At 41.6% G+C, this 72,089-nt stretch overlaps 2 protein-coding genes across 3 annotated transcripts; one reads left to right on the top strand and one right to left on the bottom strand.

Moving 5' to 3' along the window:
• Positions 1-14,987: 14,987 nt before the first annotated feature.
• Positions 14,988-27,277, bottom strand: RCC1 (regulator of chromosome condensation 1). 2 transcript variants are annotated; one of them, XM_075195873.1, is made up of 10 exons: positions 27,138-27,277; positions 24,340-24,435; positions 23,166-23,356; positions 22,900-23,079; positions 22,368-22,464; positions 21,938-22,060; positions 17,488-17,640; positions 16,087-16,206; positions 15,808-15,960; positions 14,988-15,698 (listed from the first exon to the last, which is right to left on the bottom strand). In XM_075195873.1, exons 2-10 carry the CDS (start codon positions 24,416-24,418, stop codon positions 15,529-15,531), a joined length of 1,266 nt encoding a protein of 421 aa, XP_075051974.1. In that variant the 5' UTR covers positions 24,419-24,435; positions 27,138-27,277; the 3' UTR covers positions 14,988-15,528. The 2 variants fall into 2 exon arrangements, with proteins under 2 accessions (XP_075051974.1, XP_075051975.1); XM_075195874.1 differs by lacking the exon at positions 27,138-27,277 and adding an exon at positions 27,053-27,069.
• Positions 27,278-27,442: 165 nt separating this feature from the next.
• On the top strand, positions 27,443-54,095 carry CTPS1 (CTP synthase 1). The gene is made up of 19 exons (XM_075195872.1): positions 27,443-27,586; positions 30,655-30,828; positions 37,472-37,642; positions 37,969-38,069; positions 38,467-38,583; positions 39,242-39,325; positions 39,430-39,510; positions 39,734-39,885; positions 41,950-42,082; positions 44,499-44,587; positions 46,065-46,159; positions 46,248-46,310; positions 46,566-46,609; positions 46,911-47,007; positions 47,253-47,308; positions 47,520-47,616; positions 47,736-47,880; positions 48,217-48,307; positions 53,378-54,095. Exons 2-18 carry the CDS (start codon positions 30,663-30,665, stop codon positions 48,299-48,301), a joined length of 1,776 nt encoding a protein of 591 aa, XP_075051973.1. The 5' UTR covers positions 27,443-27,586; positions 30,655-30,662; the 3' UTR covers positions 48,302-48,307; positions 53,378-54,095.
• Positions 54,096-72,089: the final 17,994 nt, after the last annotated feature.

Raw genomic sequence — 72,089 nt, forward strand, 5'->3', positions numbered from 1 at the left:
TTAAAAATTAAAAAAAATCAGCAGCGCAAGGGCCCGGGCCGGGCCCCCTGACATGCCGGGCCCGGGTAATTAGTACCCGCTCCCCCCCCCTCTCGGCGGCCCTGCGTGCATATATTCCATATTGGTATTAAAAAGTGAACAATATATCATCTGTTGCTTTATGATGAAAAACTTTTGATTATTTACAAAACTAACATGGATATTATTTGTGTGTAAAAATAACATTTTGTATTCAATATTTTTTAGATCAATTTTGAAAATGGCATATGACCACAATGTGAAGCTTATGAAGGCTTTCACTGAAACATATAGGGCTCATCACTGTTTGTGGATAATAAAATCTAAAGAATATTAAAATCGGTATTGGAGAATGTGGCTATGCAAGAACTGGTTAAAACACGCCTTCCACATAACCCAGGAGCAAATTTAGAATGGACCAAGGGTAAAATACAGAACCTTCTAACAGTATCCAAAAAAGAACTGAATAAGATTGAGGCCTCAAAAAAATCAGGGACTGCAGCAGAGGAGCATATGCACTTCATCTGTAAAAATGAGATAACAAGGCAGTCCACCTACAGCCTGGATACAGACAGTAGTTCTCCTACTGATGAGGTGCAAAGTGATGATCTACCAGCAAGTGGAATAGTAAGTGACATATATGACATTGTTGATGGATAAAAGGTTTATTGTATTTCAAATACATAAAGTATACATACATAACATGATTCTGTACACATATTATACAATGTCATTCTCCATGCCACAGCACCCTCGCTGTTAAAATATTGAAGGTATGCCTCAATTTAATTTGATGGTGTAAACCCGACAACTTCCATTTCTTTGATATTGTTGTCCATATTGGTATGTGTACTGCGCACACACGGGCTTTTGCACCTAAGAAATTTATGCAGAACACAGCTAGCCCTCACCTCAGTTGCTTGCTGTTCTTCAACAGTATCCATAATAGTAAAAGAATTTGTTGCTGTGCGGTTCAAATGAACGTACACTAAACACAACTATGTGTTACAGAATGAATAGGGAAGACGTGTTTCTTTCTCCTTTTAAGGGTTTTTGGGTGGTTCTTAATGAACATGTTCGGCCCATTATTTAAATTTCTTGGGAATATTGCTACAGGGACCACATATGTCGTTTCAGTGTGTACCAAATTAGAGATGAGCGCACTCTGATTTCTGAAATCCGAGCCCACCCGACCGTTGCCGATCCGAGTCGGATCCGAGACAGATCTGGGTATTGGCGCCAAAATCAAATGTGAAACCGAGGCTCTGACTCATAATCCCGTTGTCGGATCTCGCAATACTCGGATCCTATAAATTCCCCGCTAGTCGCCGCCATCTTCACTCGGGCATTGATCAGGGTAGAGGGAGGGTGTGTTAGGTTAGGTGGTCCTCTGTCCTGGTAGATCTCGTGCTGTTCAGTTCTGTGCTGTGCTGTGCTGTGCTCAGTCCAGTGGTGCTGTGTCCTGTGCTCTGTCCTTCTGAGTTCAGTGGTGCTGGTGGGTCCTGTGCTGTGTCCTGTTCACTTCAGTCCAGTGGTGCTGTGTCCTGTGCTCTGTCCTTCTGAGTTCAGTGGTGCTGCTGGGTCCTGTGCTGTGTCCTGTTCAGTCCAGTGGTGCTGTGTCCTGTGCTCTGTCCTTCTGAGTTCAGTGGTGCTGCTGGGTCCTGTGCTGTGTCCTGTTCAGTGACAGTCCAGTGGTGCTGTGTCCTGTGCTCTGTGCTTCTAAGGGCATAGTTATTTCCCCATTATTCCCAAGTGTTTTAAAAAATAAAAAAAAGTTATTAAAAAAAATACAAAAAAATAATATTTTTTTTTTTTATTAATTACAACTAAATTTGCAAAACCAATCCTGCAGTATAAGCCCATTGGTACTGCAATATTACCAAGTTCACACATTCAGCTGTAAAAGTCCAGTGGTGCTGTGTGCTGTGCTCTGTCAATTTTGAGTTCAGTGGTGCTGCTGGGTCCTGTGCTGTGTCCTGTTCAGTCCAGTGGTCCAGTGGTCCTGTGTCCTGTGCTCTGTGCTTCTAAGAGCATAGTTATTTCCCCATTATTCCCAAGTGTTTAAAAAAATACAAAAAAGTTATTAAAAAAAATACAAAAAACTAATTAAAAAAAAATTTAATTACAACAAAATTTGCACAACCAATCCTGCAATATAAGCCCATTGGTACTGCAATATTACCAAGTTCACACATTCAGCAGTAAAAGTCCAGTGGTACTGCAATATTACAAAGTTCACACATTCTGCAGTATCAGTCCATTGGTGCTGTGTCCTGTGCTGTGTCCTGTTCAGTCCAGTGGTGCTGTGTCCTGTGCTCTGTGCTTCTAAGGGCATAGTTATTTCCCCATTATTCCCAAGTTTTTAAAAAATAAAAGAAAAGTTATAAAAAAAAAAAAAAAATGATAACCAAATTTGCAAAACCAATCCAGCAGTATAAGTCCATTGGTACTGCAATATTACCAAGTTCACACATTCTGCAGTATCTTGTGCTACATATAATGGAGAACAAAAATTTGGAGGATAAAGTAGGGAAAGATCAAGACCCACTTCCTCCTAATGCTGAAGCTGCTGCCACTAGTCATGACATAGACGATGAAATGCCATCAACGTCGTCTTCCAAGCCCGATGCCCAATCTCCTAGTACAGGGCATGTAAAATCCAAAAAGCCCAAGTTAAGTAAAAGTAGCAAAAAGAGAAACTTAAAATCATCTGCGGAGAAAAGTAAAGTTGCCAATATGCCATTTACGACACGGAGTGGCAAGGAACGGCTTAGGCTAGGCCCTGGCCCGAGTTCATGACTAGTGGTTCAGCTTCACCCACGGATCTTAGCCCTCCTCCTCCCCCCCCTACAAAAAATTGAAGAGAGTTATGCTGTCAGCAACAACAAAACAGCAAAGAACTCTGCCTTCTAAAGAGAAATTATCACAAATCCCCAAGGCGAGTCCAAGGGTGTTGGTGGTTGCGAAGCCTGACCTTCCCATCACTGTACGGGAAGAGGTGGCTCGGGAGGAGGCTATTGATGATGTAGCTGGCGCTGTGGAGGAACTTGATGATGAGGATGGTGATGTGTTTATTGTAAATGAGGCACCAGGGGGGGAAACAGCTGATGTCCATGGGATGAAAAAGCCCATCGTCATGCCTGGTCAGAAGACCAAAAAATGCACCTCTTCGGTCTGGAGTTATTTTTATCCAAATCCGGACAACCAATTTATGGCCATATGTAGCTTATGTAAAGCTCAAATAAGCAGGGGTAAGGATCTTGCCCACCTAGGGATATCCTCCCTTATACGTCACCTGAATAACCTTCATAGTTCAGTGGTTAGTTCAGGAACTGGGGCTAGGACCGTCATCGTTACAGGGACACCTAAATCCCGTGGTCCAGTTGGATACACACCAGCAACACCCTCCTCGTCAACTTCCTCCACGATCTCCATCAGATTCAGTCCTGCAGCCCAAGTCAGCTGCCAGACTGAGTCCTCCTCAATACGGGATTCATCCGAGGAATCCTGCAGCGGTACGCCTACTACTGCCACTGCTGCTGCTGTTAGTTGGTCATCTTCCCAGAGGGGAAGTCGTAAGACCGCTAAGTCTTTCACAAAACAATTGACCGTCCAACAGTCGTTTGCCATGACCACAAAATACGATAGTAGTCACCCTATTGCAAAGCGTATAACTGCGGCTGTAACTGCAATGTTGGTGTTAGACGTACGCCCGGTGTCCGCCATCAGTGGAGTGGGATTTAGAGGGTTGATGGAGGTATTGTGTCCCCGGTACCAAATCCCCTCGAGATTCCACTTCACTAGGCAGGCGATACCAAAGATGTACAGAGAAGTACGATCAAGTGTCCTCAGTGCTCTAAAAAATGCGGTTGTACCCACTGTCCACTTTACCACGGACATGTGGACAAGTGGTTCTGGGCAAACGAAGGACTATATGACTGTGACAGCCCACTGGGTAGATGCATCCCATTCCGCAGCAACAGCTGCATCAGTAGCAGCATCTTCAAAATGGCTGCTCGTGCAAAGGCAGGCAACATTGTGTATTACAGGCTTTAATAAGAGGCACAACGCTGACAACATATTAGAGAAGCTGAGGGAAATTATCTCCCAGTGGCTTACCCCACTTAGACTCTCATGGGGATTTGTGGTGTCAGACAATGCCAGTAACATTGTGCGGGCATTAAATATGGGCAATTTCCAGCACGTCCCATGTTTTGCCCACACCATTAATTTGGTGGTGCAGCATTACCTCAAGAGTGACAGGGGTGTGCAGGAGATGCTTGCGGTGGCGCGCAAAATTGCTGGACACTTTCGGCATTCAGCCAGTGCCTACCGCAGACTAGAGGCACATCAAAAAACCATGAACCTGCCCTGCCATCACCTCAAACAAGAGGTTGTGACGCGCTGGAACTCCACCCTCTATATGCTGCAGAGGATGGAGGAGCAGCAAAAGGCCATTCAGGCCTACACAGCCACCTACGACATAGGCAAAGGAGTGGGGATGCGCCTGAGTCAAGCGCAGTGGAGACTGATTTCCGTGTTGTGCAAGGTTCTGCAGCCATTTGAACTTGCCACACGAGAAGTCAGTTCCGACACTGCCAGCTTGAGTCAGGTGATTCCCCTGATCAGGCTGTTGCAGAAGCAGCTGGAGAAAGTGAGGGAGGAGCTGGTAAGCCATTGCGATTACACCAAGCATGTAACTCTTGTGGATGTAGCCCTTCGTACGCTTTGCCAGGATCCAAGGGTGGTCACTCTTTTAAAGTCAGAGGAATACATTCTGGCCACCGTGCTCGATCCTCGGTTTAAAGCGTATGTTGTGTCTCTGTTTCCGGCGGACACAAGTCTACTGCGGTGCAAAGACCTGCTGGTCAGGAGATTGTCCTCTGAAGAGGACCGTGACATGCCAACAGCTCCACCCTCATTTTCTTCCACATCTATGGCTGCGAGGAAAAAACTCAGTTTTCCTAAAAGAGGCGCTGGCGGGGATGCTGATAACATCTGGTCCGGACTGAAGAACCTGCCAACCATTGCAGACATGTCTACTCTCGCTGCATTGGATGCTGTCACAATTGAAAAAATGGTGGAGGATTACTTTGCTGACACCATCCAAGTAGACATGGCAGACAGTCCATATTGTTACTGGCAGGGAAAAAAGGTAGTTTGGAAGCCCCTGTACAAACTGGCTCTATTTTACCTGAGTTGTCCCCCCTCCAGTGTGTACTCGGAAAGAGTTTTTAGTGCAGCGGTGAACCTGGTCAGTGAGCGGCGAAGGAGGTTGCTTCCTCAGAACGTTGAAAAAATGATGTTTATAAAAATGAATAATCAATTCCTCAATGAAGTACAGCACTGCCCTCCAGATAGTACAGAGGGACCTGTGGTTGTGGAGTCCAGCGGGGACGAATTGATAATGTGTGATGAGGAGGAAGTACACACACACTGTAGGGTGAGAGGAATCAGCGGTTGAGGATGAGGACGACATCTTGCCTCAGTAGAGCCTGTTTAGTCTGTACAGGGAGAGATGAATAGCTTTTTTGGTGTGGGGGCCCAAACAAACCAATCATTTCAGCCAAAGTTGTTTGGAAGGCCCTGTCGCTGAAATGATTGGTTTGTTAAAGTGTGCTTGTCCTATTTCAACAACATAAGGGTGGGTAGGAGAGCCCAAGGACAATTCCATCTTGGAACTTTTTTATTTGCATTATATGACCAATCAACAGTCGTTTGCCATGTTCAAAAAGTAAAACCAAATTGCAACAAATTCAAGAAATTAAACCAAAAGTAAAATGCCCTGTCATAATTTAAAACAAGAGGTATTGTCGTGCTCTAGAACTACTGTATTGTTGTTTATATTTTATAAACACTACACTTGAAAGCTTGAGTCTTTCAATGAAAGAGTAACTCTCCATTGCACGAATATTTGCAACAGGGACAATTTAAGGGTTAAGAAAGTCAACAAATAACACTTCGACGCTGTCTGTCTTTATAAACACTACACTTGGAAGTTGGAGGAGGTATTGTGGTCCCGGCACCAAATTTACTACCGGGGCCACTCCACTGTGCAGTCCATATTTCGGTGTATCAGATATTAAACAACGGTGACAGTTGATGCCCAATTTTTTAATCATATTGTTGGCGCTGTAAAAACTTGTGTTCCGGGCCCACCACACTACGCAGTCCATACCCTTTTTTGGTGGAATTCTGACCCGTGGAGGGTTTTTTAATTATATTATGGCCTCGGTACCAAATTGTGTACCGTGGCCACCACACTACGCAGTCCATACCCTTTTTTGGTGGAATTCTGACCCGTGGAGGGTTTTTTAATTGTATTGTGGCCTCGGTACCAAATTGTGTATCGGGGCCACCACACTACGCAATCAACAAAGATAGATGCGTATCATAGATAAAGTACATTCAGTGTTGTGGGGCAAATTGAAAAATATTCAAAATGCACTGTCATTATCAAAAACAAGAGGTTTTGACACGCTGAAACTCCAACATGTATATGATGGAGAGGATGGAGGAGCAGCCGTATGTGCAGTGTAATGCAGACCTGTTGAAGGTTTTCTATATATTTTTTATTGTGGTGCCCAGTGCCCACTACTCTACGCAGTTAAGACACTATTTTTGGGTGTAATGCAGACCTGTTGAAGGTTTTCTCTATATTATATTGTGGTGGCCAGTGGCCAGTCCTCAACGCAGTCCAGATACTATTTTTGGGTGTAATGCAGACCTGTTGAAGGTTTTCTCTATATTATATTGTGGTGGCCAGTGGCCAGTCCTCTACGCAGTCCAGATACTATTTTTGGGTGTAATGCAGACCTGTTGAAGGTTTTCTATATATTTTTTATTGTGGTGCCCAGTGCCCACTACTCTACGCAGTTAAGACACTATATTTGGGTGTAATGCAGACCTGTTGAAGGTTTTCTCTATATTATATTGTGGTGGCCAGTGGCCAGTCCTCAACGCAGTCCAGATACTATTTTTGGGTGTAATGCAGACCTGTTGAAGGTTTTCTCTATATTATATTGTGGTGGCCAGTGGCCAGTCCTCTACGCAGTCCAGATACTATTTTTGGGTGTAATGCAGACCTGTTGAAGGTTTTCTATATATTTTTTATTGTGGTGCCCAGTGCCCACTACTCTACGCAGTCCAGATACTTTTTTTGGGTGTAATTCAGACCTGTTGAAGGTTTTATCTATATATTTTATTGTGGTGCCCAGTGCCCACTACTCTACGCAGTCCAGATACTATTTTTGGGTGTAATGCAGACCTGTTGAAGGTTTTCTCTATATTATATTGTGGTGGCCAGTGGCCAGTCCTCTACGCAGTCCAGATACTATTTTTGGGTGTAATGCAGACCTGTTGAAGGTTTTCTCTATATTATATTGTGGTGGCCAGTGGCCAGTCCTCTACGCAGTCCAGATACTATTTTTGGGTGTAATGCAGACCTGTTGAAGGTTTTCTATATATTATATTGTGGTGGCCAGTGGCCAGTCCTCTACGCAGTCCAGATACTATTTTTGGGTGTAATGCAGACCTGTTGAAGGTTTTCTATATATTTTTTATTGTGGTGCCCAGTGCCCACTACTCTACGCAGTCCAGATACTTTTTTTGGGTGTAATTCAGACCTGTTGAAGGTTTTATCTATATTTTTTATTGTGGTGCCCAGTGGCCAGTCCTCTACGCAGTCCAGATACTATTTTTGGGTGTAATGCAGACCTGTTGAAGGTTTTCTCTATATTATATTGTGGTGGCCAGTGGCCAGTCCTCTACGCAGTCCAGATACTATTTTTGGGTGTAATGCAGACCTGTTGAAGGTTTTCTATATATTTTTTATTGTGGTGCCCAGTGCCCACTACTCTACGCAGTCCAGATACTTTTTTTGGGTGTAATTCAGACCTGTTGAAGGTATTATCTATATTTTTTATTGTGGTGCCCAGTGCCCACTACTCTACGCAGTTAAGACACTATTTTTGGGTGTAATGCAGACCTGTTGAAGGTTTTCTCTATATTATATTGAGGTGGCCAGTGGCCAGTCCTCAACGCAGTCCAGATACTATTTTTGGGTGTAATGCAGACCTGTTGAAGGTTTTCTCTATTTTATATTGTGGTGGCCAGTGGCCAGTCCTCTACGCAGTCCAGATACTATTTTTGGGTGTAATGCAGACCTGTTGAAGGTTTTCTATATATTTTTTATTGTGGTGCCCAGTGCCCACTACTCTACGCAGTCCAGATACTTTTTTTGGGTGTAATTCAGAACTGTTGAAGGTTTTATCTATATTTTTTATTGTGGTGCCCAGTGCCCACTACTCTACGCAGTCCAGATACTATTTTTGGGTGTAATGCAGACCTGTTGAAGGTTTTCTCTATATTATATTGTGGTGGCCAGTGGCCAGTCCTCTACGCAGTCCAGATACTATTTTTGGGTGTAATGCAGACCTGTTGAAGGTTTTCTATATATTTTTTATTGTGGTGCCCAGTGCCCACTACTCTACGCAGTCCAGATACTTTTTTTGGGTGTAATTCAGACCTGTTGAAGGTTTTATCTATATTTTTTATTGTGGTGCCCAGTGCCCACTACTCTACGCAGTCCAGATACTATTTTTGGGTGTAATGCAGACCTGTTGAAGGTTTTCTATATATTATATTGTGGTGGCCAGTGGCCAGTCCTCTACGCAGTACAGATACCATTTTTGGGTGTAATGCAGACCTGTTGAATGTTTTCTATATATTATATTGTGGTGGCCAGTCCTCTACGCAGTCCAGATACTATTTTTGGGTGTAATGCAGACCAGTTGATGGGTTTTTAATTATATTGTGGGGAACACTCCTCTACGCAGTCCAGAAAGATACCTCGTTGCAACGTTTTGTACTAAAAAAAAATAAAATATTGTGAGGTGTTAGGTGTTCAGAATAGCCTTTAAATTAGTGGAAATGATTGTTATTGAATGTTATTGAGGTTAATAATAGCGTAGGAGTGAAAATAAGCCCAAAAACTTGATTTTTAAACTTTTTAGTTTTTTTTCAAAAAAAATCCGAATCCAAAACCTTAAATCCGAACCAAAACCTTTCGGCAGGTGTTTTGCGAAACAAATCCGAACCCAAAACATTGCGAAAATCCGGATCCAAAACACAAAACACGAGACCTCAAAAGTCGCCGGTGCACATCCCTATACCAAATCCAAATCTTTTAACATGACAATATGACTGTGAAAAGTCGCTGCCCGGACGATCCGTCTTTTGTTGTTTAAAATGTGTCTAGTGCAGTGTTGGCTTACCTGTGACACTCCAGGTGTTGTGAAACTACAAGTCCCAGCATACCCTTCCAGCAATAAGCTGCTATATATTGGCAAAGCATGCTGGGACTTGTAGTTTCACAACACCTGGAGTGTCACAGGTTAGCCAACACTGGTCTAGTGTGTACGCATGAATTTCCAGAGCAATCGGACCTTCAGTCATTAGTAAAATCGCTGTAGATAACACGTCGGAGGGAAAATTCTTCATTGTGTACCTAGCCTTGTTCACTGCTAGGCTGTCCCTTATTACTTCAAGTCTTGTCAGTGAGACAAACTTCCTTCCGGGAGGACAGTTAAGTAAAATGTAGGAGAATGTGCTATTCCAGTGGGTAGGAAGGTGGATAGTGTTGTTTACAGAGTGGATGAATTGCTATAGGGGAGGAAGAAATTTACTACAAGGGAGAATGCAGAGATACAAAGGTATGGGGGGGGGAGGGTTACTATACTGGTGATGGGGAAATGCGTTCCTACAGAGGTGAGGAAAGCAAAATGTGTTTCAGGGTGCGGGCATGGCTCACTTTGTATGTGACATGATCCCACAATATGGAATGGTCATGCCCGTCTGGTGGCACTTCGTCGTAGTATACACTCTTCTATCCCCATGGTGACCTTTCTAACAATCTTGAGAGGTATGACTTAACACATAGGTTCCACTTTTCCTGTAGTAAATTCTATGCATCTGCTCCATATGTAACGTGTTTAAACAAATTATGTTTAATAGCGCCCCCTTCAAATAAGTACTATCTCCCACTGCTGCCTAATGTTGTAAAGCGTTCATCCCCAAAATACTATTATGAACCATGCAGGTAAAATACAGTGGCCGCATTTAACCTGAAATTCCACTGCATCAACATTACAAAGTAAAGTATTATCTCCACACTCAATTACAGACAGCTGAAGCTCCTCTTGCATCTTTAGGACAGTGTCCTTATGGAATCTAATGCAGATCAAAAAGCTGAAATGGACTTGCTCTAACAGAACTCCCCCTTTTTAATCAATAAAACCATGCACAAAAATCAACTAGGATCAAGCACAGATGCCAAAACGTAGTGATCTGTGTTCAAGATTTTAATAACTCATGGATCATTGCGAAGCGAATTAATTACTTGATCTACAAGGCCAACATACTTTGCGGAATTGCATTCTTTCATCTCCTCCTTCAGTTTGTCAAGCTGCTTTTCCAATAGTCGAATTAAGGGAATGACTGGGCTCAAGCTAGCAGAGTCTGAACTAACTTCACACGTCACTACAAATGGTTTCAGCACCTTGCACATCACAGAAAGGATTCCCCACTGTGCAAAAGTGAAACACATTCCCCCTCCTTTCCCAATGTCATGGCTTGTGCAATACACTTGTACGGCTTTGCGCTGTTTCTCCATCCTCTGAAGCATGTACAGGGTGGAATTCCACCTTGTTAATACCTCTTGCTTAAGTTGGTGGCAGGGCAAGTTAAATTGTTCATGGAGCTGCTGCAATCTCCTACATACTGTGGCAGAATGCCGGAAATGTCCCGAAATTTTCCCGAAAGCATCTCCTGCACCTCACGGTTATTTCTCAAGAAGCTCTGCACCACCAAGTTTATTGTGTGAGCAAAACAAGGAATGTGATGGAATTCACCCAGCTGTAATGCTTGCACAATATTGTTGGCGTTTTCATAAATAACATATCCTGGGGAGAGTCCAAGTCGTATAAGCCATGTATCAATGACATCCCTTAGTTTTCGCAACAAATTATCAGCTGTATGCCTCTTAGTGAAGCCGGTGGTACAAAGAGTAGCCTGCCTGTGACAAATGTTACGTAGTGGTGTACATGCTGCTGCTGTTCCTGCTTGTGAAGGCGAATGACCAACCCAGTAGGCTATCAGTCATATAGTCTTTGGTTTGGAGATATGTGGACAACTTCCACTTGTCCACATATCTGTGGTTAAGTGTACAGTGGGTAGAAGTTTGTAATGGGGACACAAAACATCAATTAACTGTGAAAAACCAGCTGCGTTTATTGTGGATATTGGACTCAGATCTAACACTAGCATACTCGCCATGGCATCTGTGATCTGCTTTGCAACTGGGTGACTGACATAATTGTTTCCCCTAGCAAAAGATTGTTTCACAGTTAATTGTTGTAAAGTAGTAGTGCTCTTCTTCTTGGGCTTCTTATGGGAGGAAGATTCACCCCCAGCAGCAGCAGTGGGACTAACGCTTAAACATTCTTCAGAGGAATCAATTATAGTGCAGGAGTCATCGAGCCTTACCAAGTGGAATGCAGGGCTAACTCCGATCGCTACCGAGGATATTGAGGAGGACGGTGTAGTGGATGTAGATTGCAGGCATCGGGATGTAGGTGAGAGAAGGGTCCTAGTTGATGATGGACTGCTTGTTGTAATTTTTTGCCATAACTTTCAGCTTTTCCCAACATCTTGCCATGAACTCTCGTCAAATGGCGTAACATGTATGAGGTTCCAAGATGGTTTAGGTCCCTCCCTCGACTGACTGTGGCTTTATATACACTACAAATGGCTATACAACTGTTGTCAGGATTTGGGTAGAAATAATTCTACACATAAGTGGTGGCTTTTTTGGTCTTATGCCCAGGCATGACAATGGGCTTCTTCTTGTCATATGCCAGAACTGCTGCCACTGGAGCAGGACTTACACAAACAACCTCATCAACATCCTCATTAGCGCCCTCGTCGGCTACACAAATCTCCCCTTCATCCTCTTCCAATTCCAAAGTGGCACCCTCAATTGGTGTATCATGGGCTACACGCGGGCTGTTCAGGCACACATCAGCAGAAATGCTGAAAGGGGCCTTTCTTTATGGGTACACTATTAGAATGGTGACGATTACACATACCACTCGTGGATGGATTCGCCTCAGGGATTGGTGTCATTTCCGATTCAGAGCATACATTTTCCTCTAATGCCTTACTGTTTTCTTGCAGCTCGGCTTTCACACATAACAGTAGTTGTGCAACACTTTTGCACTCCGAATTACTTGGTCTTGCTTGGTCATGAGTGACCTTACAAGAAGCCTCAGTAACATTTTTAGATCTCGCACTGAAAGAAAGGCGAAGGCCTCATTCTTTCTTTGCCACTGCTTGTGTAGAATGGCTTGTTGGCCATTTTTTTTTTTTTTTTAAATCAGCAGTTAACTTTTCCTCAATTACAGCTTTTTCTCTTCAACACGGTAAAGGGTTTTTGTTGGGTTTTTTTTGTGTTTTTTTCCCCCTGACTTAAAAAGACTATGTACTTTTACATTGGTTTTACCAGATGACGTACAGGGAAGACTACCATCAGGACTGGTGCCAGCAGCGGCTTGCTGATCCTGCTCATATGTGGACTGCTGTGAATCCATTTTAATGAGACTCCAAACACTTGTAGTGCAAATTCAGAAATATATAGTGCTGGTATATAATAATTTAATCACCAGAAAATAGCTTTTTTCAAAGAGGGGAATATCTGACACCTCAAATACTTGTAATGTAAATTAGGAAAAATGCCTCCTACTACTCTCTTCCAGCGGCCTAACCCTTCTCGCCCCCTCTCTTAAATGGCGCTGGATCGGTTTGGAGGCGAATATATATTCAGTCTAAAAATCGCGAGATTCGATGACATCACAATGACGTTTTACCTCGTTTAGGAATCCGAAAAGGCGGGTGAGTAAAGAGCCGACTCGGGACTCAGATTCCATAAGGGTTCGGTTCTCGGGCAACCGAGCCCGCCCATCTCGATCTTCCAGACCTCTCTGCATGAGAGTTGAGGAATAGAGAAAGTCAGCCTGAGACCTCGTTCTCCATGTGGACAGCTGGACTCAGTATTTGAGACGGTGTTATGCTTGCTTCCAAGCCAGTTTTCTCTATACCTCACAGTTCTCCTGTGGGGAGGACGGGAGGCGGCAAGCCCAGAAAAAGTATGCTGTATTAAATCCCTTTTCCCAGGAGAACAGGGTCAAATAGGAAACTTTTTCCCTGATAAAATAGGCACTACTGTAGTAAAGTGGTAAAATAGCAACAGACACGCTGTTGAGAGGTTTCTTTAAATTTATTTATTTTCTGAATACTTGAATGACTACTTAAAATAATGAAGGTATTGCATAAAATTATCTATATTAAAATCTGTGGGATTGAGAAAGAAACAATTATGTCTTCTGGTAGTTAAAGGGTTCTTTTAAACACCCCTTAGATATAGGAGAAAGAAAATTGGGTCTGTTGGAATGTGCTATTATATAGTCTTGGACAAAAATATTGGCATCCTTACACTTTCAAAATAATTCACAATTTCCTTTAGTCATAAGTGGAAATTAACTATGTATATATTACAGAACCTTTATTTTTTTTTTTTGTCTGAGTTTAATCCTTTTGAATTAGAAAACAAATTGACACCCTAGATATGTTTGGTAGTCCAGTTTTTGTCACAGTAACTGCAATAAAGCGATTCCTATAGCCACACATCATCTCTTTATTGTACATATGTAAAATCATTCCTGGGTGCATTTTAAATGGTCAGTGTTATACTCGGAGAACCAGAATTTTGATACTTGGTTCAGCATTGTGCTCCATAATGGCCTGCTATTCTCCAGACATAATTATTCCATGCACATGTTCAAGACACCCAATTCCAAATGCAGCACAGCAATCCCAAAACACACTATAAATTGGTCTCCTCTGTCCACAGAACATTTTCTCAGAATGAATTTGGCGTTTGCCAAAACATACCTGAACAACGTAGTCATCTCTCTTAGGACTGGGGCCCTTTTATATAATTAGGGGTAACAATCTGTGGGAGGGGTGGGAACAACAGGTACAAAGCAGTACTGAGGTCCAGGCCTTCCTGTGCAGTGGGGAGAGCTACTAACCTGGTGTTAGTAGCTCTCGTTGGCTATTGTCCCAAAAAGTTGCAGTACCATTCCTCTTGGCAGCCCTGCATATGTCATTGAGATAGTGCCAGATGGTTAGAGTTTAAACATATACATACACCTGAATGTTAGCATGAAACTGTTTGGCAGCTGATAAAGGTACTTTAGTCACCATTCAAGCAATAATGTGCTGCAAACTTCAATCACGTTTTCGAGGGAGAATGGCTACAGTGCCATGAACTTTAAGCCATCTAATAAGATTATATACAGTGGAAACGAACATCATAGTCTCTGGAAATGGATTTGAAGCCATATACTAGGCTACAAATAGCTCAAAAGCACAACTGGTTTTGCTAAGACACTTAATTTTCAATTGTCAATTCTTCATTTTTGTTGTCAGAGATCATGGCTTCAATACACACTTGAATTTCTTACTTGTGTCAAGACATGGATCACATGTAACGATTCTACAAATTTTAATCAACAGATCTTTTTCACAATCTTTTAATTGGATGAATTGTACACACATTATAAACTTTATAGTGAGTATGACCAGCAGAGATTGCTTAATTATGAATCTGCCTACTCGCAAAGCAATACAACAGTTTAAGCAGCGAGATCAAGTTTCCAAATAAGATTCTTGATTAAAATAGTGTCAGCACATAGCAAAAATAAAATAAATCATGGCAGGTTAAAGTCAGATGTAGTGTCAAATCAATGATCAGATTGTTGGAGGTTTCATATTAGATCTTATGCAACTCCTTTCTGAAAGAAAGAATAGTTCTGAAATTATTGCAACTGAAGCAGGAAAACAAAAACATGTTTATGAAAAAAAGGATTTATTCCAAAGACAGTTTCTTTAAAAGATGTTTCATATCCCTGTCAAGTAAAACAGCAAAAAGGAAATTGAGATTTCCTACAGTCATACACACCCATAATAAGGACATGCCTTTCACACTTATAAAAATAAAACAATTTGCTTTTTATGACTTTGGGTATTAAAAAATAAAGTTATTTAACAAGTATGATAAATGCAGAGAGGGGTGCATGGGAAAATGAATTGCATTCCAATCTAAATTCACACAAAACCAAGAAGACAAAGGATATATGACAGAGCCAAAGTGAAAGACGTATGTAGATTGTTATTTGTGCGAGTGGGTTGGGAGTGGTATATAGGCAAGTGTAATAAGGGATACAGTAGAGCAGATATCTGAAAGGAAAACTCCCACAACAAAGATTTCCATAATTATATTTAAGGGCTAATTAAAAAGTTCAGAAGTGGCATATTTGCAACGTAAGTGGCTCAGATATTCCATGTCCATTTGGCCGACTGCCGTTCTGGTTTTTCCTAAATCACTGGTGGTCAGCTGCAATCTTTAACCAGTAGAACAGTGTGCTGTCCTCCACTGGACACAGACAAAACTTTTCTGTTCTCAAGCTGCTTCCCATTCATCTCATAAGGACTCCAAACATCATCTTCATCACCTGTGCCTAGTTGCTGGTTGGTACCCATACCCCAAGAAAAGATACAACCTAGTAAAGAGGAAAGCATTAAAAAAAAAAAGCAAAAACAAAAATTGAGGACACGTATTGAAGAATATGTCCATTAACAAGTGACTAAGAAGCATTAAAGGACACTCACCTTCCTTAGATACAGCATAACTGACAGAAGCTCCACAGGCCACACTAGCGATCTTGGGGAGGTTAGGAATCAGAGTGGGTTCATTCTTCTCCTCAGCATTTTCACCAAGACCAAGTCGGCCATATTCAGCTCGGCCTAGACTATATGCAGTTCCTTTATTTCAAATAAAAACATGAACAAATAATACAGCCATCGATTTAAGCATTTGGGTCATTGAAGTACTGATATTTAAGACTAAGAAATCCATTTACTATATTTAGAAAATTTTACTAAACTCACCCTCTGAGTCCACACACACAGTGTGATGCTGTCCTCCAGAAAATCCCACCCAGGACTTACTGGAGTTTTTGAATGAAGTCAAGTTCTGGGGTGCGAAACAAGAGTTGGTAGTCTTAGTACCTGCAGGAAAGTGATGCACATTGAGATCAATGTACAATATAAAACTTAATTTACATAGTTTTAGCATCGTTAAACTGCATAATATAGAGTTTTCAGTTCACATAGTGCGTTACGATGGCAGCGTTATACATAAATTTCCCCCACGGGCACATTGCCCAAGGAGGTGCCTGTAGATTTAGTTCCTTGTACCTCCAGATTACCATATCTTGTGTCTCTTTATTTACAGTCACCATGCTTTGTGCGTCTCATGGATTGGCACCAGTTTTTTTTATAAAAGTGCTGAAATATTACACAGAGCTGTACATTAAAAGGTTTATGACACAAATTGCATAAAAATACAGGAAACTGAAGGTATAGATGTCCCTGCCAAAATGAGCTTAAAGTAGCAGAACAATTGTTGATGGTGGGGAAAGTACAGCTGGCCAATGTAAGATAGCAGCATTATCAGTCGCCAATACCAACACAGCCATTGATAACAGTCATTCAAGGTGTTTATTTGCACCTTGCCAGGAACGGAGGGGGCCGTAGCTTGTTACCAATGCCCTGTAGGACCTATGCTTAGCCCCATTGTTTCCTCAAGTGGCCTGAGCCAGGCTGCACAAAGCCAGTAAAATCAGAAGGCAAGAGATAGGTAATGAATTGTGAAGAAGTCAACTAAGGACTATGATCATGTCCTTGCTGTAGATTTAGGGAGTTTGTGCATCACAGAGCTAGGAGTTTTTGTCCTGCCTGGTTAGATTGGAATCTTTTGTAGATTGGTTAATTCAATGTGAAACTGCAGTTTGTTCTGGTTGGAGCTTCAGTGGTTGGGCTAACAAAAGCTATGGGAAGATATGGCCAGTATCTGGAACAGTGGGGATACTAAGTGGCTGACCCGCTGCTTGCCATAGTTGGCATGACAGAAGAACAAAAATGCAAAGGCTATATGTGCAACAAAAAAATTATCTTGATTTCAGGATGTTTGCGCCAGCGAGAATTCTGACTGATCGAAGCAGTGCACCATGGTTGCTTGTTCGAGGATTTAGGAACATTCACCTCCGGATTTATCTGTGTATATCATTTCATATGCTCCCTGCTGTAATCGTTTGTATGGTATTGCTACAATGTGTAACGGTTAAAATTGTCCATTAAACCTTCACTGCTGATCAGTACATATGTTAATATGAGAGCCGAGGCTATAACCAGTGAAACCACCATTAAAATGTATTAAAGCCACATAGTGTGTCAAATTATCTGAATAATGCGGTCAATACACAAGGCAGAACTACTACACTCACTCACCCAGCTGATGGTAGTTGGAAAGGCCAAATCCATAAACATGCCCTTCTTGCGATACTGCGAAAGTAAAGTAAGCACCACAGAAAACATCTTGGAACACAACACGACCGCACCCTTTTGCCTTCAAGTGGATACACTGTGGAGTCAGTAGCCTCTCTGCAGGGACATAAAAAAAAAATAGGTTTAGTACATAAAGCATTATTGAACCATATTAAAGGCTTGGGTGCTCCACATAGATCTCCAGGTCCTGTTAGAAAAAAAGGTCTCCATATTAGCCATCATGCTTGCTTGTACAGAAGGTCATTTCATAATTATACTTCCAGAGCTTGTGCTTCAGTGGTGTGCACAGACTGCTGGTCTCCCTGCTGTAATAAGTAAAAGTGTAATAGAGTCACAAGAAATACTGTGGCAAGTGGTGCTTCATAAGTAGATAATGATAATTATTTCTAACTGGAAAATCACCTTCAAAAAGGACAAACCAGCCTACAGCAATTACTACAGACAACACTGAGTTTTAGACAAACTCCATTAATGCCGCGCATTATCTATATTACCAAGTTGCAGGAAATATGTAAAGGGCACCAACAGCCAACATTTCGCAAGCTATTAAAATGGTTACAAATGTTGATGAAACCCTTAGGAGCAGCACAGAAAGCTTGCATGCTCTGGAAACACTGCAAGACACAAAATGGTAGCAATAGGTCAGGCCAATTACATTCATCTGCAAAGTAATTCAAATGTGCTGCTCCCCAAAGAGTCGAAAGGTTAGCCTCAGACATGTTGCCGTTATAGGGACAGGGGATAATCACTTTACATGCACGGTAAAATATCAAGACTCAAATTTTACAGACTCTAGTAATGGATTATTCGGTTTATGACTAATGTACAAAGCAAAAAAAAATTACAGCTAAATATTCAGTTTAAGTAATATTAAATTCTCAAAAGTAGCTTTGAAACCCAAATGTCAACACATATGTTTTAGTATTCCAAAATGTAAGACATGGGCTCCTATAGATTTATATTATGGTAGCGTGACTGCTCAAATAAAGGGGAATCTTTTTTAGGGCTAGACCACCATAGGGGAGGAGCAAAGTTACGTTATTATTGCCAATATTGTGACCCATGTAATGATCAATATCCACAAAATGCCTTAAACATTCACATACATTTATCCTGGACAAATGCATAGAATATTCTAAATGCTCAATAATTCGATGTAGATACTGGGAAAGAAATCCCTTTGACAAAGCAGTGCAAGTGGCATTTTAAGACGGAGGCACTGACAACTATGGTGGTGTTGTGAAGTTCTCATGATCAGCAGCACGTTAAGTGTGTGTATATATATATATATATATATATATATATATATATATATATATACACACACACACACATATACACATATACATACATACATACACACACACACACACACACACAAACACACACACAAACCTAAACAATCTCGATCTCCCTGATGCCAGTGCACACAAGTCAGAGGGCCTAGGACGACCATCTCTGCCATTCCGCACCAATCGACCATCTCTGCCATTCCGCTCCAATCCAGTGACTGTCACACTACACTTTCCAAAGTGCCAAGGAGATCCTTCTTTATATATTCCTACTTGTTAAGGTTTAGGGGGTCACCTTATCACACTGCTTTAGGCAGCTTTACCCCTCATACCATCCCATAAGGAAGCACAGGTGGAAAGAGGCATCAAGAGATTGGAGATCAAATTACTACTATAGTTAGCCAATTATTACCCCTTATTTGGTACGCACAAACACACCCACGGGTTGTTTTGGTGCTGGGAATTATTCTGAAACTATATCACACTATTGCTGTTTTACATGTTTCTTATATACGATGCGGAGCTTTGGACAGTATCCAGGTACAGTCTGAAGACCACAACTTTAATACACCTTACTAAGAATTTATCCGGTATGCATATATAATACCACCCTTTATTTTTGGCTACAGTTCCAGAAATACCACACTCTGCTTTTCTTTTAGACTATCCTTGCTGGACCTACAATCCGGGTAATTGCAACACAGCTGCCGCTTGTTCATAAAAAGTGTTTGGGTGCAGTATATGGTATATGAACTACATTGGGACTTGATTTGAATTTGGCAGTGTGTGTGTGTTATACATGAATAGAGAATAAGACCAGATACTGATCATCAACATGAGTATGCAGAATATAGAAAGTGGAATTGCTCACTTGTCTATACGATTTATATTTTTATATAGCTCATTAATTTTTATTTTGGTGGTTAGTTGATAAATTTAAAATTTTTCAGCCCTTCCCATAATTACCACTGCAATAAAAGCTACCCTTTAAGCCATACCACTTTATAAACTGCTCCCTGAAAAATAAAAAGAATGGTATTTTCGTACCCAATTGTCCCCAGCCAATTCAAATATATTTAGAGTGTTCAGGAGTTTGGCACTTTAAAGTCTGAAACCCCACCTCTATCTCCCCTCCCTACAGGGAATGCTCATCTTTCAAACCAAGCCCCACAGGAGAGGATAAAGGAAAGGAATGAAGAGCACAAGTACGTGCAGCAACATTCCCCAAAAACAAACTTTACAGGAGAACAAAGGTGCAAAGGGTCAGCACGCAGAATCCCCAAGGGATTCAGAGAAAAGGTTTATATGCAAGTACAAAAATCATATTTTCTCTTCCATCATATGGGGGACAGGGATGATGGGACTTCAAAGCTGGCCATGAGTTATGCTAAGAGGATGCTAGTAGACAGTATTAGTGTTGTGCACGGAATCTTTTGATGCAACAACATTGAACTTCTAGAACTTAGTAACTGTATAAACAAAGTACCAGGGGCTATCCTGAGACAGGTGCTCAGCTAAAGCTCCATGCTGTGCTACCCACAGATCTGGTAAATACGCTTCTAAACTGACAGTTTTTTCTGTCCCAAAGAAAGCATGAAGGATCAGCAAAGTAATCTAGCAACTGCTCGCTGAAAGGCAGACACACCTCTCTTGATATAATAACCCAGAGAACAGTTTCCTTAAACTGAAGCCAGAGAGAAAGCAAATTCAATTAGGTCCGGCGACTGCACAGGTAAAGTGACAATACGGTACAGCAACATCGCAGATTTCCTTTCCCAACCCTACGGGGTGCGCACGGCAATCCACAATGTTGCTGTAACGTCTTATCAATGGAAGCACGTATCCGCAATCTTTAGACCCAATTGAATATGCCCCATAGATTTTCAGAAAACTAAGCCAAATCCCTCATCCTCTGAAGATTGATCGTGTTGCAATGTCAGAATCACCATATCCTCATTTAAAATGAAACCTAGAAACTACATTACACTGAAAGGATAGCTTCACTGCAAGAATGTCTGCACTTCTGGTAAAGCGCAACTCTTCACTGGCAATATCGGAAAATTTAAATCTTTTACTTTGTTAAAAGCGGATTTTAATATCCAATTATGGTAACAGTCATCTAGATTAAGCCCCCCCCACAAGCAGGGGGAATTAAATTAGCCACAAAGTTCAGTACAGAAATTTCCGCTCATTTTTTTTCTGTCGCGTCCATAGAGATGTGAGGAAAAATGAGCAGAGATTTTACCATAGTAACAAGTAAAAATGCACAGCCGCAATGTTCTGAGGAGCATCGGATGCTAACTGAATTTCCCTCATTATGTCTTTGTGACTTGTAACGGTGACTGTCCAGTGCTGCCTTCTAAACTAGAATGATACACTATTCTAAATCAAGCAAGTTTTATTAAGCAAGCCTGGAACCTGTACAAGCAATTACTCTAAACGAAAAAATATGATCACAAGAGTACCAATGACTTCAAAGGGCAACAAATGTTTTTCAGTCTTTACAGAAAACATTAAAATGAAATAAAATAATTGAGTGAATCCAGGAAGTCTTCCAGCAACGTACTGTGATAACACACAAATTATGTTTACATTGTTCAGATTTAATTTCTCCAGAAATTGTATTAATTTGTACATATCAAGCTGAGTGGTTTGTAGTTAGTCAGAGATTTTTGGATAAAACCAAAAACTGAAAGACATTGATTTGTTAAAAACAAAACCAAAAGTTTATACAACAATTTGTAAAGTGTGTTTGTTGTCAGACACAGACAAGACATAGAAGCCATCCTGGAACACATGTTATTTCCTCAAGAAGGCAAAAATTTACACTATAGCTGAGCAGGCAAAGACAGGTATATACAAAAAAAAAAAAAAAAAAAAAAAAAAAAAAGTTAAATAAAAGAGGGAAGTCTATAGAAACAGAGTCCATATATCCATCACAAAATGCATTAATGGCAGACCTTTGTAACCTTATGCATTTAAAGATGGGTCAGTACAAGTTTCAAACTAGTTTATTTACTGTGATATACAGATATCAAATGCTGCCATCTGTAAAACAAAAGGACAAGGTGAGCTTTCAAAGGCCTGTATTAGTCACTAACCTAGACCCTTGCGTCCTCCACGATTTGTGAACCTCTCGGGTACCCGGCCCAGTTGACCCTGTTCCCCACACCCTGATGTGTAAAGTTCCCCTTCTGATGTAAGCATCACAAGGTGATCATTTCCTATAGCAGGAAAAAAAATTAATAAAAAAAAGCAGTAAGTGACAGATGTTCATTAGGCAACTGAAACACATCAGCAGTAAATATATAGCTGTATATGTATGATGCTATTTAATTGGAAAACATGACCAGACATTGCTGCATGACCTAAAAGATGATAAACTATCAAATATCATAGTAGAAATTGATCAAAAAATATGTGTAGCCAGATACCGTCATACAGCAATGAATCCAAACAACTGTTGACTGCTTTTGTTCTTCATTTAATGATAAAATGAACACTTCCCATTCTCCACCAACCTGCACTCACCTGAGGCTATTTTCACCACTGGAACATTTAGCTGCACCTGTAAGGGAACCACACTCTTCTTCATTGGCTCCAGCAAACCAATAACACCATTATTGTCCTATGAGGAGAGAAAAGCATAAAATAAAAAGTTCAGTAACAGCAGACAAATATATAGAAAAATAAAGAAATAAGGGTTGGCATGGCTGCCATAGGCAGCCTAGCAATGAGCACCCAAACTGCAGGGCACTTTGATAAAAATGGTGTATCCTTCGGTGGGGGAAAATAGAGGGAAGGAGCTTTTCCTTTAGACTACTTAGCTCCTAAGTGCACAGCTCTAGTGCTGCCTCTATATTCCCCAATGGCTGTAGTGTTCCTAGAATAGAGAGAAAACCATATTATGCAAGTCTGGTGACAGCCCCAACCTATAGAGACTGATGGTATAAGATCGGGTTGCTATATGACAGCCTATCCCCGAAGTAAAGAGAAAGAAAACCAGTGGACATGACATTCTTACATCTAGGATAGATCGTTCGAGACAACAAACTCAAATTACCCTGAAAGATCCAAAGATGAACACTCTTCCATCCTCTGTCAAAGCAGCAGTGTGACTGTCCCCCGCAGATACTTGCACCACCTTTTCCTGCAAATCGACCTTTCCAGGTTGGGTTTCTGAACCCTCCTCTGTAGTATCCCGGCCCAACGCCCCTTCATCATTACAACCAAAAGTATAAATCTGTAAAGAGACCAAGTTGAAGAAATTGAATAAACATGTTTAAGGACAGAATATGCAATGTCTACTGTATTCAGCAACAAACTCACACTTCCAGATGCTCCAAGGCACACTGTGTGCATTCCTCCTGCCTCAGCCTGTAAAATCTGTTCTGGAAGAGGGACCAGTGCCGGCTTCTTACGTTCCATGACATCTTCTCCCAGGCCCAGTTGACCCACATCACCTTGGCCAAGTGCCAGCACCAGACCACCAATAGAATTGTAGGACATATGAGAAACCACTGAAAAAGTAAGTCTGGATTCAGCTTACATTCTGAACAAACATCTGCTGCAGTCAAAAGATCACTTGTGTATCCAGTAAAGTGGAGTAACTATGAATAGTGTGTTTACTAGTGTGTTTACAGTGCAGTCCTGATTCAAAAAGCTAAAGATATCAATGCAATGAAATATGCTCACTGGGCAAGGGGCAACGAGTGCCAACAAACCATCAATTTACAACACTAAAAATTGAGATTGTTTACAGAAACAGTTTGAAATAAACATCTTTGTAAGAGCAGCAAACCAAAAGTGAATATACCCCATCTCATAGTAGAGCCACATATATCCCTGGTTGATACCAGAAAGGGAGCAAAGGGGACTGTATCCACTATACTGTATAATAGGGATAGGCAACGTAATCAGACATGTTGTGCTTCCCAACTAGCCATAGATGGGCATTATATAAACTATAAATATTAATAAAGAACTACTCACTAATAGTTCTTCTATAAAATCATATTTTATTGTTTATTAAAAACACACAATGACCTTACCGTCTATCTCCTTATCTTTAAACGGCAAAATATTAAAACAAAGTGATAGTAAGAAAAAAGTGAAAGGCAAAAATTGTGTCTAAAATGTTGTAATTATGCAAAAGGGACCTTCTTATAATAATGATAAATCTATTGATAGAAAGTAGCTCCACGTTTTAAAAGAAGTTGTTATTGATTATTACACAGAAAATAGGCTGATAAAATTATGTTTGTATATAGATAAAGCAACTAAAATCCTATATTTAAGATGCTTAGATGATAGCCATAGATAGGGCAATGTAAGCACACTGAAATGGTATGAAAAAGTAAGAGGAATCTCCAGACTCAGCACTGATTTGTGATACAGAATCCAATCATGTTACAAGCTTCAAAAAAAAAAAAAAAAGTGTTCGGGCTGAATCTAATTTAAGTTCTGCCCAATCTAATAATTCATGGACAATTCTTATACTTACACTTAGATTTCTTGATAGTTGGATTTCCATTGTTTTCCTCAGCAGGGACACTCCTCTTCAAGTTTTTCTTTCCACGCATATTAGAAACAATTCTTCCTATGGAAATAGACACGTTTATTGCTACTTATAAAAGTGAAAAAGGACACGCAAGACCATGTACCACTCACAAACTTAGCCAATGTTCTTTTGCACAAAATGGTGTGAACATGAGCAAAACAGCCTGCAAAAGCCCTCACACCCATCATTGCAAACGGAGCAGAGAGGAGCGCACGAAGAGAAGCCACAACGGAAGACAGAAAAGAAAGAAGGCATTAGAAAGGTAAGTCAGAGAAAAGGAATCATAAAGGGGCGCAGCAAATAAAGGGGAGACAGCCTCAAAGGGGCGCATCAAGTAATAAAGGGGAGATACAAAGGGGGAAAAAAAACAGCATGTGTGCAGTGTGATGATGAAAGGGCACAGTGTACTGAAGGAGAGGGCATAGTTTTATGAAGGAGAAGAGTGTGATGAAGGATGAGACCTTTTATCATGATCATTTATTTATATAGCGCCACTAATTCCACAGCACTGTACAAAGAACTCACTCACATCAGTCCCTGCCCCATTGGAGCTTACAGTCTAAATTCCCTAACATATACACACACACACACACTAAGGTCAATTTGATAGCAGCCAATCAACCTACTAGTATGTTTTTGGAGTATGTGGGAGGAAACCGGAGGAAACCCACGCAGACACAGGGAGAACCTACAAACTCCACACAGATAAGGCCATGGTCGAGAATCAAACTCATGACCCCAGCGATGTGAGACAGAAGTGCTAACCACTAAGCCACCGTGCTGCCCATAGTTTATGTTTTTATTTTGGCCGAGGGGTGCCTTGAAAAAATTACTGAGAACCAAAAAGTTTTGAAACCTTGGAAGAGGGGTGGAGACTTGCACCCAGGACACCTAAAAGTAAGTGAGAATAACTTCTTACCCACTCCTACAATTTCTATGATCTTATGAGTGTATGGAGACATTATATTATTTATGAGTGTCCTTAATAATTTATACAAATTTAATTTTAGCAGGGGTCACCAGACATGAGTGCCGCAATGCCTCCAACAGGAGAAAAAGCACAAGATCCTCAGTTACATGCCAGCCACTTGTCTTTTGCCTGGCCCAACACAGTTTTGGGTATGAAATCATGGGGCAAAGATAGCATTTTTAATAAACAGCTATAGTTTTCCAAGAGTTCAATGGAGTTGGGCCACCAATTTGAGAGAGATAGTCAGAGTAGTCAGTTACATATAAAATATAGTTTTGCAAGAGTTAACGTTTTTATTACAAATTGCAACAAAAATAAATACCATATCACTGTCCAAAATAAAACAGACCCTATAACATCAAAGGGTAAAAAGGACCAATAGGAACACAACTTCACATTATCATAACACCCAAATTTCCTGCAATCCCTACACAAAAACTACTGCATCACTTCACAAATAAGATGACTATATACAAAGAAACATGACATCCTCTAACAAAACATAAGCTGATGAAAACGCTGTCTGTAACCACTTTGCCACCTGCTTTCATGCCCGAAACAGTGTTGGGCCAGGCAAAAGTGGCTAGCATGTAACTGACCACCCTGTGTTGATTCCCACTATCAAATTGGTGGCCCAACGGCATTTAACCCTTGCAAAACTACAGCTATTTATTCAAAATTATAATATATGGTGAATTTGCCCACTGATTTCATGCTCAAAAACCTTGCTGGGTCAGGCTAAATACTATTGCAGTTTGTGTAAGGACACCCTTTAGTATTAATTTGATGTGAAATAAGTGATCAAACTTGATTTCATTTGTTAAAAAATAACCTTTTCTGAATAAGAAGCAGGCCAAATAAGAAGCAAACTTCTGCCTTGTGGAAAATGTGTAGTCCTATAGATTGTAAGTTTTCAGTTATGAACCAGTCATGTTTTATAACAGTTTCTTCCCTACTATAAAGCACTGCATAGTATGCTTGTGCTACATAAATACATGGTACAAAATATATAGAGTAACATTACTCATAGCCATGATTCAAATGTCTAGTTTCATTTTCTAAACTGTATTAGAAAAATTGTAACACCTGGGGGATACATGTATCAAGCTGCAAGTTTCCAGTGAGTTTGAAAAGTGGAGATGTTGCCTATAGCAACCAGATTCTAGATGTCATTTTATAGATTGTACTAAATAAATCATAACTAAAATCCGATTGGTTGCTACAACTTCATATTTCAAACCCACTTTAAACTCACAGCTTAATACATTTACTTCCTGATTGGACATTATGGCAAATACCTCCTTTCTACAGTTTTCAGAAATGTCCCACTGAAGCACAGTGAAGTGAAGCTACAAACACTCATGAGTCACAATACATATAGAGAAACATAAAAAGTTACGATATCTTTTTTTTGTCCCATATATCACAGACAACACCACGGCCTTCACTCACTTCCAGACACCCATCACATACATACATACATACATACATACATACATACGGCTGCAGTTATAATAGAATACTAAAAAAAAAAAAAAAACAAGAGTGGACAAGCAAATGTAGCGTTAAGAAACCAGTCAGATGAAACAATAATAGCTATAAGGAACCAAATATATACATTAGTCATCTCTGTAGGCTTCACTCAGTCAACTTTCCCATATAACTCGGTAACACTTGCAGGCATACCTCAATTACACACAGTGCTCGATCTACTACATTACATATAACAAATCGACCCCTTCTATCACCCCATACTCGTACCCCTACTTACCGGTTTCAACTATACCTCTTTGCCGCGCGCGACTTCTTTAAGCAGCTGTTCAACACGTGCGGCGCTTACTGACGTCAGAATGTGCGCGACACTAATATGGCACGCTCGCTATGTAGAGCAACAAATCGTGCTAGGAATATCTTGAATGGGAAATGATGGTGGCCCCCGGGATAGGTATCGGGCGTGTCTGCAGTATAGGCTGTGTCCCACATGCAGCTATTGCTTATGGTTTATGACGTAAAGCACAGGAATGTGTATCCGCATTACCATGTGCTTCGGGTGATTAGTGGTGGACATTCTGCCTCCTCCCTGTACATATCCGGATGTGAGGAGAGGGGGCGCTCTGGTACAGTTTTCACCTCTCATTGGTTTCCAGTCTTCCTCTAGCACGTGGGACCGGCAAGTCTATCCATCTCCGAGCAACCCACCGGCTCGTGGCCGCTAGATTGGTGAGCTTGCTGTTCTCGTGTCTGTTCATATAGAGAAGCCGGGTGTAAGTGGTCCCGGAGATAGGTTCAAAGTGCATTCTCTCCATTGTGTTCATTACCTGCTGCAGTCCATCTGCTAGTTTTCAGTATAAGAATACATTCAGAAGTCTGCTGGGCGTTTAGGTTAAGGACAAAGTGTGATAATTGTTAACATAATTGGTTAGAACTGAGTGGTACTTAAGAAGTCCTAAACGATTTCAACATCATGGGACATCATGGACACCAATAATAATAGAAATCGAATCACTACCATTTCATTCACTACTACTATTCTACCCATTTTATTGGAATGATGTAAGAGTATATGTTCATCATCATCTATTTGTATAGTGCCACTAATTCTGCAGCGCTGTACAGAGAACTCCCTGCCCCCATTGGAGCTTACAATCTAAATCCACTAATACCAGGGGCAGACTGGGCTGGGGGACAGGGGGGCATCTGCCCCCTGGGTTGGTCCCATAGTGGGCTACCTTGGGCTGGGTCACCTGCATTTTTTCCCCTTAAATATAGGCTGCTGAGGTTATCTTGCCCCAGGCTGATATTTGCCAGTCCTCCCCTGCCTAACAAACACACACACACACACACACACACACACACACACACACACACTATGGGCAATTTAATAACAGCCAATAAACCTACCAGTATGTTTTAGGAGTGTGGGAGGAAACTGGAGCAGCCGGAGGAAACCCACGCAAACATGGGAAGAATATACAAACTCCACACAGATAAGGCCATGGTTGGGAATTGAACTCATGACCCCAGTGCTGTGAGGCAGAAGTGCTAACCACTAAGCCACCATGCTGCCCACAAATAATAAATATTACAGCTATTTCTACTAATTCTTAAATGTATGTACTTTGCCTGTGCGTAAGACTTTATGGTAAAGATGTAATGTACTCAGGAATTGTATATTTCACTATAGTATCCTTTAAGGTTGGCTCGAGTGCCAGAATTGAGAAAATTCAACTAGTGTTGGGGTGCGTCAAGGGTAGCAAAACCTGTTAAATGTAGACCCATCTGAATGCATCCTAACATAGCAAATAGCTAGTGTGCATTGAAGGGTGGTTCAACATCAAATACATGTGCTGCAATTAACAGACTACGCACACAGTTAGAACACACCTCAGATTAGTGATCCGTAGAAGAGGATTTCCGTTTCACAACACTTGATATGTCAAAGATCTTGAGCATTTGCTTGCTGTATGTCCAAAATTTGTAACAATAGATTACTTTTCATAATCTACTGATTACAATGCAGAGTTTTGTATAACCTGTTGGGTCATTTATGAATACTGTTCTACAGGTAAATTTGCAATCGGGGCACCCTTAACTCTGTCAATACAGATTTGTTTTCTTATGGTTTCTTTCCAATACTGCTGCAGATTATGTTTATTTCTATAGAGAAATACATGTTTGAAACAATAGTAAGGGTATTGAACACTCTTTAAAGAAACGTGTAGAAATTCTCAAATCCAGTAATTTACAGGATCCAAAACAGCATTGGTTTACTGGGGGAGATCATGTTAACTAGGTAACTAAAGTAATCAAGGGGCTGTAGATGTAGCTTATCTAGACTGTAGTAAGGCTTTTGACACTGCCCCCCATCGCAGACTTAAATAAAAGTGAAAGCTTGGGATTGGATTCTAAGATGGCTGAATGGATAAGATCTTGGTTGCCAGGCAGAAAACAGACAGTTATAGTAAATGGAGTGCATTCACAGAAGGGAAAAGTTACCAGTGGAGTAACTTTTGGACCAGTGTGTTGTAATATATTTATTGGTAACATTGCAAATGATATTGAAGGGAAATTATACCTTTTTGCAGGTCACACAAAGATAGGCAACAGGATAGACACACCAAGAGGGGTAAAACAAATGATCTATGATCTAAGTAGATTAGAGGAATGGTCAAGAGTGGCAACTACAGTTCAATGAAAAATCATGCACTTGGGTCTCAAAACCCAAAGGCTAAATATAGTATTAATGGCACTACAATGGAAACTACTGAGGCAGAATGGGATCTAGGAGTCACTATTTCAGGTGACTTAAATGCAGGTAAGCAATGTAACAAAACAATTAGAAATGCTTGGTTGCATAGAGAGAGGAATCGGTAACAGAAAGAAAAGTAATAACGCCACTGTATAGGTCATTGGTACAGCCTCATCTAGAATACTGTTCAGTTCTGATAGAAACTTTCAAATATATCAAGGGTTTTAACAAGGTACATGAGGGAAACTTTCTTCAAAGCAAGAGAAGTACTAGAACACGAGGACATGCACTGAAACTGGAGGGAAGTAGGTTCAGAGGAAATGTGAGTGAAAATGTCTTCACAGACAGGGTAGTGGATAAGTGGAATAGCCTCCCATCTGTGGTGGTAGAGGCAAATACAGTAGAGCAATTTAAACATGCTTGGGATAGACAGAAGGATATCCTTACAAAGATTAAAGGATCAAATAGGGTTTGAGGTTATTATAGGTTAAAAATTGGGCAGACTAGATGGGCCAAGTTGTTGTTATCTGCTATCAAATTCTATGTTTCTAGTGTTGCTAATAGTGATGAATCTGATATTTTGGTTTAATTTTTTACTAGGAAAAAATGTCTAAATATGTGCATGATTGCAATAAAGGTTGTTTTATGAGGGAATAAAATGATGTTCAAATGGCTATTAGGACATTTGCAAAAACTGCAAAGAACAGGAAGTCGGATAGGTAAAACTAATGATATTGATATAGATATATATATATATATATATATATATCTATCATATCTCTTTTATTGGGTGCTGACAGTATTGGTAATAGTTCTCTGTTTAGCACTATGTGCTTGCTCTACGCTGGCTCTGAACCAGCATAGGATTTAATAGTACTATTTGTTATGCTGCAACCACTACTTACGGGAACTACAGCACTTCGCACTTGTAAGCCCCTCAACGTTTCACAGCTAGTATTCAAGCAGTCAAAGCCAAGTCCTATGTCCTGCTATTTCCTCTTGTCAGCCAACTTACAATATAATATCTCTCTATTTGCAGTAGACATCATGAAGTATATACTGGTGACTGGCGGAGTGATATCTGGTATTGGAAAGGGAATCATTGCAAGCAGCATTGGAACTATCCTGAAGTCTAGCTCCCTGCATGTTACCTCTATCAAGATTGACCCATACATCAACATTGACGCGGGAACTTTCTCTCCCTATGAGCATGGTGTGTAGGACTGTTTTTATGTATGTAATTGTTTTATTGATCTTCTGTATAGATAGAAGTGTTGTTCGTATTAATAAACATGGACAGCACAGTGGCAGTGGTTAGCATTGCTGGCTCACAGCGCTGGGGTCATGAATTCAATTTCGACCAGGGTCCTATCTGTATGGCATTTGTATATTCTTCCCACTCTTCCTGTGTTTAATTGGTATTTTTGGGGTGGGTTTTTGTTTTGTTTATTTTCTGGGGGGGGGGGGGGGGGGGAGTTTGTTTAAGTTTTTTTTAACCTGGTACTCCAGTTTGTGTTCCCACAGTCCAAAAACATACTGGTAGGTTAATTATCTGCTCACAAAATGGACCATAGAGTGGTTGTCTAGAGTACTTCCAATGTAGACATGATAACTTCATAATTCGACAGTAGTTGGTTAGTGAAGACATCACGTCTGCATTGGAAGCTCTTTTATATCTTGTCGTCTTTAAATAAAATGATATACATTACCTTAGTCTTCAGTGTCTGTTTTAAGGCACCTTTCCAGCAAACATGCACTATTTCCTAGATACATAGTTTCTTTGGGTTATGTTATTCTTATGATGATCAGTCTGGATTTGTGGTTATCATGCTGCCTTAAGTAATCCAGTTTTTATGTTTTGGCAATCTTACAATTTAGCCAGGTCTTTACCTCAGTATTGTGATTCTGTATGTGTATATTTTGCAAGTTCTGACATAGAGATGTCTAGAGACAATCCTATACGTTAGTTTTGAACAATATTGTTTGGAAGGGTTTCGTCCAAGATTGGCCAAGACGGTCACCCACAGCATCTTCACTCAAACTTTTTTTTCCCAAATGAAAGGCTTCATCAGATATTGCTGAAGCCATTTTGTGTTTTCATGCTCCTTTTGTTTGTTCCTATTCTTTCACATGGAGTCTTGTTTAAGGACTTTCCATGAGCTACCTCAAGGGGCATATTTCTGCCCTTGGGCCTCCTTTTCGTGCTCCAGTTGCTCTTTGGGGATTTAGCCATACTCTTGTTTTTGTTTTTGTTTTTTTGCAAGGCATTACAGGGTGCTCCTTTTAAGCTCCTCCTTTGTTTCCCACCAATCTCATTAGTTAGTGTTTCACAAGAAAAAGATGGTCCTTCAAATTGTGCCATTCTGTCTGGGTTCCACATCAATCAAGAATTGGTGGTGCCCTCCTTGTACCCCCGTGTGCGAACAAGAGAGTGGGTCTTCATTAAAAATTAATAAGTAAACCTTAAATTTGCAATTGGGGGGGGGGGGGCATTGCCCCTTCATGCTGGGAGGCAGTCAACCGCATCTGGTTTGTGTCCTGTGTCTGGAGACTATACCCGGCATGCTGTAAAACTCTCCCTATCTTTACTCAATACCTCATACCCCCAGGCACACTCCCCCTTTACTAGACCCCATGGCAGCGTCGCACCTGGTTTGACGCAAGGTACATGTCCCATATTGGGGCTCTCCTTTTTCAGACCATTGTGCTTACCCAATATGCCACCACAGGGGACGTACCTGGTAAGCTGTGCCGTTTTCTTTCAAATATGTCTTGCGCACCTTGCCAATATGTTTGTGCTGTCATGCTTATCTGTCTACTGTTAAACTTCATATTTCTAAATAAAGAGAGTAAAAAAAATAAGTAAAAAAAAATTCAGAAATTCAGATGCTCAAACTCCCTATTGGTTCTCATTGACCACAGTAAGGGATCATCTTTAGTCAAGCTTCTGCTAAAGCTGGGTACACACTACATGAAATGCTAACGATTAGCAATTTATTAATGACAGACAAAAAAAAAAAGTCACGATCAGCATGCTGATTCATGTGTACACACTACATACAATTTACCTTCAGATTTACAGCCTGCAGTGTCAGCTCTGCCCTTAAAGACCACTCTTCGTTTATTTAGCTAACCTGGTGAATCGTACATCAAAGACTTGTGCTGCAGCAGAATGAATGAATAAAATGGCTGGCATTTCTCACTATCTGTAACGCTGACCGTGTGCTTTGCTTGTTCGCTGTCTCCGTTCTCCTTTACTCAGGATGCAGATAGTGCAGATTTACACTGAACTGTCAGCAGCTGCTGGCAGTTCATTAGCTGCTAAGCGATGAAAATCATACTAGTAGGACCAACAAGATGAAGCGATGATCGGCACTTTGGGACACACTCAGATATCTGGCCAATCAGTCGTATATCGTCTGATTGGCCCGATAATCAGTGTAGTGTATACCCAGCTTTAGTGTAGGGGGTTTCCTCCTCCACCTTGCTATCTCTGCATATCTTTTGCAAGTCTACAAGGTGCATAGCTGAAGGAATAATGATAATGTAGCTGTTGCTAGTAAACACTGTTCTTTTACAAACTTCTAATGTGGAGTTACATCCAGGGGCTACCTGAGGTGTATCTGTAATGATAATCTTCCTGGAGTCTGGAACTAGCACTGTAGCCAGGAGCTGGCACTGTGCCTGGAACACCATTTACAGCTACAGTTGCTATTCTGCTACCTTGTGTTTGATTGTAAGCATCTTTGGGAAGGGACTTTTTCTCTTTCATCCAGTCTGGGGGACACTGCTTACCATGGGGTGTGAAGGGGAGCATTGGAGTTGGCACCTATCTAGTTAATTTCTAGCATTGCTGACAGACCCCTCCCCTCTACATACCCCCGCCTCTTCCTCTCCCTCCTCAGTTTTTTTTAGGTGCCTAAAGGAGTTGGGCTTACTGTGGCTGCTCTGCAGCTACACCTTGCTGATTTTACTTTATTTTCATTTAAAAAAAAATATATATATAGCCGCAGAGGAGGAGGTCTCCACTACTCTGCCATATACTATTTGTTTTCTTCTGCTCCCCGCTAATGGAGCAGGAAAAGCACTTCAAAGAGACAGCATTATCAGAGGGGGGGAGCTATAATATAGAGCTCCCCTGCTCTCCATGGAAAGTTGGATTAGCCCAGCCTTTTTGGCGCCAAATATAAGTCCAGGAAAGGACACACATCAGAGGGAGCAGGCACCAGGCACTGCTGTTGGACTTCTCCCCTGTTTGGCTAAGTATCTGATTTATTTAAACATATATTATTGTATTGCTGACTGCAAGGTGGGCTAGTGGAAATTATATTATAGTTCTCCCACTTGCCAAGTTATTTTATTTTTGGTTTAATAATTTATAAGTATAACTTTTATGTCTGTTCTATGCTGTCTCTTGCTCTCTAACAGCTAAATTTAAGTCTGTATGTTTGGTGTGCCTTCCTTTGTAAAATGACAGATAAAGGAAAGGGCCCTAAAGTAAAGTGTTTCGCTTGCTCCAAATGCAATGCTAAATTAGCTAGTGAGCATTGAGACTCAGGTGCTCTGGGCTGATTGCAGCTATTCTGGAAAATTTGCTGCAGCTGGCAGCCTTTCCTTGCTAAGTATATTTTATACTCTCTATAAGTAGATAGGGAAGTATAAGATTCTGAGCAAATTTTGGGGGGATGAGCATAATGTTTATAAGAAATTATTGCTCTCTCATTGACAGAAATATTATCTTTTTGACCGGTTCATAGATTAGTAGTGTTTTCTGTGTAAATATATTTTGTATATGTACCTGTATTTTTACTCTGTGGTAGTGTTATTTTTCTACTAAAAATGTGAGAAAATGAAAGCAAAATGTTCCACGTATTTTCCCTGTTCCAAATGTAATGATAAATAGCGGGTGAACATTAGGATCCAGGGGCGCTCTGTACTGATTGCGCTGCGGCGTCAGTTGGGGCGCAATGTAAAAAAGGCTCCATTCAGACTTCAATCCTCCTGAGTGGGTACTGTTTTTGACACAGGGGGTTGGTACCCCGGTCAAACTATGATCTAACCCATCGGAGGCTCCAGTGGTAGTTGAGGTGTTACCTTCTGCCTCTGAAAGCGGTAACCTTTATTAATTCAGACATGTCTATAAAGAGAACAAGTCCTTTACCCTCGGTAGTAGGACAATCTTCTCTGGCGTATCAGGTATTTCCCCCTGCGGGAAGCCTGGATGGTCTGCAATGATAGAAGGCCAGGAATTCAGAATGGCAGGTTATATCGGTTAAACCGGTGACTGAAGAGCCCGAGACATTTACCTAAAAATAAGAGACATAGATCAGCAAATTCGCTGTTTCTATTGTCTGACTCGGAGGGATCCTCTGAGGGAGAAGGTGAATGGTTAGAGGACTGTGACTCCTCATTAGTAGGATCATAGGAGAGTTCATATTCCCTCACTCTGCAGAGTTGATAGAGTAAGCAGTTTTTCTTGGCTATGTGCCTGAAGGAAGACGCGAGTTAAGTGTATGAGGCAGACCAGAATTCAGCATCCAGTTTTCCTCTAGTTTCGGCTACAACTGTAGCGACCAGAAGAACATTATGGTTAAAATATGGAATGCGGATGTGGAATCTGAGAGATTGTAGTTTCCCTTCCTTACGCTAGTGGAGTTAATACTAGATCTAGGATTCCGAGGTTGGTTTTTTTCAGACAGCCCTTTGAGGGGGGGCATGTCTGGCAGAGGTCATCCAGTAAGATCTAGATTTTCTGGAGGAGGAGACAATCTCTTCGGGGGAAGATCAGCCTCATCCTCCTCTTCTGGGCGAATTATGAACATGGTGTGTCAGAAGATTTTTCTTCCAGAGGACAAGATGGGGTCTCTGCAAGAGGGGATGAACAGGATTCTGTCCTGCAAGAGGCTGTTGGTCCTTCTGTGTATAAGGAAACATGGTAGCGTCTTTTAAGACTCTCCCTAATGACAGGATCCACTCTCTGTGTTTTCAAGGGAACATGTTGAAGAAGTGGACGGGGTCCCATCTGAAGTTAGATCGTCAGATGGTGTTTTCTCTGGAGACGACACAGTCTCTCGGATGATGTTGAGTCACAACAGGAAGTTACAAAATTTAGTGCAAGACCAGAACACATCTGACTGGCAGTGTATGTGTTCACAATGCCAGGGGACTTCAGGCGAGGTTACCTGGTTCCTCCTATATCAATGATTCCAAGAGTCCTTGGAGACTCAAGAGGGAGATCGGCCAGTCATTCTTGTGGCGCCAGCTTAGACATGAAGAGTCTGGTGTCCAGAGGTTCTTCTTTGACATTGGACCTGGGTATTTGGTACCCCTTTGGAAACTTCTGCTGATTCAGGGACCATTCTTGCATCAGAATCTAGCCCAATTGAATTTAAAGGCATGGCTTTTGAAGCCATTCTGTGGAAATCCAGAGGGTTTTCTTCCAGGGTAATTGATACTATCTAGGCTAGAAGGCCAGTTCAGCTTAGTTTTGTCGCCGCATTGGCGTTCATATGCGCATGGTGTAGGAATAAAGCCTGCAGTTCAGAGTCTTTATCTTGTTTTTATACAAGATGGTTTGGATGTTAGGGCTTTCTTACTGGGAGTGCTGCATATACAACCTCCCTATGTTCCACCAACGAATCTTGGGATCTTGTTTAGTCCTTTATACGTTGCAGGAGCTTCAGTACATACCGTTACAGTCAGCAGAGTTAAGTTTTTTAACTTGGAAGGTGGTTTTCCTTCTTACTATTGCCTCAGCTCGAGGGGTATCTGAGCTGGGGAGCTTTGGCATGGACCTTATTTGGTTTTCGGGACGATAGAGCAGTCCTAGGGACAATGCATCATTCTTCCTAGGGTGGTGTCTGGTTTTAATGTAAACCAGGGAATGGTGGTTCCTGTGTTCACAGAGAATCCTCAAGGATCTGGAACAGGGAACATGAAATTTTGGATGTGGTCAGGGCTCTCCAAAATTATGTCAAAAGGACTGCAATGATTCATAGGACAGTTTCTTATTATCTTGTTTGATTGTTTTGGACATGGATGATCAGCGCCTAAACAATTTATTGCTAGGTGGCTTACTCTGACTATAAGGCAAGCTTATGTCTGTACTAACCGTCCGGTACTAGAGTGTATTGTTGCCCATTCTCCCCGTTCTGTGGGGACGACATGGGCTTCACTGAATGGGACCTCAGCGGACCAGTTATGCAGAGCAGTTACCGGGTCCTTGGTCCATACTTTCACAAGATTGTACCAATTCAATGCCTTGTGTCTTGGATGCCTCAAATTGGCCGTAGTGCTCTACGTGCTGGGCTATCAGAGCGTTCCCACCCTTAGGGGGCTGCTTTAGAACGTCCCCATGGTAAGCAGTGTCCCCCAGACTGGATGAAAGAGAAAAGAGGATTTATGTACTTACGTTAAATCCGTTTCTCTGATTCCGTCTGGGGGACACTGCGATCCAACCCTTCTGCCTTTCCTCTCTTGCTCTTGTTTGTTTGACCTTTCTCCTTGGGGCTTTTTGAATTAACTGAGGAGGAAGAGGTGGGGGTATGTGGAGGGGAGGGGTCTGTCAGCAATGCTAGAAATTAACTAGATAGGTGCCAACTCCCATTCTCCCCTTCACACCCCATGGTAAGCAGTGTCCCCCAGACAGAATCAGAGAAACGGATTTAACGTAAGTACATAAATCTTCTTTTTTTTTTTTTTACCTTCTGTTGGTTTCATGTCATTGTATGTTATTTGTTAGTATCTAGATATACCCCCCCATCTTCCAGAACTTATAACACTGCATATATGTTGGTGCTTTTATAAACAAATTGATCATAAAGTACTGTATGTTGTGTTAAATGTCCTTAATTTAGGTGAAGTGTTTGTGCTGGATGATGGAGGTGAAGTGGATTTGGACCTTGGGAACTATGAGCGTTTTCTGGACATCCGGCTAACAAAAGACAACAATTTAACAACTGGAAAGATTTATCAGTCTGTCATTAACAAAGAGAGAAAAGGAGACTACCTGGGGAAAACTGTGCAAGGTGAGACTGGCAAACTAACTTCCTTGTATCATAGCTGTAAAAGAAACTGATGTCACTAATTTTAATGGGCTGATTGGAAGAATTACATTGGTTAGCGCACACACATCATTCTATAGAACTTCTGCCACTACAGTGCTGCATTGTAGCAGTAGCAGGGCTGACACTTATAATTTTCTATTCTGCAATTATTGAAGAACAGTTAATTGCTTCATATAAATACACCGTTAAAAAAAGGAAACGCCGTGGAATTAATTTCTCACCTTGAATTTTATGGTTGTCGGACAGCTTTTATTTTGTTGATAAGGATTTGTGACATTTGTTTGCAGTGGTCCCTCACATCACAGATGCTATCCAGGAGTGGGTGATGCGACAGTCTCTGATTCCTGTGGACGAAGATGGCATAGAACCAGAAGTCTGTGTAATTGAGGTACACAAGACTGATCCTGTATCTCCATCTCTGTATGCCTGCTGTTCTCTCCCTCCTTTTCTAGCAAAGCACTTTCTAAATTTCCCCATGTTTATTTTGTTTTGTTTTTTTTTAAAAGAATAGTAACCTTTTAGTTGCTATTTTTAGTCACTCATGAGTGTACAGGTTGCATTTTTGAGAAAGTCACAGGCAGATGTGACTTTTCTACTGTGATGTTTGTGAATTTTAGCCTCTTGCATGTACGGACTAAATCAAGCTATTACATCGGCATTCTGTCTATATTTGCAGTACTTTGCTTAAGAATTAAAGCACATTTAGATAAAAAATGCATTTGATTTTAGATGTGCCAATTCCATTAATCCTATTTTATGTTGACAAGTGATCTTAATCTTCACAGCTAGGAGGAACAGTAGGAGATATTGAGAGCATGCCATTTGTGGAAGCTTTCCGCCAATTTCAGTTCAAAGCTCGAAGAGAGAACTTCTGTAATATCCATGTCAGTCTTGTACCCCAGGTAAGGTCATGTGGGCCCAGTGTGTGGGGTGTTTGCATGTTCTCCCAGTGATTGTGTGGGTGTCCTCCCATACTCCAAAGAGATATTTATGTGTTTATTTTCTTCTGATGACTACAACCCTATTGTCTGTTGTGGAATATAGATTGTAAGCTATTGCGACAGGGACATGTGAATATAAATATTCTGTGTAAAACGCGTATGTGCTATAGAAATAATTGCTTATAAAGAATAAATTCCCATCTGTACTGCAATTTAACAGCGTGCAAAGAAAATGAGAATCTTGTTGATCCAGTTTAAAGATTTCTATGACCATTATTTTCATTCTGTTTTTTAACTTACTGAAAATACTCTTAAATGCATAATCTGCCTAGTGCCTTCTTACACACCTGACATTGAGTCTAATTTATTGGGAAGCGGTCCGAGTATAAATAACCAAGCAACAAAAATAAAATACAAATTATATTGTTACCTGCCATCTTTGTGCGTTGAAGTATTTTTTTTAATATGTGATTTATGTTAAACAATGATTTACTGAAATCAAAACATTTAATCTTTTCTCTAGTTCTTACTATTAGTAAAGTAAAACTCTGTGATATTACACGAAAAAGGTCTGCATTGATGCTTTCTATGTGTGTACTTGAATATCTGTTATCTGCAGCCCAGCGCTACTGGGGAACAGAAAACCAAACCCACTCAGAACAGTGTGAGGGAGCTTCGAGGGCTAGGCCTCTCTCCAGATCTGGTATGTGGCCTCTCTTCTCACTTTTTCAATTTTAAAAACAAACTGCTAAATTGTATGTGGTCATTGCAGAAAATCAAGCATTGAATTGCATGTTCTTCCTGCAGGTTGTATGTAGGTGTACTACACCTTTAGACACATCTGTGAAGGAGAAGATATCAATGTTCTGCCATGTAGAGCCACAGCAGGTAACATTGTTTATGTATGCTATTATGGTATCTTACACCCTTGCTTAAATGATGCAATATCCAATTTAAAGAGTCATTGAATTACAAGTTTGGTGTGCATCCTCAGTTATGCTGTATGCAACTTTTAAAGTGGACCTGTCACCCTTGTATAGTGGAGGCATTAATTTTGTGAGTTGAACCACTCTTTACCATGCTGTTACTTTCATCTCAATCTGTTTCCTAGGTGATCTGCGTGCATGATGTTTCCTCTTTGTACAGAGTCCCACTCTTGCTGGAGGAACAAGGGGTGGTGGACTATTTTCGCCAACGATTGGACCTTCCTATTGGGCGCCAACCTCGCAGGTTGTTAATGAAGTGGAAAGAGATGGCAGACAGGTAAGGGTATCATGGTTAAATGGGAACAGCCGCCAATGATGGAAACTGCTAGGGCGAGCCTCTCTAAGTCTACCTCTTTTCCCATACCTGGAGCAGCTTTGCTTAAGGATGAAACGGGCTGAAAATGTGAAAACTTTGCCAGACAAGTCATTAGATGGAGTCTCTCAGGTCCATTATCCAAGACCTGGAGAGCAATGAAGTCTGTAGACCTCTAGGATGCATTTTTGCGTGTTCTAATCTGAGAGAGGCACCACTGATGGCTCAGATTTGCGGTTCAGAACTACCTTCAGTTCTGAGTGAATCTGAGCGGTCATTGGTGCCCCTCCCAGATCAGGACATGTAAATATGCATCCTTGAGGTAATGGCTGACCATTTTGAGGTCTCAAGTAATTGCCATTGTGCCATACCTGGAAGATCATCTTATCAAAACAGAATCTGCCCCCTTACTGCAGACTCACCTGCACAGGACAGCCCAGGTACTGGAATCGTACGGGTGGTTTTGAAATGATTAAAAATCCAACCTGGTTCTAAATCAAGTGATAGTGTTTCTAGGCATAGTCTTCGATACCACAGTAAAGGTCTTCCTTTCGGATGATAAGATCTGGACTCTTCAGGTCTTGGTGTGGAATGTTCTGGACATCAGTTCTTTCCTGCATGTAGTTGATGGGTAAGATGGTCTCCTCTAGCTGAAACATTTACGAGTGGAACCTGGTGTACTGAACCATTTCAAAGGTGATCTTGAGAAAATGGTCAAGATCCAGTCTCCTTTTTTGGCTTTATGGCATAACTAATTGTCCCTGGAGGCTCATCTGTGTCTTGGGTGGTGGTTCCGAGCAAACAGCTTGAACAAGGGCTGCCCTTTATCCATTTTTGACTGAACCATAGTAATAACAGACGCAGGAGTTCAGGGAGCTGAGAAGTTGCACCTTGGTTTACTGGTTCTTTGGTTCAAGGATGAAGGATAGCTCCCCATCAGTGTTGTGGCTTTCAGACGTCGATGGACGCTCAGACAGGGGCCCAATTTGAACAAAATGACAGGTCTGTCTGTATTTAGTTGGACAACACCACGGCCATGGCATACATAAACCATCAAGGTGGTACCAGGAGTTTCCTAACAATGAACAAGGATTTTTTTAAATCTTGACATGGGCTGACTGGTTGTGCTAGCAATTTCTGTAGTGTACTTTCTGGGTGTGGAGAACTGGGAGGTCTTCTGAGCAGGCACTCCATTCTCCCAGGAAAATGGTTTCTTTGTCCAGAGATATTTGGTCTCCATGTGCGGAGGTGGGACCAGCTAGAGGTCTATATGATGGCCTCCCTGCACAGCAACAAGCTGTCCACATTCTTCTCCAGACCCAGTGATCTATTGGCACCCTAGTGGATGATCACAAGGTCCATTCCTTCACCAGGACCTTCATCTTGCTTTAACAGTGTGGCTGTTGAAGCCAGGATCTTGAGAATCAAGGGTTTGTCAGACAGTTATACAGACTCTGTTGAAAGCCAGAAAGTTTGTTGTAGAAACTGGCTATCATAGTGTTTGGAAGACTTATATGGCTTGGTGCAAACACTGGGGATTCCCCTTTTCATCCTTGGGCGTTGGAATATGTGAACAGAGAATGACTGAGTTTGGGTTAGGAGAGGAGTGGAGCTTCAGTCTTCTGAAGTTAGCTTAAACACTTCACCATTATCACAACCCCCAAGGCAAGTGTCCCTCACATGGTTTTGGAGAAACTGATTTAACGGAAATATTAAAATCCCACAGTGCAAATCCATCCTGTTTTGTTTTTTGTTTTGTTTTGTTCTTTTTGATACATTAGCTATTAGTTCTCATTTAAAGTTGCACAATCTTCCGATGCTTAAAACGACACATTCCTTGTACAAAAGAAAATATCATGGCCACAGATGACAAACCTTGTAGCTGTTCTCTTAAGGTTTCTTGAGAACTAACTTGACATGACATGAAAGTTTTGTTGTATTATATGCCACTTTTGTTAATGGGAGATACAAAATAATACTGGATTCAAATAGAATTGACCTATTAGAATATCCTATCTTCTTGTGTAGGTATGACCGCTTGCTGGAGTCCTGTAGCATCGCTTTGGTAGGAAAGTACACCAAATTCTCCGATTCATACGCATCTGTTATCAAAGCCTTGGAACATTCTGCACTGGCTATAAACCATCGCTTAGAGATTAAGGTAAACAGGGTGTAGAGTGCAGTAATTTGGTCTCTATTGATACATACTGTTAGAATGTCTCTAAAGGTCTTAATTCTGAGCAGATATTTGAGGTTTTAGTTAGTTACAACCATTGACAAAAAGCAGAGCTCTGGTGTCTCCAATTTGGGCTTATAGCACTCAATAAAGACCTCATTGAGTGACATGGGGTCCTGGGTGCTGCCCCCATTGTATATTGAATGTAGTTGAGATATATATTTTAAATTTTTTTCATAAACTGTATTTTACAGATTTACCTCTACTGTAGGATTAAAACTTCAATTTGATACAGTGCAATCTCCTGATTGGCTGGCAGCGATTGGAGTAGTGTGCGTTTGTTTCCTGGTTCCAGCATGAGTATAAATGGCAATAACATTGTTTGGAGGAAGCACTCTGGTGCTTACATATTTTACAATTTCAAAGGAAGGCCCAGTGACCTTTCTGCTGGTAGCTAGACCCAGCTATCTTGAATGAAATATAATGGTAGCTACTATTGTAATTACTAATCCAGTTTGCAGTTGATTTTCCTGTAGCGAGGAGAGGTGGATAAATGCATTACTCAGCGGTTTTCTGGGATTGTTCCCAATATGTAAAAGTACCCAGTAGAACACTTATGTTTTATGGTTTTAAGCTCCTATTGCTAATGGAAATAAAATCTGCTGTTATATTTGTGTTGCTAGAAAACTCCTTTGTCCCAAATACCAAAAAAGTATAAGCCATATGCAAAAGTAAATACAATATTATAAGTACAAAGGCGCTCATAGACATCCACCAGGACAGGATAATAAGATTATTCTTGCGATCATGCACAAGACCAGTATATATGGGATATAAATAAATAAACTGATATAGTGTAGTAAATTTGTATAAATGGAATAAACTTCACCATAAAAGGTAACAAAATTCCCAAAAAGATAGTGAAGAAACAGAATCGCTCCTCAACTACGTGTCATAAATATGCAATAATATCTTCCATTTTATATGCTTACAAGATGAAATCTTGAATACTTGCGTTGTATTATGCTAACAATGATATTCCTCCTTCACTGCACACTTCTCTGGAAATTTCATTCTCATCAGAGTATATGTGAATAAAGGGAATACAATACTATCTAGTGTATTGCCACTTTAATCCAAAGTAAAACATGTAACATTAAAAACAATACTGAATAAAATCCTTAAAGAATAAGGATAATGCCCGTACCAGAAGAATATAAGATAAACATCCAAGTTGTAGCTGTAGGATTCCTTTCTACTCGTGATACTGGCTGGATCTTTACTCCATTTATACAAATTTACTTCAATACATCCGTTTTATTTATTTATATTCCATATATACTGGTCTTGTGTGTGATTGTAAGAAGAATCTTATTATCCTATCTTGGTGGATGTCTGAGCGCCTTTGTACGTATAATTTTGTATTTACTTTTGATATATTGGGACTGGTGGATTCCCTTTTCATACGTTGGAGCAGTCTCTAGAAGTGCGCTATAATTATACCTGTCCATTTATGCATGTGCAAAAGTAATTACTAGCGAAACTGGCGCAGTGTAAAGCCATAACAATGGGTCTGGTCTTTGTTATAAACCACCCCTAGTTGTGAAGGAGTTAAATACTGCATGATTGAGCTGTCTGTTATTGCACAACATTCTAGTGAAAGATGATTACGGTAAAGTGCTCCTCCCTCTATTTGTGCTGCTATTAGGCAAGATGCAGATTAGCGATGATTGTGGAGCTCGCACTCACACTCTTACATCAAAGACAGCTTCTTGGGAGCAAAGTGAGCAGGCTTCTAGCAGCCTCTGAGATTCTCACACGCTAATACTGATTAATATTTATAGCTGCCTAAAAGATGGATAACCTTAATGTGAATCTAGACCAGAACCCAAATTGGCTGTTAGGAGAATGCAAAGCACATGAGATTGGAGTAACTCAAAGTATTGAATAACTGGACCCATGAATGCAAAACTGCATATACAGCATAGGGTGAATACGTTTTTCTTTTTTTTCCCCCCATGGTTTGACAACCATATATATATAATTTATTTGTACACACACTTGCACTGGGTCACGTACACAAAGTGGAAGACCTCTATCTGTTTGCTATGAACCAGGGACATCACTGAGGCTCTGCCTGACATATTCATGAGACACAGGTGCCTAGTGAATTTATATGCTACATACTCATGAAGGTGTTAAAACCCCAAAATGAATTGCTTTACCTAAAACAAAATTTAATCTAGTGTTTAAATGCAATGTTCAAATTATTTTTTTATATTGTTTCGTTCACAATGAAAAACCTATAACATTGACCACTGACTTGTCACAGGCTGGAAACTAATATTTAGAAAATCTTAATGTGTTAATATTTTAAATTTGTTTACATTTCTGTTGGCAGTATATAGACTCTGCTGATTTGGAGCCCAGCACGCTGCAGGAGGAGCCTGTGCGGTACCATGAAGCCTGGCAGAAACTCTGCAGCTCAGAGTAAGGAAAATCCAGAAATGTTCCATAGTGAACAGCTCAAATATGACTTGCACATGCCGGGTAGCTATTGGTACATATCTCTACAGAATTATGAGGGAGATTTTATGGTGACTTTTTACTTTGGGTTTTGCAGCGGGTTTGTGTTTGTTGTGCATCGGCCAACGTTGTTACTATTTTACCCATTAATCTTATCAAACCCTACTTTTTTTTTCTGTGACCAAAGCTTTAGCAGTACTATCAGTACTACAAGTTAAAAAGAACATAATACCATGAGTATGATAAAAGTTATGTAGACTTTCTAGTGAGCGAAGGAACAAAGTTTAGCGATGTTTTATTTTAGCTGTTACTTAAAATATTTTTTGAAATTTTAATATACATTAATGTTCCACTGCAGGTCTAAAAAGTATTATCTCCCCAGTCTACTGCAGACAACTGAAGCACATTTTTAGGACTATTTTGCTGATGGTTCTGATTAGGCAAAAAAACAGCAACCACACACACATCTGAGTTGTGACATCACTAGCGCTCACCCTGTTTGAATCCAGCAATCCATACAGTGCATTTACCTAGAGCAAGCCATCAATCAGTGTCTGCCTGTGTTAATTAGAAATGTGCATGCTGGACACGGTTATGTATAAATTCTTCTGTCACACGGATGTCCCGCTAACCTTGCGAAAACACCGCATGTTACCCTTAATCTCTGCAAAAGTTAAAATGGTGCAGTTAATACAAGAATGAGATGTCTATCTGTAACAATGTAAACAGGCATTTTAAACAAGTGTTGCAAGCTATAAGAAACATCTGGCAATAAAGAAAGGAGTACGGGGCGGCAGATGAAGACTTGGTGCACCGCATGCGGCCTTTGGGCCACCTGTTTTCCATCACTGTGCTAAACCACCCACAAAATGCTGCCTCCTGGGTGTGTCTTCACCTCTCTAGTTTTACTGCTACTCTGGATTTGTTTTGGCCACTGGATATATCTGCCTCTGTTCATTTCTGATGTGATAGTTTTCCTCAAGGTCCCATGTGCTCCATCTAACCTTCAGTGACTTCTGGGTGAGCAGATTTTTCACCAGCCTTTGTAAGTTGACTCCTTTGCTCATTGCTGCCTTACAGCATAGAGGTCATGCGTTAGATTCCCAACTAAGGCCCTATCTGTGTGGAGATTATATGTTCTTACACAGTCCAAAACATACTGAAAGGTTACTTGCCACTAGGGTATAGAGTGATACCCTCATGCAGAGGGGCCCACCTTGCATTACCCCCCAAATGTGTAGTTTTTAGTACACCCCCACCCCCAGATTCTATGAGAGCGTATGTAAAACAAAAATGCTTCTTGAGCTCCTCCGGATGGCAGCTCTTCAACACATACAGTGTACAACATTGACTGCTGCAATGCTAAAAGGTGAAGAGTCAGGCCTCTCTGCATGTGCCTGACACATCTAATAAATTATCATTTTTTGTAATTTTTTTAAAGTGGTGTATTGGTTCCTGGCGGATTTGGTGTACGTGGAACAGACGGAAAGATCCAGGCCATAGCCTGGGCTCGTAAACAGAAGAAACCATTTTTGGGTGAGATTGATTTGTATATTAGTCCTGTTTTTACATGGCTGTAATGTGCAGTCTGCTGTATCATGGGTCCATTTCCTCTTGCCTGCAGGAGTGTGTCTTGGAATGCAGTTGGCTGTTATTGAATTTTCCAGAGATGTACTGGGTTGGAAAGGTAAGTCTGCTCCATTCACTACTGACTAATGTTTCAGCATTATTATGTTGTATTTGGGGGGGGGGGGGGGCACTTTGACATTTAGAGGCATTTTATAGGGTATGAAGATCCTAATCCAATAACCTGGTACAGAATAATTTGCTTTCATTGACGGATGGAGCTGTAGGGCATAGGGGCATAGTGTTATGGTTGATAGAAGTGGATATACTCATTACTTCAGTAATTTATACAGATTATCATTTTCTCACTTGACAGATGCCAACTCTACAGAATTTAACCCCAAAACCAGTCATCCAGTGGTAAGAGAAGTCTATGCTGCTCAATTTCGTTATATATTCTGTATGCTAGTACTTAATTGTACAACTCTTGGCCATATGTCAACTATTAAAGCCTTATTTCTGAATAAGAAGGTTAATATGTTTTTAAATGACAGTGGTTATGCACTGGCACTATAGTGGCTTATGTCATGATGAGCACATGGTTCTCAAACGTTCCGATTTACTCTTGCGGTTATCTGGGTTGAATTAACAAATTGATGTCAAACATTGATGAATGAATTCAGCAGTTATTTTCCTTAATAAAATGCTTTGTCTCCTGCAGGTGATTGACATGCCTGAACACAACCCAGGTCAGATGGGGGGAACTATGAGATTGGGAAAGAGAAGAACAATCTTTCACTCTCAGAATTCGGTCTTGAGTGAGTTTTTGTGCGATCTCTGCATTCCTTATTTTTCTGATTGTGACTAGACAATTTAAGATTAAGCACATTTCCTTTTTAAGGGATATACTGATATTGGGCGTGTTCGTTACGTTAATCTGACTCTTATTTGAGTGTAATAGATTTCAACTCAATAATCCTACGAAGTCTGCGCGTATACCCACAACATCATTGAATTGTTTAGATTATGGTGCTAGGTTTCACTTTTAATGTACTCACTTCAGGGAAACTGTATGGTGGCCAAGAATTTGTGGAAGAGCGACATCGACACAGATATGAGGTAAAAATTAAGCATCTATATTGTAGCCTTCTGTTTCTAATTTCTTCCCTTGCTCATTTGTCCTGTCTCCTGTCCCTCTACTCCAGCTTTTTACTAGAACATCTCGCATGCTTTGGTTTCATGGAGTATCTTTTGGTCAAAACCTGTGTGTTTGTTTTCTTGACCTGTCTATTTAAATTCTGTGATAAAAGTGGTTCTGACTGTCTTTAAGGTCAATCCAGAACTTAGACAGGAGCTGGAGGCCCGAGGTCTGATATTTGTGGGGCAAGATACAGAAGGGGAACGGATGGAGGTGGTGGAGTTAGAAGGTAAGTACTCAAATCTCTACTGTAGTGATGTGCTTGTTTTTTGTTTTTTTGGGGGTTTTGGTTTTTTTTCCCTCTTAGAATTTATTTATTTTTTTAAATTTTTGTGACTTCTATTGCAGATCACCCATATTTTGTTGGTGTTCAGTATCACCCAGAATTCACGTCTCGTCCTATCAAACCCTCTCCTCCGTATTTTGGACTACTTCTAGCATCGTCAGGGAGACTTGTCCAGTACATTGACCGGGGTTGTCGACTTTCCCCAAGGTGAGATCCAGAATGCATTGCTTACAGGGATACTCTGAGTTTTGTGCTAAACTCCACCTATATTCTTATGATACAATATTACTTTCCAATTCCTAAATGTGGTGACGTGTGAAATTAACAGTTGTATCACCTGAAAACTTTCCTGGCCAGCTATTGGCTTTGTCATAACGCTTAAAAATTAAAAACTTAAAATGTACCACTTTCTGTACTGCACTTTGAGTTTGAGTGATTGACTTCTGACACAATACAGATCTCTGCCTTTAGCACAGATTATTGCAAGCATCTGCATTGATTGTAAAATAAATTTGATTTTGCCATTTTTGCTTACTCACACAGGGATACATACAGTGACAGAAGTGAGAACAGTTCACCAGACACAGAGATTGCAGAATTAAAATTACCGCTGATAAATCATGATTGATGCTAGGTAATGACCACTAATCTGTTTCTGTCCACTACTCTGAATTATGCTGGTTTAATATTTAAAGCAGATTTATATTTATTTGCACAAAATCACTGTCATTATACAAAGTGATGTTTGAGAATGTCTTCTTAATGTTGCAACTAGAAGACACCAGTAGAAATTGTAAAATCGGTCATATGTCATGTTTTTCTTTGTCTCTTTAATATAACAAGGATCAATAATGTCCAATTGATAGTGTTTTAAACTATACAACAGTAATCTGTTAGGTGCCCTTAGACTATGGTCCACTATCGCCTGTGCTGCACACATCTATAGTATTGCTAAAATTGAATATTTTGTGTCTAAGGCTAATGTGTGTAGAAATCCAGAGGTGGAAGAGGTAGGAGAGGAAAGAGTGTTAAGCATGGAATTTCTTACTTTGGGGGGGGGGGGGATAATATTTTGTCTGCCTCATTTTCATCCAAAATTAAATTTTTATTAAAATAAAAATATATAAGCAGTCGTGTATAGTAAATAAAAAATTTAGTTCTGACTGATGTCAAAGGAGGTCTGGATCTTTTAGCTGATTGGGCTGGAGGTGTGTGTCTTTTAAAAACCATTCACTTTCCTGTCAACTTAAGCACCCAAAGTAAAACTGGTTTATGGAATCATGCAAAGTCGATTGTAGATATATTTTAGTCATCCATTCTGGGGGACACTGCTACCATGTGGTTGTATGAGGGCGCATGGAGTTGGCACTTCAATAGTTAATAACTAAACGTGCTGCTGACTCCTCCCCTCTGCAACCCCTACTAGCCTCACTTTCATGTATGTGCCCAAGGACTTGGGCTGCACATGGTACTGCTCTGCAGTACTTGCTGTATTAGATAGGGCTTTATTTGTTTTAATTTTATTTGTAGCTATACAGGAGATTTAAGTGCTGCTGGCAGCGCTTATATCTATAGGCTAAACGGAGCAGAGCTCCATGTTTTCTTCATAAACAGTCTGCTGCAGTTGACACTGAAATCGATGTAAGCGATCCAAGAGGATTGGATGACAAGTGGATTGCGGCTGTCACTGCTACCGTCGGGTCCTCGCTGCCATGGGCGTAGAGCACAGAGTCCTGTCAGGTGAGTGGCCATATTTGGAGATACCACGTTCCCCGCTGAGACACAGAGGGGGACTTGGTTCTCATGCGGCCATCCTAACGAAAAGGAGGAGCAGTGACCAGTGTGTATGCTGTGGAGACACACTGGGCAACCACGGTTTAGATCTATAAGGGTCCGTAAAGGGGTGATCCAGAGAAGAGGGTGCTGGGGGCAAGGTACTAAATAGACTTCCCCCACACACATTGGTATTGTCTGGCGCGGGAGAATTTGCGCCAAAATCACTCTGCATTGCAACGGAGATATGGCAGAGAAGCTCAGACGCCTGGACCCTGATAGACTGACAGTTGTGGGCTGACATGCTTCCTTTCATCCTCCTTCAAATCCCTTGAGCTTCACTCAGCTAAGTACCCCATGGGGGTTTTAATATTGTATACTACATGCTATATGCATAGATAGTAGTAAAAGTCTATATCATCTTGCTAGCACTTAGAGTTTTATTGTTAGAATTCACTAAGCACTTTTAGGATAATTTCATTACGGAGTGCTCAGTTTTAAACATTCTATAACAGAGTTGGTATATTACTGTTTTGGGGCTACTAGCCAAAGCCAAATCTAGTAATTGTACTGTTCTTATTTTCCCTGTGGTGTGTTTGAACTGTACTGTCACCTCCCTATTAAAAAAAACAATTTACAATGTCTGACAGAGAAAAGTGCAAGGGGTAAGTTTTTTTGGTTTTTTTTGTTTGTTTTTATACCTGTTCTGTGTGTCGCAAAACTTCCTGTGGGTCAGCAGTACCAGGGCGCTGTTTGCGCACAGTGTGATGTGGGCTCAGGTGGCGTGAAGGCCCAGGGGAGTAACTCTGTAATGGTGGAGGAACCAGCATGTGTATCCTCATTGGCACAGTCAGTATCCATACTCACTCAGCTAATTACCACACTAGCAGAGTCCGCAGTCATGACTGCGGGGCCTTCTAGAAGTTCCACCCCGATGGCCTCTGTGGGGGCGACAGATTCACAGGGAAATAGGAGACCTGACTGAGTCCGGTTCTCCCTTTTCTCAACCCGCACTGGCGGAACCTACTTGTTCGTCTTCCCTAGGGAAGAGCTTGGATCGCTTAAATAGGTTTCTGGATTCTCCTAGAAGGGCAAGTGGTAGGCCACCAAGGGCTAAGTGGCCACGGTCATCTCACCTATTGTTGGCCCTGTCTTATTCAGAGGGTTCCTGTAAGGAGGAAGGAGAAGTGGTGGAAGACTCAGACTCCGCCCAGTTAGGAAGTGGCAGTGACTGGGTTGACAATATAAAGAACCAGAGCATTCAGGATCTGGTCATGACTGTCAGACAGACCCTGGATTTGGTTAAGACTGAGGATCAGGGATTCTCTGATCAAGGGCTATTTAAATGGAAAAAGCCTGAAACTGTTTGTTTTCCTCTTCTGCAGAACTCTCAGATATTGCAGAAGCTGCCTGGAAACAACCGGAAAAGTTTTTTTCTATCCCTCGCAGGCTTGCTAATCTGTATCCCCTGCAGGAACAGAAGATGGCACGCTGGGAACATGTGCCCAGAGTGGACACTCCGGTAGCTAGACTGACCCGTCAGACCACTTTGCAGGTACCCAGTTCGGCGGTCCCCCAGAACCCCACAGATGGTATTGAGGAAACGCTCAATCTTTCTCTTTTTTTTTTTTTTTTTTCTTTCTCTTTTGCTGCTGGTACTTCTTTTAGACCCATGTTTTCTTTAGCATGGGTCGCCAGAGAGATGGAACCTTGGGCTGACCAGTTGGTAGCCGGGCTACAAATTGTAGAACTTCTGCCATTAGCCAGCAGTTTCCTTCAAGCGCAACTCTTTTTATACGGTATCGGCAGTAGTTGCCAGGAGACCTCTCTAGCTTTGTTCTTGAGATGTGGACGTTGAGTCTAAAAAGTCTCTGGAGGCACTACCTTATTCTGGGAACACACCCTACAGGGGAAATCCATCAAATAGAGACAGGCCCATAGTGGCAGAGGGTCTCACTCCAAGAGGCGTCCGTCTTTCAAAAGTTTGGATAAACAGGATGACGGGACTCCCTCGCAGCTACTACTGTTCCAAAGTCAGTGGGTGGCGTCCTCCCGGGACCCATGGATCCTGATCATGACCAAGGGGTACGTCATAGATTTGGCAGGGCCCACTCCTCATCGGTTCTTTGCCACCTCTTTACCATTGAATCAGGAGAAAAGGCAGGCAATGTTTCAGTCGGTTGCTTCCCTTCTTTCAGACGGTGTGGCATGCAAGGTTCCAGAGTCTCAAAGGGGCCGGGGATTTTACTCAAATCTTTTCTTGGTTCCCAAAGAAAAGTTCTCTTGGTTCTTTTCAGCCTATCCTGAATATCAAGGGGCTGAATCAGTACTTCAAAGTGGACAAGTTCCAGATGGAATTAGTCTGCTCAGTAATAAACGGTCTGGAACACCGGGAGATTATGGCGTCTTTGGATATCAGGGATGCTTATTTACATTTCCCTGTCTGGGAGCTCTATGAATCTATGTGGATAGGACTTTGTTTTGTAGAAGGACAGATTCCCTTATTGTCCTCTCAGTAAAGGGGTTGGCCAGCCACCAAGCAAACTATTCCTTGTTGGATTAGGGCTATGATAAAACACTTATATGAGTTTGAACCAACCTGTGCCAGGGAGGATCACTGCTTACTTCACTCGTTCAGTGGGGGCCCTCTTGTGCCATGCGGCCATGGTGCTTCTGCGGATCAGCTTTGTCGAGCGGCCACCTGGTCCTCTGTTCATACACTTACTAAGTTCTATAAATGTAATGTTTTTTCGTCTTCTGACACAGGGTTTGGCCAAAGTGTCTTGTGGGCCAGGCTATCAGGGCGCTCCTTCCCTTAGGGGCCTGCTTTAGCCAGTCCCCTTGGTAGCGGTGTCACCCAGAGTGGATGATTGAAGATTTATGTACTTACGTTAAATCTCTCTCTGAATCCATCTGGGGGACATTGCGTTCCCTTCCTGCTGCTCTGTGGTCTTGGTCATTTGGCTTTCTGCCTTGGGGCTTTAGTATTATACTGAGGGTTGTAGGGGTTGCAGAGGGGAGGAGTCAGCAGCAAGTTTAGTTAACTATTGAAGTGCCAACTCCATGCGCCGTTATACAACCCCATGGTAGCAGTGGCTCCCAGATGGATTTAGAGAAAGATTAACATAAGTACATAAATCTTTTTTTTTTTTTTTTTTTTTTCCCCCAAGTACTAAATGTGGAGAGAGGCACTTTATTAAGGGATCATGCATTACTATTTCAAATGGGGTATTACGGATGTTAATATGCCTCTAATTACAGGTAGGACTAGCCACACACCAAATAAACAGTATATAGCAAGATATGAATATATTTAAACAGGTGTACATGGACATCTGTTACACTGACGTATCTAGGTTTGTTAGACTTATTTTGCATGTCTTTACATGGCTACAAAGTCAGCACTTGTTTGGCTGTCACATACATTTATCCTGCTTAATTTTGGTACAAAGACCATTTTTAAACAATCATGTAACTCATGACACCCGTTGAAAATGTCACTTGTGCTGCATCATGTGGGTATATAACTGCCTGACAAATATTAACAAGTAACTATTCTTTTCTAAATGTTCCTCAGCTTGTTTACTGCCTTTACAATATGTCCTTCGTTAAAATACAGAGCACTACTTGGTTTGTAGTTCAGCTTTATTGGCACAAGTCCTAGATTCTTATGGAACACTGCAAGTAGTGACTACAATTAATGGAACACTAAGGTTATAGTTTAAAAAAAAAAAAAAAAAAAAGTCTTCAAATTCTGGTTTCTTGGTTTTACACAGTGGACTCTTGCAGGACTGTTGTGTAGGGAAAAGGTTTTAAGATACCTTGCTTCTAGATATTTATTAAAATCTCTGTTTTTAAAATAACCTATTTTTAAGTCTGTTTTTATTAAAAATAGATGTGTTAACCAATGATATATTCCCTGCTCTTCCAGGTGACTTCTCTCCAACACTGGAATACAGCCCTGAAGAAGAGACTTCTGTGTTTGAATACCCTTTTACCACTTGAAATGAGTGATATTGAACCATTTTGTTTATTTTTAACGCTTTCTTTTTAGCCTGTCAAAGCTTTACCTTTGTGGTCTTCTAGTATGACTGCCCGGCTGTTACCAATATTATTGGAGTCCTTCTCCCACCTATCCTGAAGCAAGCGCCATGAGATGTTCTAGTGCGCACACTTGCCACTGAAGGCAGAGCGTGCCAACTTCTCTGAATTGTTTGACACAACACTTATTGTGTGGTGTCCTGTAGCAATAATTTATATAAGTATTTTTATGTTTAATGATGGAAAGATGGACCCTTGATTCAGGTAGCATTATTTGATACCAATGATCGGACAAAGTAGATCAATCACTCACTGTGCAGCAAAGTCAGTATATTTGAAGACCAAGATCAGTATTCAATATGGGCTGCTGCTTTCCATGTTTCTTGACAAAAAGCAGTATTGTGTTGGTGTAAGATACTAGAGGTGATGTCCTTTGCTCCAAAAGACCAACATTGAAGTTCTATTAGTGTAAGGCACTATGTAGAGAAAGAGAATCAGTGGCTCATGATAAATTGTATTTTTTTCTGTCAATGCTAGCAGAAGTTTCTCCTGTATGCCATTTTGGTTTCACTGCCATTCATGTCAAAATAAATAATTTTGATGCTTTTTTTTTTTTGTGTGTGTTTTACATAGTCCTGGGCATTTTTAATACCAGTAAGTCACCTGGTGTCTACAAATTAGTGTTTATTGGTGAAAATTATAGCTGAAATGTTATTGGAGCATCTCTTCAGCAACTTTTTTTCTAATGAATCATTGCCAATTGCAGCTGCTAGTTTTGCCCAGTGGAGGTAATTCTACTGGTTATAGGGGTGGGCACTGCACATGAGCTGATGCACAGCTTCATTTCTGCTGATTTGGAAAGAACATCACAGCAGAGAGTGTCCATGTGTGGCAGATATCATGGGAGCGCTGGCCAAGTTTTATTAAGCTCAGAAATGACAGTTGTTTGATATTTAATGCAGAGCCGTAACTAGAAATTTTAGCACTTGGGGCAAGAAGTAAAACTACACCTATTTTCCCAGCACTCAACTAACAAACTTTACCTAAAATATTCATTATGCTGCACACACAACAGCTTTATGCCCTAGGTAGCTGCCCTCTCACACAGCCCTAATTATGGCTGTGATGAAATGACAGCTGTTTTATTTGGTATGTGAATGCAAAAACGTCAATGAGAACCTGTGTGACGTGTGTTTTTATGAAAAGACCCCCGTCTCCCAGTTCCCCCTATACCCACTTTTCATATACACGGTATTGAAGGGTCTTTATTAGGGAAGGGGCTAGTTCAGTGCTTTGGAAGTTCTATACATGAGCGGGGGATTGTATCATGTCCCAATTTGACGTGGCCAAGCTGCTGTAAGTTATCCAGATTCAAAATATTTTTGATTGCTAGTATGAGTGCCATTCACTCTCCTCCTCGGTTCCAACATGCAGTGGGTGTTGGACTAACGAAGTAATGCAATTATTGCATGTGTCCAGTGTAGTTCCATGACAAATTGGCTGCTAGGCCGAAGTGCAAAAATTGTGCACTACCCCATCTCAATTTTCTGCGGTGCAAAGGATTTAGGGCGTATACAAGAAGTCGCAACCAAAACACACAATTCAGCCATGCTGAACCAGTCTGTGAAAAGTACTGTCTTTGCACCACCTGGCCAGAGTCACTTGTAAAAATTGACAAACATACAACCCCAACCAGCAGCATATAGCAATGCTTTAATGTGCACAGTTTAGGGTACCCTATGCCCCTGTAAATAGTACAATTTCATATATTCCTTATACACAGTTGAGCTCTAGAATGCTTGACGATCAACACCCAGCGAGTTATGTTCCTTTCAAGGACAGCAACAACTAGGGGGAAAGCAAATGGTTTAATTAAAAGTCCGGGTACATTGGGGACTAGTTCCAAGTACAACCCTCACTGCTACTCCTTTGGCCTCTTCTAAACCTCATCCTCAACACATAATATATAGGTATCGAACACCTACCAAAAATTATCCAACATAGTTTTTCATATTATGCCACTGTTTGCCTTTCCTATCCCCTTACCTGATTTCTGCCACTCCTTGATTAACCCAGTCTTATCTGCACATTGCACCTTTACCTCATGTCTGACCACTTTGCCTCTTAACTTGTTTACTCTAACCTCCTGTCTTAATTTGCCACCTTTGTTTCCCTGTATCATGTGTCACCACTTTGTCTGCCCTTTCCAGCTGCTTCTGTTTCTTCCTACATCATCATCATTTATTTATATAGCGCCAACATATTCCGTAGCGCTTTACAATTGGGGACAAACATAATAAACTAATAAACAAACTGGGTAAAACAGACAAAGAGGTGAGAAGGCCCTGCTCGCAAGCTTACAATCTATGGGACAATGGGAGATTGACACATGAGGTTAAGTCTACATTTTGGCCCAGCCAGACTGCAAAGGTAAAAGGGACTCGTAAGCTAAATGAACACGTCACACAACAATGTTGGTCAGGGGGCAGCCGTCCTGCGTGAAACTGTAACGGGCTAAAGGTAGCGAGGTTAAGGGGGTGGCCGAGGAATATTATAAGCTTGTCTGAAGAGGTAGGTTTTCAGAGAACGCTTGAAAGTTTGTAGACCAGAGGAGAGTCTTACTGTGCGAGGGAGAGAATTCCATAGAGTGGGTGCAGCCCGAAAAAAGTCCTGTAACCGGGAAAGGGAGGATGTAATGAGGGTGGATGAGAGACGCAGACCTTGTGCAGAACCGAGTTGAGAGATATTTTGAGACGAGAGAGGAGATGTATGTTGGTGCAGCTTTGTTGATGGCCTTGTAGGTTAGTAAAAGTATTTTATATTGGATTCGGTACAAAACAGGCAGCCAGTGTAGAGACATACAGAGTGATTCAACAGAGGAAGAACGATTTGCAAGGAAAATCAGTCTTGCCGCAGCGTGCAAAATAGATTGTAGAGGTTTGAGTCTGTTTTTGGGAAGACCAGTAAGGAGGGAATTGCAATAGTCAATGCGGGAGATGATGAGTGCATGAATTAAGGTTTTTGCAGTGTCTTGCGTGAGATGTGCGAATTCTAGAAATGTTCTTTAGATGCATGTAGCAGGATTAAGATATAGAGTCAATGTGGGGAACAAAGGATAGGTGCGAGTCAAGGATTGCAGTGAGCTTGTGGGGTGGGATTTATGGTCATGTTATCAGAGCTAGAAATGTCAGGTATGCTCTTGTTGGCGGGTGGGAATATTATTAACTCTGTTTTAGAAAGATTAAGTTTGAGTTGGCGAGAGGACATCCAAGATGAAATGGCAGAAAGACAGTCAGTTACACGGGACAACACAGATGTCGAGAGATCAGGAGAGGATAGATAGATTTGGGTATCATCCAAGGGCGGATCCAGACATTTGCCCTACCCGGGGCGATTTAGGCCCCACCCCCTTTCTGTGTTCTAAGGCTGCCGGTGGCTGCACAGTATGTGCAGGTCCGTTCAGCAGTGAAAGTGTGCTGTGGGCATCAATAAAAGACTGGGCCAACCTAAGTTTAAACAGATAATTTCCTAGAACATACTTTTAAACACAGATTGCAGGGATGAATTTCACAGATTAATGATCAGAGTAGTAGTAGTAGTATGGATGAACATACCTGGAGATGAAAAGAGAAGAGAAGGATGAGGGTTAGTTGTTACATCTCTGCTGCTTGCTGGCCCTTTGCATTGCCACCCTAAGAAAAAAAAGTTGCCCTTTCTCTGTGGCCTGTGTTTCTCTTCCCTTTATATGCCCTGCCTCTATAGCTTTTGTTTGTCCACATTTCATGTTTGTCTATCCTTGCCAAGTGTTTCTTGTCAGGCTGTGCCTAACCTCATTACCTGCATTTTTGTATGTCATTCCTTCCCCTGCCATGTCTTATCTGCCCCTGTACCTGATGGAACTACTGCCCCTGCAGAGGAGATGGCTGTGATGGGGCCAGGGGCACATATTGCCTGCCTTCTTAAACTGCTTGGGGGGCAGGAGCATGCATAGTGACCCCCAAGTGGCAGAGCAAGGGTCTCCAGAGGGGTGACTGGAATCACTGGGCCCTCTCCCAAAGTTTTGCAATGGGGACTGGCTATGTAAGAGTGAGAACTGGGGATACAGAAGAAGGTAGCAAGCTCAGGATAGTAGGTTCCAGGGTGGTTATCTGGTGGTGATCAGATCAAGATGCAGGCATGAGGATTAGTCCACATCCACTATCCAGGAGGAGATCGAAACCAAGATCAAGAAAGCAGTGCAGAGCAATGTTCCAGGTGGCTTTACATTGAAGCATAGGCCTAGGTTAGATGTGGTGATCAGGATGAATAGGTGAACGTCAGGGCTGTGGAGGGGAGAGTGCCTCAGGAATGTCAGGATAGCAGTAGCTCGTTGTGGAGGAGAGAGACAGCTTGGAGGGAACAGTTGGTGAGATTGTAGGAAGGGAGTAAGTATCTGGTCAGTGTCGATTAAGACCTCATGATTGGCCAGAATCCCAGGACTAGGCCGAATCCACAACCTTGGTTATCTCAGTGGATCCAAAGCCTTGGAGGACATCCGAGCACAAGTAGGCTGTTACAGAGGTTTGGTTGAGGCAATGAGGTCTGGAGTAGAGAAGCAGACAGAACAGCAACGGAACAAAGAATGAGAAGGTACAGTGAGAGGAAGTCCATTGCAGTGGAGGAAGCTTTTGCAAAAGGACAAATCTATGGACTAAATTAGTGCAGGTGGGCTACGATTGAGGCTGGCTGTGTCAGGTTGAGGATCACAGGTCAGCAGAAGATCAGTAGTCCAAGAGTGGGTGGCATGGATGTTGGCTCAAACCAAGCAGCCCTGGCAGTGGGTGAGGTAAGCAATCTAATTTGAGACACGAGAGAGATGGGTGCTCCATGGCTCAGAATAAACCAGATATGCTTTGGCGAGTAGTTAGGGAGGAGGGATGAGTCCAGGGAACTCCACGACTAGTGGAGGGAGCTGGCCCATTAGTAGGTTAAGGCCTCATGGCTCAATTTGTTTTGGATTTGGGGCTAGATTGTTTATTCATATCCCCCAGTTCGATTTTGTTTTATACCAATTATCAGTGTAGTTTTATGCAAGGTTTTTTTGTTTGATCAATTGCAGGGAATGGAATTTGCTAGTTTTACAATGAAGGCAGTAGAAGTTACAGTATGGCATACCACTATATAAAAAATATATACACACAGATACAATACATTTAAACAAAGCATCCACTCAATGCATGAAAGCATGCAGACATGTAGTCAAGGGGTTCAGTTGTTGTTTAGAACAAACCCCATAATGGGGAAGAAATGTGATCTAAGTGACTTTGACTGGTATGGGGGTATGATTGTTGGTGGCCATACAGAGTCATTTGAATATCTCAAAAACTGTTGACCTCCCACAATTTTTCACTTTACTCTCGAGTTAAAGATGCTCAATTTGTGGTAAACAAAATATTAAACATGCAGAGTGTCAAATCTGTCTGTGGAAAGTCCTTGTTCAGGACCGAAGTTAGGAGAATGTCCAGACAGGCAACAGGAACGTGACAGTAACCATGCAATACAATAGTAGCATGGAAAAGAGCATCTCTGACTGCACAGCACATTGAACCTTGAAGTGGATTGATTACAGCAACAGACAACCACACCGAGATTGACTCCTGTTAGCTAAGAACAGGAAATACACTACAGTGGGTTCATCAAAACTGGACAGTTGAAGATTGGAAAAATGTTGGCAGGTCTGAGAAATTTCGATTTCTGCTGTGAAATGCAATGGCAGGGTCAGAATTTGGCATAAATAATATGAATCGATCCGGCTTTGTGTCAATGGTATAGGCTGGTGGTGGTGTTGGGAATGTTTTCTCGGCACATGTTAGGCCACTTAATACCAATTGAGCATAATTTAAATGCCACAGCCTACATGAGTATTCTTGCTGACCATGTGCATCCCTTTATGGCTACTATCTATCCATCTTCTAATAGCTACTTCCAGCAGAATAATGCTCCATGTTTCAAAGCAGACATCAACGTAAGCTGCGTTCACTAACATGCCAATGAGTTCTATGTACTCCAAAGGCTTCCACAGTCATCAGATCTAAAATCTAATACAGACCTGTCCAACCTGCGGCCCTCCAGGTGTTGTGAAACTACAAGCCCCAGCATGCTTTGCCAGTAGACAACCTGTTGATATCTGGAAGTGCATGCTGGGACTTGTAGTTTCACAACATCTGGAGGGCCGCAGGTTGGACAGGCCTGATCTAATACATCACCTTTAGTATGTAGTGGAACAGGAGATTTTCAACATGAATGTGCAGCTGACAAATATGCAGCAACTGCTTAACACTAATATCAACATGGACCAGAATCTTTAAAGACTGTTTCCTGCACCTGTTGAATCCATGCCGTGAAAAAAATTGCGTCTGCTCTGGGGGCCAAGGGGGTTCCTACCAAATACTGAAAAGGTGTACCTAATGAGAGACCGAGGAAAAAAAATAAAAAAATCTCCTACAGTCATGGCCAAATGTTTTGAGAATGACACATAATATTTTTCACAAAGTCTGCTGCCTCAGTTTTTATGATGGCAATTTTCATATACTCCAGAATGTCATGAAGAATGATCAGATGATTTGCAAATAATTTCAAAGTTACTCTTTGCGATGACCATGAAAAAAAAAAAAAACCCCACACAAAAAAAACAACATTTCCACTGCATTTCAGCCCTGCCACAAAAGGACCAGCTGACATTTGGTCACTGATTCTCTCAACACAGGTGAGAGTGTTGATGAGGACAAGGCTGGAGATCACCGTCAAGTAGTGATGGGAAATCTAGTTCATTTTGAAGATTAGTTCATTCTGATCTAGTTCACACAAAAGATTAGTTCAAAAGATTAGTTCATTTCATTAAGTAGTTCATTTAGTTAATTTAGCTCAGTTAGATCACTGGCTCTGGAACACTGCTAAGAGAAGTGATTGGAAACATAGATCTAGTCTATTACACATACTGTAGGCATATATACTACATCTCATTAGATGAGTTATAGTCCTGTTAAAATGATCAGATAAGTTTAATATGTCAGATCATTTTTAATATTTTAAAAAGGGCAATCACATACAAAAACTAGTAGTGACATGTTGAGCTCTGCAAAGTTAATTACATTTTCAATATTATTTTTTATTTCCATAATATGCAAATGAAAAAGACCCAAATTCAGAGTATTGTAAAGCGTCACTTTTTTGCTTTTAAAATTGAGATCAGTGTAATCAGGATATAGGGGAGATGTATCAAACCTAAAATGGCGTAATTCACGAAGCCCCGCCCCCTATGCCAATACCCCGCTCCAGGAACTCCCAGACGTAGCCAACATAATGTTATGACTAATCAGCTTCTGTCATTTATCTAGCAGAGTCTATAAAATGACAGAAACTGATTAGTTGCTATGGGCAACGCTTCCACTTTCTCTCTCTTGAAGGTTTAATACATCTCTCCTGTATATATGGTGCAGTAAACAGAACTACAGTATATAACATGCAGCACTCAGCAGTGCAGTGTATCTTGAGCTGACAGGGAAGGTAATGTATCCTGTGACTCATGAGCTAAATGATCTAAATGATTGAAAAGATTCGGAGAGTGGAAAGATTTGAAGAGTGGAAAGATTTGAAAGATTCGAAGAGTGGAAAGATTCGAAGAGTGAAATGAACTAGATGAACTATTGAACTCCTGAGCGAGAAGAATGACTCATAGCTCAGTGATCAGCTCCAGAGTCTCACACAATGTCTGAGCACAGCAGTGCCACCTTTGGTAGTTTAGAGGTACTGACTCATGAGTATTAAATGAGAGAGCTGAGTAGAAACAAAAGAGCCAGTGTGAATGAGACAGTGAGTGTGGATGCTGGAGCTGCTCTGCTTTATCTCTAACTTGTTTTAGTTCCTGGTGAACTAATCTTTGCCAGAGATGTGAACAAAACGATTTAGTTCACTTTGAAGATTAGTTCATTTGAACTAATCATTCGTGAACTACCCATCACTACTGTCAAGCTGATTAAGTTAGAATAACAGACTTAAAGCTTTAAAAGGAGAGTGGTGCTTGAAATCATTGTTCCTCTGTTAACCATGGTTACTTGCAAGGAAACACGTATATTTATCATTACTTTGCACAAAAAGGGCTTCACAGGCAAGGATATTGCTGCTAGTAAGATTGCACATAAATCAATCATGGGATCATCAAGAACTTCAAGGAGAGTGGTTCAATAGTTGTAAAGAAGGCTTCAGAGTGCCCAAGAACGTCCAACAAGCGCCAGAACAGTCCCCAAAAGCTGATTCAGCTGCAGGATCGGGGCACCATCAGTGCAGAGCTTGCTCAGAAATGGCAGCAGGCAGGTGTGAGTGCATCTGCACACACAGTGAGGTGAAGACTTTTGGAGGATGGCCTGGTGTCAAGCAAGCCAGCAAAGAAGCCACTTCTCTCCAGGAAAAACATCAGGGACAGACTGATATTCTGCAAAAGGTACAGGGATTGGACTGCTGAGGACTGGGGTAAAGTCATTTTCTCTGATGAATTCCCTTGAAGATTGTTTGGGGCATCTGGAAAAACGCTTGTCTGGAGAAGGAAAGGTGAGCGCTACCATCAGTCCAGTGTCATGCCAACAGTAAAGCATCCTGACACCATAAATATGTGAGGTTGCTTCTCAGCCAAGGAAGTGGACTCACTCACAATTTTTCCTAAGAACACAGCCATGAATAAAGAATGGTACCAAAACATCCTCCAAGAGCAACTTCTCCCAACCATACAAGAACAGTTTGGTGATAAACAATGCCTTTTCCAGCATGATGGAGTACCTTGCCATAAAGCAAAAGTGATAACCAAGTGGCTCAGGGATCAAAACATCGAAATTTTGGGTCCAAGGCCAGGAAACTCCCCAGACCTTAATCCCATTGTGAATTTGGTAATCCTCAAGAGGCAGGTGGACAAAAAACCCCCGCCCTTTTTGACAAACTCCAAGCATTGATTAGGCGAGCATCAGTCAGTATGGGACCCAGAAGTTGATTGACAGCATGCTAGGGCGAATTGTAGAGGTCTTCAAAAAGAAGGGTCAACACTGCAAATATTGACGCTCTGCATAAACTTAATGCAATTATCAATAAAAGCCTTTGACACTTATGAAATGCTTGTAATTTTACTTCAGTATACCATGGCAACATCTGACAAAAAGGTCTACAAACACCGAAGCAGCAAACTTTGTGAATATTTGTGTCATTCTCAAAACTTTTGACCATGACTGTATGTGGTAGACTTAGTTCAAAATAATTTAGATTTTAAGATCCACTAGGACAGGGACTGATGTTAATGGTGGAATATGCTCTCTAAAGAGATGCAGAATATGTTTTGCACTTGATTTCAAAAATTAAATTTCATGGTCAACACGGTGGCTGAGTGGTTAGCACTTCTGTCTTACAGCACTAGGGTCATGAGTTCGATTCCCGACCATGGCCTTTTCTGTGTGGAGTTTGTATGTTCTCCCCGTGTTTGCGTGGGTTTCCTCCAGGTGCTTCAGTTTCCTCCCTCACTCACTCCAAAAACATACTGGTAGGTTAATTGGCTGTTAACAAATTGACCCTAGTCTGTGTGTGTTAGGGAATTTAGACTGTAAGCCCCAATAGGGCAGGGACTGATGTGAATGAGTTCTCTGTACAGCGCTGCGGAATTAGTGGTGCTATATAAATAAATTATGATAAAGGTCAGTGAAGATGGTACATTTCTGTACATGTTTAATGTTATATTGATAGCGGCACCACCATTTCTTTACTGCAGAAGAATTGAATATTCAGGGCTAGTCACAGGTGGTGGAAACCCAACCTCTTTCCCAGACATTAAATGGGACACTTTTTGTACCTTTTATTTGCACTTTGCAGGATAAAGAATTTATTAGGAGCATTTCTATCAATGTCATCACAAAAGTGACACACAACAATAATAAAACAAAAGTCATAATACCTTTATAGAGATGCTTCTAACCAGCAGGGTGAGGGTGTGAGACACAGATATATATCAGTGGCGCTATATAAATAAATGGTGACGACGATGATGAGATTATATATATATTCTCTCTGTCTCTGTAGGTTTCTGTTAAAATTCTGTTCAAAAACGAATTCCTTATAATTATAGCCACGGAGCCGGAGATGTGATAGAAATATTAAACTGTTAAGTCCAGGTGAAGCAAAATAAAGAGAAACCAGTTCAGGCTTGATATATCAATGGACTTCCAGGTATAGCAAGACAGCAGGTAAATGATAATAAAAATACAGCAGGTACCTTAACTGAAGCCAGATCCCAGCAATAGCCAGGAGTTCTCAGGAAATATAAATTAGTGGTGTATCCAAGCACGAGACAGACATCAGGTAGGTCTCCAGGAGATAAGGTACAGGTGAGTAGCAGGAGCTGGCTAAAACAAGGATATCCACAGAAACAGCAAATAACAAAGCAGGTAATCCAGGTACAAACAAACATTAGCAGGCTCAGGAACATCAATGACCAGCACATAAACTTAGGAGAAGCTGGTATAAGAAATGAGTGACACAGGTGTGCAATAATGAGGAGCAGAGATTAACTCCTATCTATGAATAGAAAATGTCCATAGGAAAAGAGCAGCACCTCTGGCGGCATGGAGGTACTGCATCCAGGAATAGGACAAAGGCAGTGACCAACACAGAGTCCTAACAGTTTCAATTGTAAATAGCCAAACCATTGGTCCCCATCTAGAAGTGGTGTAGGCTCACCATATTGCACTGCAATAGACTTGTTCTATTTCAGGTGTAGTAGGGTAGGGCTAAGCACAGATGTTGCAATCTACATTCTGTCCGACAGGCACTAAATTGCACTGTTCATTTAAAAGAAGAACACTACATATGTATACAGAGATCCACATGTATGCAAAATTGATATCACACATGACCCATAAACTCCAAGTTATGTAAAATATACATTTCTATAATAATATATGTATGGTATAGTGACAAAAGTATATACTTAAATATTCAGCATAGTGAAAAAGTAAACATTGTATGCAGCTGAACAATTGAGAACAAAATAGCTACCAGTCATATACAGCGTCATGCCCAGTATAATAGTCATATGCCCACCATAGTCTCATGCCTTTCTCCAGTTTACCAAGCTTACACTCTCTTTGTAGTGGTTAATATTGTTTTCACATCAGCAGGGGTGACAACAGCCTTTAGTGTGGAGAGCCCTGCAATTCCCTTCCCACAAAACTACATGACTTCCTTCCAATGAAATTACAAACTAGTCAAGATAATAGCCAGACATTTGTTTACCTGAAGGTGATTGGTCTGAGAATGTCGCTATGGTTAAAAATGAGATTATTGTTCATCATGGTTATTGAACGCAGGTAATTATCTGAACTATAAGTATTGTTTCTTTAAAATACTCCAGTGTTTCCTTTAAATACTTTCTCTCTCCCATTTGAATGTTATTTAAATTGCAAGTACAGACACTAACCGGTTTGTAATCCCTTGGATTCCCCTCCACCAAGTGTCCCCTTTCTGCTACTCTACCACCCCCCACACTTCTCAAGTACACAGGATGTACAGGTTCCATTGTTCGGAAGACATATCTTGTCAGTCAAACTGTCTTCTCCCCTTAGACTTTCTCCCTAAGTCCCCCCTAACTCGTTATCCCTACTCTTTAACTTTCCTGTCTTAACCTGGTGTCTTGGTTCGCCAACTATGCTACCTCAACCGACTTTGGTCAGATTATTTTTGGTATCAACCATCGCTCTCTCGATTCTGACCATTAACGTTAATGGTCTTAACACTCCGCAGAAACATATTGATTCAGTACCTTAAACGGCACTCTCCGCAAGTTGTAATGCTCCAAGAAACGCACTTTAAACACACTCACCCAAAATTGCATTGTAAACAATATCTGCAGGTATTCTATTCGACCTCCTCACAGAAGGTCAAAGGCACAGCTATCCTTCTTCACCACACTCTCCCGTTGACAGTTGAAACGATTCATGAGGATCCCCAAGGTCGATTTATTATTCTAACAGGCTTACTTTCGCACGCCCCTATTAGGTATATGCACCTAATACCTCTCAAAGCACTTTCTTCTCTCACTTTTTTGCCAGTCTCTCACAATCTAAGGTAGGAAAAGTAATAATAGGAGGGGATTTTAATACCGTTTTAAACCTACGGTTAGATCGTTCACAACTTATATTGCATAGCAAGAGTGCTATTCCTGAAGGATCTAATTTGCAGTCGTTGCTTACACATGCTAATCTTTAGGACTTGTGGAGAGTGCTATACTCTAATGACAGAGCTTATACGCATTACTCGATGCCACATACTCTAGACTAGATATGATCTTTGTAGACGCTTGCACGACGCGGAGCCTGAAATCGGCTAACATCATTCCAGTTCCTTGGTCCGACCACTCAGCTATGTTTTTACGGCTTGACATCTTGCCACAATTTATGCCACGATACCAGTGGAGATCAAATGACCATTTGTTTCTAAAGAAGGAGAATCTTAGTAAGATAAGACAAACTCTAAGCGACTTTCAAGCAGACAATAGTCCAGAAGAAACCGCTCCTACTGTTAGATGGGAAGCCCATAAGGCAACTATTAGGGGCTGTTTGATCAGCCTTGCCTCTCATGATAATAAGATAAACAAGCAGATTGTAGCCAACTTAGAGTCTCAAATACAGGCTCTTACTATCCAGCATCAGAGATACCCCAAACGCACAATCTATCTTAAATTTCTAGCCCTAAAGGAGTAGCTGGGTAAATTACTTGCTGTCAAAGCGGCTAAAACACTTCAATGGCTTCAACAGCGTTTTTACGAAAAAGAAGACAAGGCTGACATGCTGTTAGCACGTAGGCTCCAGAATAAGCGTTCACGCAATTGTATTGTGGCCATTGGACATCAGGCACAGCAACTCTTATATGACTCCCAGGCTATAGCAAATAGATTCTCACTATATAAACCTTCCCTCGCCAGCAGACTCCCCAGACATTTTCAATAAACGAATACGTGAATACCTTCTAACATGTTCTCTCCCACGCCTCTCGGATGCGCAGTTGTTGATACTTAACGCAGATGTTACGATGAAAGAGATAAAAGAGACTATCAAGTCTCTTAGAAACTTTGCCGCACCAGGACCAGATGGCCTTACTGCATCGTATTATAAAAAGTTTGCTCCTGATCTGGCACCAATGCTTATTTCACTTTTCAGGGCAGTACTAAGTGGTGAAAGCTTTGAGAGGGATACCACCAGAGCAGATGTCATTGACATTGCTAAGGAGGGTCATGAGCCTAGTTATTGTGAGAGCTACAGACCCATCTCTCTACTGAATGTAGACCTAAAACTATTTGCTAAACTGCTTGCAAACAGGCTGGCTCAAGTGATTCCTGTCTTGGTCCATCCTGACCAAGTGGGATTTATCCCCGCTCGCCAAGGATCAGACAATACAAGACGAGCAATTAATCTAAATGAAGCAGCTAACTGGAAATTCACCCCTGCTCTGGTGGTCTCCCTTGACGCAGAAAAGGCCTTTGATAGGGTCTCATGGCCCTTCATGACAGCCACCCTTGAGGCGTTGGGCTTTGAGGGTCAATTTATGTCTGGTCTAGCTTCTTTATACTTCAATCCCTCTGCTAATGTATGGGCTAATGGAGCCGCGTCGCCTATGTTTCAAATCACTAATGGCACTCAACAAGGATGTCTGCTCTTTCCTCTGTTGTTCCCCCTAACGATGGAACCTTTGGCTTCTCAAGTTCGAACTAATTTAGCAATCATAGGAATTCAAGCGGGCAAGACTGATTATAAGATCTCCTTATATGCGGACGACATCTTGCTAACAGTCACTAATCCCCTCACCTTTCCCCCTTCCATACAGAGCGAACTTAGTGAATATGGCGAGTTGTCTATCTTTAAAATCAATATGGACATATTTGAAATCCTTCCTCTTAACTTAACCCCACCTCTTGGATTCTTTGAAACGGCAAACAAATTTTAGATGGCAACCAGACAAACTCAAATATTTGGGAATCTACTTGACAAGTCAATACAGTCAACTATATGCCGCTAATTTTCCTCGGCTTTTGAATGCTCTTAAACAAGACCTTGAGAAATGGGATAAACTATACATCTCCTGGTTAGGTCGCATGACAGCGGTAAAAATGAATATAGTCCCACGAATTCTGTATCTCTTTCATATGCTCCCTATCCGGGTCCTCTCATTGGCACTTGAAACCCTTCAAGTCTGAGTCCAAGCTCGCACGCTTCATCGTCGGACCTAGGAGGGAGGACTAGTTCTTCCAAATATTTCTAAGTATTACATTGCTACGCATCTGACCCAGCTAGTTCTATTTCACTCTTCGCCTGGCACTAGATTATGGGTTGACATAGAGGCAAATCGCATACAGTTGCTTTCGCCTTACACCCTTTTATGGATCTCAATTAAACATTGTCCACCACTCCTTTCGCTCAGGGCCATCTTTTCCATTGGGCACGATGGGCAGCTGCCCGGGGGCCCCGCGGGCAAGGGGGCCCCATAGGCACGGCTCTTAATGAGAATAAATAATCCTGCAAAAGAAAAAAACCTGCAAAAAAAATCTACAAGGGTCACTGAGCAGGTACATCTATCTATCTCTATCTCTATATATCTATATCTATATCTGTATCTGTATACATCTATATATCTTTATCTATATCTAGGGGCCCCAGTGCACTGCTTTGCCCTGGGGCCCATAATGTTGTTAAGATGGCCCTGCTTTCGCTTCCATCTTCTACTCATTTCTCACTCCAGATTTGGGACTATAGTACTCGCGCCTTTCAGTTGTTAGCTAATCCTGAAATTATGTTTCCGTTGTGGAACAACACGGCCTTCCCCCCTGGACAGCAACAATCCTTTTCTCAACATTGGTTTAATCGCGGGCACTGGTTTATGACAGACATAGCACCTATGCAAATTTTTCCGGAATTTGCAGATCTGCAGCGGATACATAGCATCCCCCATAAACGTTTCTATCAATATCTTCAATTAAGGCATCTATTTCAATCTCTTTTAGCGTTTAAAACCTTCTACCAATTAACGCCTTTGGAAACTTTTTGTCAAAATAGATCTCCGCCGACCGGCTTAATTTCGACATTCTATAGTATTCTGGTGGCATTTTGTCAACCTATCAAGGATCGATATGAGCTGAAGTGGGAAGAAGACTCTATTATATACTCCATCTAAAAGCTCTATTTGTATGAGGACTAAAGAGAATGCGTATAAGCTACTTTATAGGTGGTACCTGGTCCCCACTTGTCTCAAAGCTATATTCCCCGATGCTTCCAGATCCTGTTGGAGATCCTGTGGACAAGAAGGCTCCTTTTTACACATTTGGTGGTCTTGTCCTAAGATGGTCAGATTTTGGCAAAAGAATCAGAATTTAATCCTTAGTTACCTTAATGCAAATTCCTCCATGTCCTTAGTATTCACTCCTACACAGGCCAATACCTGACACTGACAAACATGAAACAGCACTAGTGAGCCATATCCTTAATGCTGCCAAGTGCGCAATAGCGGCAAGTTGGAAACACCTAGAACCCCCTGCGATTCCTGAAATAATTAATAGAATTTGGCAAACTTATCGTTGCGAACATATTACAAGTATACTTAATGACCAACCTAACAAATTTCGGAATACCTGGCAACCTTGGCTTACGTCTTGCGGAGTAGAGCAATCAAGCACCTCTTGAGGTAGATACTGGTACCATAAACTTAATATCAAATCTCATATTAAATAGCTGATATTCATTAAGACACCTGGGGGTAAATGTATCAAGCTGCGAGTTTGCAACTCCAGCGATTTTCTCAGGAGAGTTGAAACTAGCTGATGTATGAAGCTGAGTTTTCATACAAAATCGCCAGAGTTCTGCTTCTGTCAAAATCGCTACTTGCAAAATCGCCAGAGATCAAACTCACCCCTGTTTGCCACAGCAGCTATACAGCTCTCAAATGTATGAAGCTGCGAGTTAGCAAACTCAGGAGAGTTTGCTTCTAAACACGCCAGATACAACACGCTGCTTGATAGTGCTGCCTGACTAGTGCTGGTCCCGTGAAAATCGGGGAAAAATTTTGCGTGGGGTTCCCCCGATTTTCACTTTACCAGCACTAGGCAAACCAGCCAGGGTTGGCGGCACTATAGCAGGGGGACGCGCGGCAGGGGTCCCCCTGCCATAATGACTAACCAACCCTAGACTGTTCAGCGCTGGGCTGGATTCCCTAGGGAGTGGGGTCCGCTGAAAAGAACGAGCGACCCCCCCCCCTAGAAAGAACCAGCCCAGTGCTGATAGCACTAGGGCTCTTTCTACTACCCCTGGGCTGTGGGTAGTAGGGTAATAAGGCGGTAAAAATTGGTGTCAGTTTGTTTTTTTCTATAATTTACCGCCGTATTACCCTACTACCCACAGCCCAGGGGTAGTAGGAAGAGCCCTAATGCTATCAGCACTGGGCTGGTTCTTTCTAGGGGGGGGGCCCGCTCATTTTTTTCAGCGGACCCCACTCCCTAGGGAATCCAGCCCAGCGCTGAACATTCTAGGGTTGGTTAGTCATTATGGCAGGGGAACCCCTGCCGCGCGTCCCCCTGCTATAGTGCCGCCAACCCTGGCTGGTTTGCCTAGTGCTGGTAAAGTGAAAATCGGGGGAACCCCACGCAAAATTTTTCCCTGATTTTCACGGGACCAGCACTAGTCAGGCAGCACTAGGGTTAAGCATAAATAGCAGGGGGACCCCACGCTTTTTTTTAAAAAAAACTTTTATCTGTTCTTTAACATTTTAACAGCTGCCGGAGCTCTGGCAGCTGTATGACAGGTCAGTGTAACAGTGATGTGTTTACAACTCACTGTTACAACACAGGAGAGTTTGCCAAACACAGGAGAGTTAGCTAAACTCGGGAGTGTTTACATCGCTCAAAATCGCCAGAGATGACCAGCGATTTTGAACATGAGTGTCAAAATCGCAGCTTGATACATTTCCAGTTTTTTTAAAAAAAATCCCGCGATTTGCCGCGATTTAAACACGCTGGCAAACTCGCACTTTGATACATTCACCCCCGGGTTGAGTTCCTGTCTCTCTGTTTTTTCTTTTGTCTCCCTTCCCCTCCATTCCTCTTCCCTTTAGCCTCTTTCTTTGTTTTCCTCTCTCTTTCCCAATCTGTTTTTCCTCCTCCTCCATTGTCCTTTTTTTGAGCCCCCCCCCCTCGATTTCTAATTTTGATGTCTTATTTCGTTATAACAAAGTTCTTAATAACTTTATATACCAATTGAGCGTTTTATGTCCTTATCTATATGCTGTTAAAACTTGAAAAACCTTTCAATAAAATGTTTATTTTAAAACAAAAGAAATTACAAAGTAGTTTCAACCAAAATCAGAGGTAAGTGGCACCGCTTGGCTTTAGAGAGCGTAACACTTCCATGCTATGCAGACAGTGTTGGATCATCCATTAAGCAACCTAGGCTCCCACTTAAGGCACAGTGAACACTGAGAGGCTTGGATTACCCTAATCTGTGTATATGTGTAGTTTGTTTTTGACAAAAAGAGGGAGGACATTTGGGCCTCATTGAGTCTTTATCAGTCTCTGCATATGGTGGACCGCAAGTGAAGTTAAGGACAATAGTGGGCAGAGTACAGGATTTTTACATTCAGATATTAAAAGTGCAAAACAAACAGGCGAGTAACTGCAGATTAATTGACAGAATTTCAACATGTGGTGTTAGCCGCCAGTTTCACCCAAAGCAATCTGACAAAAATTCCACAGGGCAGCATATTGTAACTGGTGTGCAGTGCATAAATGGCTCATCACAACGGACAATGCATGTTTGAGAGTTCAGTGATGGAAAAAGCACAGGCAATGGACTATTGAACAGTGGAGGAAGGTGATATGGTCAGATGAGTTATCCTTCACCATGTTCTCGACAAATTGGAAAAGTGTATGTGTTTTTAAAATTGAAGCATTCTGGTTACATAATGGTCACATGCAATGGACTAGGCGGCGGGACCGCTGCTTCCGGGTCCCGCCGCCTGGTCTCCTGACCGCCACCTCCTCCTACCTCCGGCTGCCTCCTACCGCAGGCCGCGGCTTGGGCCTACCATCTGGCTGTTCCCTGCTTCTGGCCGCCGAGACGACTGTGAAGGTAGAGTCCTGACTCCTGGCCCTGCCTGAGCCCGTGTCCTGCCACCATGTGACCGCCATTTCCAGGTCCCGCCACCTGGTCTCCTGATTGCCACTTCCTCCTACCTCCGGCTGCCGCAACTTCCCCAACTGCGTGTGTCTCCTCTGGGTCCTGCGTTCGGCCTGTCGTCCTGCACCCCTGGTCCGGCACCTCTACGCTGCTCCCGAGTTCTTCTCACTGCTCCTTCTGATGACAGCCCTCTGCTCCGGACAGACCCACACTGTGGCCTCTCCCGGCTGCATCCATTGATTCCCCCATCCTCCTCGCTTCTGCTGCCCCTCCGTTACTCTCCGTGCTTTGCCCTCCACTGGAGCCATCCTCCATCCATGCCCTGGACTGTAACTTCGCCTCTTCCCGACGCTGCTGTTTCTCCTCAAGTCCTGCGGT

This window comes from Mixophyes fleayi, chromosome 2, assembly GCF_038048845.1.
Source record: "Mixophyes fleayi isolate aMixFle1 chromosome 2, aMixFle1.hap1, whole genome shotgun sequence".
NCBI classification, from domain to species: Eukaryota; Metazoa; Chordata; class Amphibia; order Anura; family Limnodynastidae; genus Mixophyes; species Mixophyes fleayi.

Coding starts and splice junctions, on each gene's coding strand:
- RCC1 (XM_075195873.1), bottom strand. CDS start 24,418: ATGCGTGGAAAGAAAAACTTGAAGAGGAGTGTCCCTGCTGAGGAAAAC. Junction 23,357..24,339: donor AACTATCAAGAAATCTAAGT/GTAAGTATAAGA, acceptor TTACTTTTTCAG/TGGTTTCTCATATGTCCTAC. Junction 15,699..15,807: donor TTATGCTGTATCTAAGGAAG/GTGAGTGTCCTT, acceptor CCTCTTTACTAG/GTTGTATCTTTTCTTGGGGT.
- CTPS1 (XM_075195872.1), top strand. CDS start 30,663: ATGAAGTATATACTGGTGACTGGCGGAGTGATATCTGGTATTGGAAAG. Junction 38,070..38,466: donor CAGAAGTCTGTGTAATTGAG/GTACACAAGACT, acceptor TAATCTTCACAG/CTAGGAGGAACAGTAGGAGA. Junction 47,881..48,216: donor GGTTGTCGACTTTCCCCAAG/GTGAGATCCAGA, acceptor TTACTCACACAG/GGATACATACAGTGACAGAA.